Below are 60,948 nucleotides of genomic sequence, written 5' to 3'. Positions count from 1 at the left end.
TATGTAGCCCATCCTGCCTGCCACCCCAGCCCAAAGATTTCATTCTACTGCAACAAATTGCCTTCTGCTGCCTTTGCCAGGGGTGCCGTTATGAAAAAAAATTGACAATAAAATGGGTAGACTTTACCTCAGAGACTCACAAGCCTGGCCAACTCCTGAGACTGTTTTATAGCACGTCATTATAAAGTGCTTCCAGATACCATATATGTAAATAACCTCAGGTGCATAGGTCTAATACAATATGGTAAAATAATTAGGAAGTGATGAATTTTGAGTATCCATTACTTTTTCTTTTAATATAATTCACTCAAATACAAATTTATATAATTTAATTTTTAATAATGATCATGTTCGACAACCAGCTAGCAAGATTCCTGAAATTTAACAACTGGCTCTCTTTAACAAGCACCAGTTGGCTCCAGCACATCACTACTTCTGGAACTGGGCTCAGTGATTAACAGTGCTGTGATCAATTAACAGTGTCTCTTAAGGACACAGAAGGGAAGATAGGTGGCACACATTGTCTGGAATGTCAGTGACTTCAAAAAAACAACTTTTGTTTTTTTAATTGCCAAGAGCCTGGAAAGGAAATGGCACATTTCTCCCTGGGAAGGAACTTGTAGATCTTGTCCCTGGTTTACGATGCTTCTTCAATGGTATCTGACTGCATCTCACTGGCATTGTCAAAGTTCTGGAAAGAAAAGAGTGAAAACAACCTGGATGAAAACTCCATTAAGTACCGTATACTACAGAAAAGTCAACTGCTGAAATGTGGGAGTAAATAATTTTGCGGGTTCTTTTGTTTGAGTAAAGGGAGTGTTTAAGGTCTGAATTTCACAGTTTAATATCTCATCAAGACTTTTGCACCAGCTTTCCCATTTGTCTTTTGTTTTTCTTGGTGGTATTCACCTGCAGATGAGCAGATCCAGGGTCTGCCTGGTTCTTGAAGGCACCAGGCAACAGCTGCCTGAGTAGAAGCACGAAGGAGTTAATGTGTATTCCAGTGTGTCAAAAAGTGTCTTAATGAGTTGTTAGTATTTGGTACACCTGCACCAATGGCTGTGACTTGAGGGCTTCAGATATTGCTTTGGGAGCTGAAAAAGTTCCCTGAGATTTAGGGACTAGGTTTGTTTTCCCCGCTCTTGCTATATCTGTGGTTACTGCAAGAATTTGCCCAGAGTGGGTATTTGATAAACCTTCATCCCAAGTCGATCAATTGGAGGGTGTTAGTTACAGGGGAGAGATCACCATTCTTACAGAATTTTTCTTCATTTCTTTATTGAGTTATAATTTACATGTAGTAAAATACACGTATCTAAAGTGTATAGCTTATAGCTCACTACTTTTTTGCATATACCTATATAAGTATCCGTGTGACCACCACCCTATCAAGATGTAGAACATTTCCTTCACCTAAAAAGTTCACCTGTATCATTTTCCAGTCAATGTCCACTTCCTCAGAAATAAACACTATTTCCATCTCATCTTAGGGTTGCCATAATAAAATATGGTAGGCTAGATGGCTTAGACAACAGAGATTTATTTTCTCATGGTTCTGGAACCTAGAGATCCAAGATCACGTTCCAGCCAATCCAGTTCCTGTTGAGAGCCCTCTCCCTGGTTTTTTGTTTTGTTTTTTTAAGTACTCAATATAAACATTTAATTTTTTTAAGTACTCAATATAAACATTTTTTATAAATTTATTTTTTATTGGTGTTCAATTTGCCAACATATAGAATAACACCCAGTGCTCATCCCATCAAGTGCCCACCTCAGTGCCCGTCACCCAGTCACCCCCACCCCCCACCCCCCACCCACCTCCCCTTCCACCACCCCTAGTTCGTTTCCCAGATTTAGGAGTCTTTCATGTTCTGTCTCCCTTTCTGATATTTCCCACTCATTTCCTCTCCCTGGTTTGTAATGACTACCTTCCTACTGTGTCCTCACATGACCTCTTTGTATGCATGTGAGCCCTTTGGTCTCCCTCCTTAAAAAGACACAAATCTTATTGAATCGGAGCCTCTCCATTATAGCCTCATCCTACTTCGGTTTCTTTCCCAGAGGCCCCATCTCCATGTGCAGCCACACTGGGAGTTAAGTCTTCAACACAGGAATTTGGGGGGGCACACAAACATTCAATACATAATAGACCTCTATCACAGATTAGCATTGCTGGTTCTAGAGCTTCATATACATGGGATCATACAGTATATGCTCTTTTGTGTGTGCTTTTTCTTTAAGATTTTATTTATTTATTTATTTCACAGACAGAGAGCAAGAGAGAGAGAGAATGAGAGAGAGAGAGCACAAGCAGAGGGAGGGGCAGAGGGAGAAGAAAAAGCAGGTTCCCTGCTGAGTGGGGAGCCTGATGCGGGGCTCAATCATAGGATCCAGAGATCATGACCTGAGCTGAAGGCAGACACTTAACCAACTGAGCCACCCGAGTACTCTGGGTGTGCTTCTTTTGCTCAGTGTAATGCTTTTGAGATTTGTCCGTCTTGCATGTATCAGTAGTTCATTCCTTTTCAGGAACAAATCTAAGTATTTGGGAATACTGAGTAGTATTGTGTTGTACAAATAAACCATAATTTGCTTATCCATTCTCCTATTGTTGAACATTCAAGTTGTTTCCAATTTACCAAGAGATGTATTCTTGAAAAAAAAAACAAAACGATTTATTTATTTATTTTAGAGACAGAGAAGAGGGGGAGAGGCAGAGGGAGAGAGGGAGAGAACCCCAAGCAGACTCCCCACTAAGTGTGGAGCCTGATGTGGGGCTCGATCCCAGAACCCTGAGATCATGACCTGAGCTGAAACCAAGAATTGGACGCTTACTCAACTGAGCCACCCAGATGCCTCGAGATATTTATTCTTTGTAGGGCACTATGTTAGCTTTTGGGCTATAAAGAAATGTAAAATATGTCCCTGCCCATAAGAAGCTTATGCTTGGGATCTGTGCTTGAAAAATAGCCAAGACTGTACCAACATATCAAATAAAATATGACTCTGACTCAATGAATAGAGACTGAGGCGAGGACTCAGAAGGAGGAACTTTTAAAGGAACATCAGTAAAGTCTGTTTGTAAATACATGCACTTAGAAGATGAGCCAGCTTAAAAACATCTGCCAGAGAACCAAAGGCAACTTTAAGTGAGGTCAGGGCTGGCAGGTAGTCGGGCCTGTTGCAGGGTACCTCTGGGAAGCCTCAAAATGCCTCATCGCCTATGTCCTAGGCCAAAGAGCTTAATGAAATGGACACAGGGTGAAAACATTCCCCTCGGAACACAGCTGGCTCTGGTTTTGTTTTTGTGGTTTTCTCCAAGAGGGTGGGGAGGGAAAGGCCTGTCCTCAGAAGGACAGCTAGATGCCACATCCGTGGTGAGGAAGGGCTCTCTGTGGACAGGCATAGATGTTCCAAGTGGTGAGAAGGCAGAGTGGGCAAAGGGGATATTGGTCCTGGAGCTCAATTTGGAGTCTAGAGGGCGTGTATTCAGCAGCTCTGACCCAAGAGTGGATTTGGGTGAGTTGGGTAGAGTTTGGGGCACCAAGAAAAATACTATTACAGTAAAGATGGGGCTGGAACATGACTGTCCCCTAAGGGGACCTGAGAGTCTATGCAGAGCTGCTGACACCTCTGTCCATGAGGCTGAGAGTTGAGGTCTGATGTGTTTTCATAAACATTCATACTCTTCAAGTCCTCTAATTCTTAGGGCTTTGCCTTCCCTTGCTCTGATCACAGAGCATGTTGAGTTGAAAGTGACCTTGAAGTTCCTAAGCATTCATAGGTGAAGGAGTGATAGAATGGGCAAGTTTGGGGAGATTTCTAGAGGGTTATTCAATGAAATCTCCTAACCATAATTTTATGACTGTGTTGGTGGTAAGAACATCAATAATAGCACATATTAATGCTTCACTTGCTTGAGTTTTAAATTTTCTTTATGTTTTTTTCTCATTGAAAGGATAAAAATCATCTTATATAAAATTTGGAGAAAAAATGAGAAATCTTTCTAATAGCATCTCCTCACAGATATTCCAGGTTACATCATATATACTGTCTTCTTACAAGCTTACCTCAGCATTTTCTGTGTTGCTGCAATAGTCTTGACAATGATTATACTTAATAGCTGCCTAGTATTTAATGTTGACTTACCATAATTTCCTATTTTTTATTGCTGGACATCTTAGTGTCCAGACCTTGCTATTATCTGTAACTCTGCAACAAAGTAAAATTCTTTTTATACCCAAAAGTGCCACTTACCACAACCCTGAGGGAGGACCAAGGTGTCATCAGTGATCGAAGAACAGAAAGATGGAAAGGACTCATGACTTAAAACTGCATTTTTATGGGTGCGAAGAGAACCAAAAATGGAAGTGTGGTGAGAGAAACTTCCCAAAGCATAATTTTTAAAATGCTGAAAAAAGCATAATTCTCATACAAATATATTATGAGTACACGTCAAAGTTTTATTTTGACTCAGTAAGAGAACCAGGTGTCCAAGATGTATGAGATGACACATATACGGTAGTTAAAGAAAAAATGTGGAAGTTGGGCACCTGGGTGGCTCAGTCAGTTGAGTCTCCGATTTTCAGTTTTAGCTCAGGTCATGATATTGGGGTCCTGGGATTGAGCCCCTCATTGCACTCTGCACTCAGTGGGGAGTCTCCTTGGAATTCTCTCTCTCCTTCTCCCTCTGCCCCTCTTCCTGCTCGCTCTTGTGTGCACATCACCTCCCTCTCTTGCTCTAAAATATAGAAGTAAATCTTTTTTTTTTAAATGTAGAATAAGTTCACTAAGTTAGATACAGAACTAGTTATTTTTCTTCAAGGCAACAAAACTCTAACCTTTATAGTTTCTATCAAACAGAAGTCTTTTTGATCTCTATAGGAAAAAACGTATTTGTACCACTATTGGATAAAAACCATTTGTATCTTAATGATTTTCAACAAATTAATAGCTAATCTTGGAGAGCTCTACAGTGTTGAGTCAAGAGTTAGTAGTAAATCAAACAAAGTTGCATTCTACTGGAAAGTTGAATGACTTTGAGGCAGACTTGACAATGAGGGTCATGCATCTATATTGCTTTATGTCTGACTTTTGGATATTGTTTTCTTGAAGAGAAGAGTCACCAAAGGGGAGACTCCATATTATCGATGATATGGACAGCCTCTCTAGTTGTTTCTGTGCAGGATGGCACAACTGGGTTGTTCTCATGGGCTACCCAGGGCCTGTGAACACAAGAAAGGGAGTTTTGAATAATGAATGCCCTGCACTGAGATAGACAGAGAGGGAGGGCCCCAGCGTGAGAGAGGAAATAGGAGTGGAGCTCAGGGATTTGGCTAGAGTCTGGACTGCTCCTAACTCCCAAGGACTCTTAGAAGGGCTGCCTGGAGGGGATCCTGCATGGCTCAGTTGGTTAAGCATCTGCCTCCAGCTCAGGTCATGATCCTGGAGTCCCAGGATTGAGTCCTAGGATGGAGTCCCAGGATCAAGTCCCAGGATGGAGTCCCAGGATTGAGTCCTAGGATGGAGTCCCAGGATCAAGTCCCAGGATGGAGTCCCAGGATTGAGTCCTAGGATGGAGTCCCAGGATCAAGTCCCAGGATGGAGTCCCAGGATTGAGCCCCATATGGGAGAGGGAGATGGTCCTTGCTTAGTGGGGTGTCTGCTTCTCCCTCTGACCCTCCTCCTCCTTCTCACCATCTCCCCTCTTACCCTCTTCCCTCTCATCCTCTCTCTCTCTCTCTCTCTCAAATAAATAAATAAAATCTTAAAAAAAAAAAAAAAAAAAAGCCTGCCTGGAAGAAAGGGACTTTACAAGCTCTGATAGAACCTGTTCATTTTAGAAATTTGAGTGATCCTTTCCTTATAGGGTAGAGTTCTGCCTCAGTACTTTTGAACCATTAACAGTGCTGTTCCCTTTCAGCACTGCCACTTTCTTACCCCAAACATCCCTTAGCACCCTGAACCTAGAAGCCTAAACGGCTGGCTGTACGTCTGGCTCTTTTCTTTCCTTCTAGGCCCTGGCCTGGGGTCATCTTTACCCCTCCCTGCTGTTCCAGAGCAGAAGGGGGCTCTGTGTAGCAGAGCAGTGGGGATAGCTGCTGGTTAAGGAAGAGAACTCCAGTTCCCACACTTCCAGGAATTTCCGGATTAAAAATTGGAAAGTCTCACATCCCAGGCACCCCCTCAGTCCAGGCAAACTGGGACAGTTGGTCACCTTAAGCCCAAGCCCACTTGCCATCTGAGCGGCTGTTGGATACTGCTATTGCCACCCTTGGTGTTCTTTTAACTCTTTCTGCTGGGGTTTCCTAGTTTTAATGCTCTCATCGTAGCTCTCTTAAATACCCTCTTCATTTGTGAAGCTCAGACCATACGTTGGGACTCATAAAAGTTTCCTGTGTATTTCAGTCTGGAACAGAAATGGGTACAAATTTTGCATTTTTGTTTTCTAGCAAGGAGATATTTGTGGAAGCTTCCAAGAAGACAAATTGAACAGGATGGGGTGTTTGCTTTCATGGATCAGAAAAGAATCACATTGCTTTCTTTTGATAATGACACAGAGTTGTGGAGTCACAAGAAAGAAACAGAAAAAAGTATTTTCTAGTGGAGATTTGTGAATAAAGGCTCCGGCATGGAGACCCAGGATTGCAAGACAGAGATTGATGGTGGTTGACTATGGTCCACTCTTGAAGTCCACTTAACTTGTCATGCGTATTTACACCTGGGGGCTGTTTCCAGATGCTCTCTCTAGGCATTTATTCTGCTCCAGGGTCTCTAGAAAAAAAGTTAATAACAAGGGAGGAAAGGGGGACTGTGTCAGTGGAATGGTCCATGGTCGAACTCCTCTTAGGGATGAAGGCAAAAGCAGATCCCTGGATGAGGGGGCATCATGCACAGCTCTGAAAATAAAACGTTATTGGCTCAAGCCTGAAACTGTCACTTTCCACTGAGATGGAATATATTACTCAGAAAAGAGAAGCACCAAATATTATGCAGTCTGACTTTGGGGAAAGAAAAAAAAAACACCCACTTCTTATAAAAACACTTTTTTGGGATGAAGGATTTGATTTCAACTGATGAATCATCACTGTTTTTTTACCACTGAGCCAAAAAATGAGGTTTTTAAAAAAGCATTTCTTGAAGCAAATTCTTCCATTGCTTGGGTTTCCCTCATCTGAGAGAAAAGGCATTCTAAGCACTTATATCCACAGTGCCAGAAGCTGTCCCAATTAGCGGGAAAGATATAGTGGGACAAGATTCATAACTATCAAGTTCCAGAGTCATCATGAACAAGTAACCTCAAGGTAATAATTATGATTTAGAAAAAAGAAATCATCAAAAAATAAATTTTAAAAGACAAATTTCAATGAGCAAAGAGTATGTTTTAAATGACACAATGAATGTCAGAAAGGCAAAGAAATGTAAGAAAGCTTGGTGAGCATGGTAGGAGAGGTGACCTGTCTTGATTTGCCAAGGACAGTTTTATTCATGCTTGAAAAGCACCCACTTTCATTCCCAAAATGTCTTGTTTTGGACAATGAGTTATATGGTCACCGTAGGTGTAGTGGTTCTTTTTTTTTAATATAATTTTTTAAAAGATTTTATTTATTTATTCATGATAGATATATATATAGAGAGAGAGAGAGGCAGAGACACAGGCAGAGGGCGAAGCAGGCTCCACGCAGGGAGCCCGACGTGGGACTTGATCCCGGGTCTCCAGGATCACGCCCTGGGCCAAAGGCCAGCACCAAACCGCTGAGCCACCCAGGGATCCCCATGTATAGTGGTTCTAAAACATGTCTGTAGACCCTTTGACACTCTTACCATCAAGAAGTCTACATCCCCTCCCCTTGAAAATTGGTGAGATTTTGTAACTGCATGGATAAGTGGGGTGTGATAGGATATGGCTTCCATCCTGCTCTCAATCAGGACACACACCCTAGAAACCCAGCCACCACATGGAGAGGCCATGCATATGAATTCCATCCCATAGCTGTGGTTGAAGTCCCAGGAGATAGCCATCATAAGCATTGGACAGCTGAGTGCCTTTTCCTTCAAAGGATTCCAGTGCCTAACTTTTGAGTCACTCTAGCCAATGCCAGCAAGAACAGACATGAGCTTTCCCCTTTGAGTGCTCATCAACATGATGCAGTCTATTGTCATTGTTTTAAGACTAGGCTTGGGATGGTTTGTTATGCAGCAATAGACAATCACAACACTACTGTATTTTTTATTTCTTAAAACAGTTCCAATTGTGATATATAAATATTTTTAAGTGATTTGCCAAATGTCTGTTTTTCCTCCTATATTGCAAGTTCCATGAGAGCCAGGACCCTGAGTGCCTTATCTACTGTTGTATTTCCAGCACCTGACTGTGGCTGTTTACACCAGAGGGGCTCTTAAATATGTTTATAGAATGATTACATGTATACAAAAGCCTGAAACGTCCAAGGGAATGCCAACAAAGTGGAAATGAAAATCAGAACAGTTCCTGAGGATACAAAAAAATTATCTTGGTTATTAGAAAATCGAGGAAGGGTATATTGCTTGTATAAGACATCTGTGGAGCTGGTTGCATTTTGTGGTTTTGCATTTATCAGCTATCCAACCACATTTGGGTGCACACTAACACACTATTTCAACAAAAGCCTTTGGTAATCTTTTGACAACTTTAAAAGTTAGGTTCAGGGTATATTCTTGGCTCATGCAATTTCATTAATGCATTTATACAAGATTTAGCTGTACCAACATACCAAAACAAGTGTCATCTCTCATGAGTGGAAAGGTCTATATCTGACTCCACTCTACAGAAGAGAGTTTGTTTGAAGTTGGGTAAATTTAAACTGGCAAAGTAGGAGACTTAAGAAGTTAACAAGTGTTACTGCAAAATACTTAGCTACTATTTTTGAGAATGTGTGGAAGATTGAGGTCCCAGAGCAGGGAAAGGTTACAACAGTGCCCATTTTTCAAAAAGAAATAACTTCTCAAGAAAGGGGGGAAAAAAGAACAAAACACAAGTTTATAAATTTGTGAATGCGGCAGAATTTGAAGTTCTGAGGAACCAGCTTGGCTGGAAGAAGATGGATTCAGGACCAGCTAGTGGCCTCCGATGGGAGTCACAGGCTATATAAACAATGGCAGAATTTGAATGACTGTATTTGGGCTTCTCGGGTGTTGACTGCAGGTCAACAAATCAAATCCCTCTTCAAAAAGCTGGACCTGAGAAGAGTTGGTGAGTATCTCCTACTACTGGTGGAGAAACAGACCACCTTGTGAATTGGAGCCACTCAAATGTCACATAAATTTCACTGGTCATCCTTCAGTGTATACTACTTCCATCCTCTGGTTCAGTTTCTCCAGTGACTGCATCTCCAGTCTCCTTTGAGGTAAGAGAAGGGTAGACATCAAATACCCAAGGAGAAGGGGTCCTCACCCTATGATATTAGCTGTGATGCACACACACCCTTCTTTTAAATCCAGTGTTCTATCTATCCCATTTATAGTGCAATGGACTGAATGTTTGTGCCCCCATCCCAATTCATATGTCAAAATCCTAACCTCCAGTGCGATGGTACTGGAGTGTCCTTATCAATGGCACACTAGATTCTCTTGTCCTCTTTCCACCATGTGGGAATACAACAAGAAATTCGCAGTCTACAACCCCAGATGAGGGCTCTCACCAGAACTTGACTAGATTCTGATTTCTAGCCTTCCAGAACCATGAGAAATAAATTCTGTTGTTTATAAGCCCCTCAGTTTATGGTTATTTTGTTATAGCAGCCTGATCTAAGACATCTACCAAAATTCTGTTCTCCCTCCCTTCCCTGATGTGCTCTACCATTCCCCCTCCCACATGCTCCCTATAGCTAACTTTGCTCTCCTCTTTCGAGAGTCAGTTCAGGCTATTGTAGTAGAGACCATCTGTGCCCCACCAAGATCCCTGTTAGCTGGGCAGGTACACTCATCCCAGCTGCTCAAACCTGCTTCCAGCAAGAGTTTCTCCCAGAATTACGTAGGATGTTAGGCACCCTCCCCCTGAGGAGCAGCCTATAGCCCACAACTGACTGATAAGGAGTACAGGAGCCTGGTCTCTTTGACTCCATGAGGGACAACTCTGGTTAAATTTATACTCTCTCCAGATATATCTCTGGGATCAGACTAAGGCTAGACTTCACAGTTGAATTCACATCTATGCCTACATCCATCATGCTTCCCTCATTTCTTCACAGGTTTCTTCTGATCTCCTTCAATAAATCACTTGTCCAAAATTTCTCCTCTCAGGCTCTCCTTGGAGGGAACTTAACCCAAGCAGACATTGTCTCTTCCGGGAGACTTTCTTTCACCATTTCCACCAAACTGAATTAGGGACCTACTTTTGCACACATACCTCTACACTGAGGTTCTCACCAAGTATTGGAATCCTTGATTTACTTGTCAGTCTCCCCCATGATCCACTTGAGAGTAGAAACCCTGACCCATTGATCTCTTCCTCCCCAGCAACCAGTATAGTGTTTATCTGGCCTTTAGCTGGTGCTCAGAAAAGTTTGATGAGTTGAATTCTTGGGGACATTTTTGAAAGAGAATGTGCTGGTGAAATATACAAAAGTAAATGGATGAGACATATTTGGTCTCCTGTGTTGGAAGAGGGTTCAGAAAAAAAATCACAAGAGATGGTTATAGAAATAGGATATGAGCCATGGAATATTGGTTAGCACCATTGGAAATGGAATGTAATCTGTCAGGTGGGTCAATGAATGATTATCAAGTCAGTTACTTACAAGATACAATGGAAGGTTTTTAAAAAATAGAATATGTGAGCCTGCCTTCAAACAATTTAAAATCCAGTTTGGGAAAGATTGATTGTAAATTTATAAAGAGCCATTCCAGAGCAGAACACAAACCAACTTCTAGCCCCAGTGAAGAACAGGAAGAAATAGCTTTAAGCTATGGTAAAAAAAAAATATGGGGAAATCTCTAAATCAGCTTTCTGACTGGCAGGGCACTAGAAGTCTCATTAGCACTGACAAGGGCTCTATCTTTGACCAAACTTGAATGGGGCTCCTCTATGTCCTCTTTTTGACAAGGCCTCAACCTTGGCCTATGAAAACTGCAGACTTCCAGAACAAATTTTTTGTCCACCTTTCACACTAAGAGACTTAAACAACACCAGTATAGTTTCTAACAGCTCAAGGGCGCATTCCTAGAATGATGGCCCAGTCTCCTTAAATTCCTGCTTGAGAAAACTTAATGCTGCCAAAAGAATTTACTGTTTGTTCAAAAACATGACTATAGGCTCCTGACCTCTGTTTTCTTAGAAGCATTAGTTTTAAAAACTTGCAATTGTAAATCTTTTCTCTGTCCTTTTGTAATGTACTTTTCACAAGCCAGGAATGTTTTCCTCAAGGACCTGGGAGCCATCACTTTGAAATGTAATCATCAAGAAAGGTAGGGCCCTGTCACCCAGTTTCTTTGGGAGGATAAGAGCCTGACTTCAATAAGCAAGCATGGGTGGACTCTTCACATCAGTCATCTTGACCTGACTCCAACTTTTAAAAGCACTTTTCCTTTAGCACACCCCAGTACTTAAAAAGCCTCCTGCCTTTCATTTCAGTGAAGCCAAACTGAGGTCTCTCCCCTACTGCAGTAGTACTGGATAAAACCTTACTGCCTTAACTAGTGTTTGGATGTTTCTCTTTGACAGCACCCAAAGGAAGCTAGGACTTCAAAATTAGTGGACCGCTCTGAAAAGAAGAGCAACAGGGTTCCACTTCAGAGGTTTTGTCCTACAGAGAAGTTAGAGGTGGACAAGTTGACCTTTTAAGCCCCTCTCCTGACCAATTTGTCATATGGTGGGTAAAATATCCTCCAGGAGCTCTGTGAGTTTCAGGGAAGGATCCAGCAATGAATTATGTCTCCAAAGTAAATAGAAAAGTTGTCTTTCTAGCAATTAAGAATAAGACTGGTCCGGACTCTCTGCTTCTCCATTGCTGAGTGACTTTAGATAGATCACAGAACCCCCTGAGTCTCAGTTTCCCCATTCTATAAAAATAAGGGGTTGCACTAGATGATGTTCAAGCTCCCTTCCCTGAGTTCCCGAATTATTTGGAAAATCCCCCTGCTAATCACCCTTGATGGTTATATTGAAATCCCTGTCAACTGTGTGTTGAGGTGGGGGAAGAGTTCTCTACTGTGTGCCGAGAAAGAGCTCTCACACCTCTTCTAGGGCCATATGTGGCCAGGATCCCCTGGGAAACCAAAAGCACACGTGGTTGCCAGAGAGTCTAACTCTGTGACTCAGAAATTGCCATCTGCTAAACAGCTTTTAATTGAAGCTCCAAGAGGCAGAAGCTGGCTGGAAAAATCTTGCAAGTTGATCCAATAGGATTATCTTCTCTAAAAGAGGTTTTTCTATGTTTAATTAGTTGGAAGCCATTTTGCTACAGATGGATTATTCAGGTGTCAGTCCTTTTGGTGCCCTGCCCCCTCCCCTCTGTGTTTGAATACCACAGATTCTTTACTTAGTAGCAGCCTCTGATTTTTTCTCCCCTGAGAGACTGCACTACCAATCTTGAGACGCCCAGTGTCACAGAAGCCTTTTCTCCACCATTCAGGATGCAGGTGAGCTATTTCAACATGGATGGAGAAGGCAAATGTAACCAGTTCTCAATATTTGGTGATCTGAGTCAATTACATGCACTAGGAACCGGAAACTCATGGTCACATTGATCTACACTGAGTCACCAGGAATGCATGGCCTGAAAGACAACACTGACCAAAGGGAAACTGAGTCATTTCAGGTGCAGAGTGTTAACCCTTTGCAGTCAGGGTTAGAGAGGGCTTTCAGCTTCATATGCAGCTGGCAAGAGGTGGGTGAAAGAATAAGTAGCCAGAGTCAGAGGTTTCTTCCAGTCTGGGATTTGGACTCCTGCAATTCCTCGTCTGTCCTCACGGGGCAGAGTGTGAGATTCTGCTATAGACATGGGTAGAGTCCGGGAGTGGAGGGAGGTACAGAGTTGGAACCAATGTCAGACATGGCTGCAAAAATGAAGATGCTGTTCAAAGTGCTTCTAGGTTTGCAACTGGGTGAAACACTTGATTTCAACTCACAGGTAGTTAATACTTTCTTCATATAACCTTTTTATTATGGAAAATTTCAAAGCACACAAGACATTTAAAGAATTTCCATATACCAATTGCCCAGTTTCAACAATTCAACTCGAGGCTAATCTTGTTTCATCTATACCCTCACCAATCTCCTCATGCCCACCTCACTCCCCATATAATATATTCACATTTTATAAGGAAACAAGGCTATAAGCATAAATGAGGAAGAATAAATTGGGTCAGTTATTCTCAATGAGTGGGGAGAGGCAAAGGGTAGAGGCTATATATTACATTCTTTGGTGTGACATGTGTGTTTTGGAAAAAGCAAGGTTGATAATACACTGCCATCATATAATTTTTATTTGAAACATGATAAAACAATATCTATTGTTTTCATAATATAAATTACAGAAAGCAAAGCTAGACAAAAGTTTTCATGAATCAGAGGGTGGGAATGACATCAAACCTCTCAGTCTGTAAGATTTTTATGTTGATCAGAAAGAAAGAGGTCATGGGTGAGACTAGGTCATAAAATATAGAATTAGAATCTATTCAAGGTTTCTTCCCTCTTTTACCTCCCAGGATTTACTATCGTAATAGCTGGGAATGGGAAGCCATGGCTATTCTCTTTTATAGCATCTAGCACAGTTCTAGCTAACCAGGAGTCTTCACTAAATGCCTTGGAGAAGTGGCCTTTCCTAAAGTTGTAGTTAAAATATGAACCAGTGGGAGATTTAGAGGAAATTGTTCATGAACAGCTTTCACATGGCATTTCCAAATTGGAACAATAAGCAAATCTCCAAATTGGAAAAATTGCTTAAAAATAAGCAAACTCTGTAGTTTTAAAACTCTGTTCCCTTGAACGTTATAGCTGCAAGAGGGCATTGGCAAACACTGACATGTCCCAATCAACTTTGGACGAACTGAATTCTGTATTGCTTCTGTTTTATATTTGGGTTTTGCTATACGATTTCATCAGCATTTCAAAAACAAGTTCTACTGCTAAAAAACCAACGATGATAGTCTCCTTCTACAGGAGAGGAGCTGGTGATGTGGAAAGGGAGATGTGACTTGCCCAAGCTCACACAACAGGGTAGTGGAGTTGCTGGGGGGCCAGAGCCTGGTATCCTGGAATCCATGAGCAGTTGACATGGTTGTTGGATTGGGAGCCACAGAAAAAAAGGGAAAATGCTTTGGAATGAAAGTGCTATCCATACAAGTTCTCCTGCTCTTCCAACCCCAGGTCAGGCTCAGCAACTTTTCAGTGGTTTGTTCTGTAATGGTTCCTGTGAGAAAGAGGCACTGTGGTCCAGGAAAACAAATGAATAAACAAACAATAAGCAGAATTAGATGTATAAATGCATAGAACAAATTGACGGTTGCCGGGAGGGGGGGGCATTAAGCAAAATGGGTAAAGAGGAAAGGGAGATACAGGCTTCTAGTTATGGAATGAATAAGTCATGAGAATAAAAGGCACAGCATAGGGAATACAATCAATGGTGTTGTAATAGCATGGGGTGACAGATGGTAGCTACACTTGTGCTGAGCATAGCATAATGTGTAAACTTGTCGAATCACTATGTTGTACACCTGAAACTTATACAACATTGTATGTCAGCTCTACTCAAATAAAACATTTTTCAAAGAAACAAAGAGAAGAAAATGTCCTAGATCACCGGTGTGCAGCTGGTCGAGGGCACGGTATGCTGTGCTCCTGAGCTCTCAGCCAGAAGCTCACCTTTGCTAAATGTTCCTCTTTCACTCAACTAATTCCCCAGAAAGGAGAGTTGGACACATTCCACCATTAAGGAGCAATAGAGGAACTTTGGACTGGATGTTTGGGAGGATTCTTGCAGAGAAAGCCATTGCTGGGAGACATGGCAATATGATGAGAACATAGGCTGTGGTTTTCTCTGCTGAGCTAGAGAACCCTTGACTCATGGACCTCAGAGTACCTGCTGGTTAAGCTAAGGTCATGTCAGTGGTTGCAAATGAGTGGTCAGGAGATTGAGCACTACCCTCAGGCATATTTTATTTAGGTTGTATGGTGTTTGAATATTTTTTTGAGTTAGTCACCTACTTGGGAGATTAAAAACTAGATTTCTGGGAGCACCTGGGTGGCTCAGTCAGTTGAATGCCTGGCTCAGCTCAGGTCGTGGTCTTGGGGTCGTGGAGTGGGGTCATGAGATAGAAACCCGCATCAGGCTCTGCACTCAGTGCAGAGTTTGTGCCTTCCTCTCTCCATCATGAGCATGCATGCACCCTCTCTATCTTTCATAAATAAATAAATAAATAAATAAAAATATTTTTTAAAACTAGATTTCTGGTGTCTGTTAAAAAAAAAGAAAAGAAAGAAAGATCTGGTAACAGTGAACAACACTGACAACACATTCTTTTCAGTCTTTAATACATTCCTTTGTTAGCTTTAGTCCCCACCATTCCCTACTACCTTATACCCAGCTTGCTTCCCTTGTTCAATATACCTCCTGGACCCTGTAGCCATCTGGCGTAGTGACTCAGTATTCTGACAAAGTGTTTCAAACAAAAATTCTCAAATGTAGCATCAGAATTTTCTTAGTCTTGCCCAAGGCTCTACCCAAAAGATTATTCCAGTGCATTAATAAGCCTCAAGATTTGCACTATAAACCAGCAGCCCAGGGGTTCTGAGGCAGGTGGTTTTATGTCATCATTTAAGAAAAGCTACTATAAAATCAAGGTTCTCAATATCGGGAACACATTTGAATCACCACAGGGGACTATACAATATATTCAGCTTTTAACCCCAAACCAAAAGAATCAGAAAACACTAGAGGCACAGCACAACATGGTTAATATTTCTTCATTGCTTTTTTAAAAATTCCTCCAAAAAAATAAATAAATAAATAAATAAATAAAAATTCCTCCAAATACATGCAATTCAGAAGAGTTCATTCAACTCGTTTAAATTTCTTATCTAAATGAACCAACTGTTAACATCTTGCCATATCCATGCCATCACATGCACTTCCTCTTGACCAAATCAGTCAAAAGTAGGTTGGAGATGCTTTCTATCTTACCCCTGACCATTGTAGTATGCCTCCCTTTAGAAAGAATATATTGTTTTACACAACCACACAGCATAACCAAGCCTAAGAAGCATAATTGTTTCCTTGTGATTAGATTCAGGTCAGATATTTCCAGCAAGAATCTCATACAGGTTCTTTGTGATGTTCTGTATCTCCCACCACATCACATCAGGAGGCAGAAATACAGTGGTTCACAAACTTAAGTATGCACCTTGAGGGCTTGTTAAAACCAGATTGCTGGACTCTACCCTTATAGATTCTGATTCCAGAGGTCTGGGATAGGGTCTGAGCATTTGCACTTCTCATGAGTTCTCATATGATACTGATGCTGCTAGACCAGCCTCCCAACGTGGAGAACAAGGTCATCCCACCATCGCAATAAGTATTGGTGATTATGGCATGCAGCCAACAATGGGAACCACTGCTAGTCTGGTCCCTTGATACTCAGATACAGTCCTCAGGGCTACAGCAGCAGCATCACCCAACACCTTGTGAGAGATACGCGATCTCAGGCTCCACCCCAGACCTATCAACCCAGAATCTGCATTTTAACATCAAAATCGGCAGCGATCCAGATACACATTCAGGTTTGAGCAGCGCTGTTCTAGAGCACTTGGGAGCTTCTCCCACACCTTACCTGCTGCCTATGGCTCTGCACCTATGGCACCCGTATGGGTGAGGTGGTGACGGCTGTCTCTGGGAGTCAGCTGGAGCCTGCAATAGTTGTGGGGAGGGCTGTGGCCTTCCTCCAACCCTGGAGGAAGCCAGTTTCAGTCCTCCCCACTTTCCCACCCTCACTTTGGGTTTGTCAAGTCGTTCTAAAGAGCCCTTAATTGAGTTCCATCCCTAATTTGGATGTCTTGTATTTCCTGCTCCTCTGACTTGGGTTTCCTCCTCACATATTGCCTTGTTTAGTTTTGGGATTTCTGAGTACACAGCATTTTGCTAAGCCCTGAGGCTATGTAGGTGACTAAAGCCCTGAGGATATGTAGGATATGTAGGTGACTAAAGCAAATTCCCACCTTCAGGGAGCCTGCAGCCTGGTTCCATTTCCCAACTGACCACCTGCATGGCCTTATAAGGTCCCCACCTCAGCCCCACACTTCCACTTCAGTTGCCTGTTGTTCCCCTGGACTCCTTGGCTCTGGGCCTGCAGAATTGAGTCAGACATAGAATTTGCCTGACCTCTTTTTTTTTTTTTCCAGTTTAGAGGTGGGGGCTATTTGGGGCCATCTACCAAGTATCATCAAATTGTCATTCATCAAACACATAGAGGGGACCAACTATGCACCAGGCCTTGGATCCCGAGAGATGTGCTTCCTGGCCTTTGATTACACACAACATGGAAGAGGAGATGAGGTCCTTACGGAAAAGGACATAACACCAGGAAAAATGTGTTTGGAGACACTTGTGAGATTTCAGACTGGGGAGAAGTCACTTCCCATTATGGAATTAAAGCAGGCTTTGTGGAAGAGGAAGTGACATTAGGAAAAAGGCAGTTGACATCTTCAGGGTTGGATAAAATAAGGTGGCTTGGTTCTGCTTTGAAACAGGCCCAGAAGTTGCTCAGATTCAGACATTGTTTACTGCAAACCCACTTCCTCACCCTGGGCGTCAAGGAGAAGGCAATATATTTGCTCATAAAGCATTTTACAAGCCTGAGCAATGGGGCATGGATCGTAAAAGACTCTAACTAATTCAGTGCTGGGGTGGAAATAGCTTCAACATGTGGGAGGAGGAGAACCAAGTGGGTAATGTGACAACTGGGGATTGGAAACAGCCGTCAGAAGGACTGGTCTGCACTTTCCACTCCTGGCAGAGAGCAGGTCTATCAGGAATATAAGCAGATGGCTGGACCAGGGAGTTTCAGAAGCAAATATGGGGCTGGCTAAACTGTTGTCCTGGGTGAAATTGAGTTTGGGGATAACCAGGAGAACTGGACAGAAGAAGAATCAGAAAGAGGGTGGCAGAGACACCATCTCCCCATCTCAGAGCACCAGGCAAGGCAGAACCATGATTCCCTAGCTTAATCATCAGTTCAAAAGGAGGGCCCTGCTGGGGGTGGTCAGGGAGGGCTTCACGGGGGAGGGAAATCTTACAACTTGAGTTGAATCTTTTTAGGTCGATGAGGACTGATGGGAAAGTAGAGTACAGTACACAGGAAGTACAGGGGTGTGAGCACATGTGCTGTGCCTGGGAGTGATGACACTATGACCGACCACCCTGGCTGCCCCTTTGCTGGCCCTGCCTCTTCACCTCCCCACCCTTGCATCCCTGCCCTTTGCTATAAGCTGGGGTACCTCCCACTGTGACTCTGGCCCAGCTCTCTGCTCGCTTTGACTAATAGGATGAGACAGAGAGAGGTCTTGCAATAAAGGATTAACTCAGCAACTCTGATGGTCCAAACCATGAGCATTGCAAAGGAAGCTGTGGCCCTGGGCTGGTAACTGGTTCCTAGGAGGTAACCCCTAAGTCCTCAGGATAGCTTGCCTAATAGCTTGGGCTCCATGGTATCAGCTTAATCCCTGGAGAGGCTAGGGTTAGCCACACAGCAGTCAGCCAGGCCTATGTGACCAACCCCCTTCCACCACCACCACTACCACCACCCCTTAAAAACCTTGGGCACCAAGGCTTGGGGGAGCTTCCCTAATTGGCAATGTTCCATGTATGTTGTTATACACTGTTGCTGGGAGAAATAAGTATTGTCTGTAGAACTCCACTGGGAGAAGACAACTGGCATCTTGTACCTGGTATCTCTTAGACTCTGACTTGTGAGCTACTACTGATTTATTTAATCTGCATCTTTTTACTGTAGCAAATTGTAGCCATGAGTATAACAGCTTTGCTAAGTTCTGTGACTCCTGGTGAACCTGAGGGTGGCCTTGGGGACTTCCCAGGGACATACAGTATGCCGCTTCTGAGCCTAGGCCTGAAGAAGCCTCAAAAGTATTTTTTTCTTCTCTGACATTCATTCAGTTGCCTTAAGAAGGGTATGCTTGAGTCTGCCCACTAGTCCAGTAGGGGAAAGAGAGATATATGGAGCAGGGCCACTTCTAACAGGTTTATCCTACATCAGTTTACCACCAGCTGGCTGTACAGGAGTGAGCCCCATTGAGAACAGCAGAACCACCCAGGTGAACCACTCATCCCTGACACCAAGCTGATCTACAGGCTCAATGGGAAATTATACACACTTGTTCTAAGCTGCTGGGCTTTAGAGTGATGTATCTGTCATGCAGTAGTAGAATCGATAGGCCCCCAAAAAACTTTGGTGGCCCCAACCCTGCTGTAACTGATATCAGGGCCTCAAAGAGCCTCCACAAGCAGGTTAGTTTGAGGGGTTGTCCATCCTCAGCTTCAGTCAGGATAGAAGTCTCAAAGCAGCCACCCATGTAGCTTCACTCATGCAAATACAAATGATCAGTGTCTCCAATATGCCCATGTCTCACGAAGGCTTAAAGGAAAGGGAATGGGTAAGGGGAGAAAGGTGGTCTGAAAGCAGGTTTAAGTAAGAAAGCAGGTTTAGGGAGAAAGAGTGGGTCTCAGGGAGAAGTGCAAAAAGAGCAGAAATAAGAATAGAAGAGCAGAAAGAAGAATAAACATGAAGAAAAGGACTGTATGGAGGACAAGGTGGGGAAAAAATCTTGGGAGTATTTCTTACAACCTTCTATCCATGTACCTTCTAAAATGCTGCAGGCTTCCCAGGCTCAATCCTGGATTCATTTATGTCTTTCCTCAGGCTACTACTACTCTTCTTGGATACACCATTGACCTTTTTGATTTCACCATGGTTTTGAATTCTCTGGTACTGACTCTCTGTACCTTCCCTCAAACAAGTTTGCTTCATTCCTGGATCTATCCACTCCCAACTTCCCTGGTGTCTCACCCCTACGTGATGGAACCCTAGCCTCCAGGACCCTCCCCAGGCTGATGACCTGCAGCCCAGGACTCTACTGACCACCTGTGGCAGACTAGATTACTTTAGAACAAATATTCACTACCTTTACACCAACACCTTGAAGGGAGTTACTCACACACATTGATGTAGAGGTTGGCCATGTTACTTGGTTTTGGCCAATGAAATGTGAGTACCAGTAAAAATTTTCTCATTCCAAGCTTATGTCTTAAGGGACATCATATTTCTTCCTGTTCCTTTAGGAGATTCTGATCCCCACCATGAGAGATCATGCCCTAGTCACTGCTGTCCTTTTATCTCAGGTCCAGAAGGAGACATGGGGGACAGATGTGAACCTGATCCTCAGCTTGAACTAGAGCTACCTTGATCAACTCACAGGCATTAAAACCAATTTGGGAGCAGCTTATTATGTAGCACAGTATAATGGTTTCTGACTAATACACTACCCATGAAGGGAGAGCTAACATCTTGCTGAAGTGGGACCCCCATTATAACATTAACTACCACAAATCACCATTAAGGAAAATTCTTTTTATTCAGAGACACTTCCATAACCCCATCCTTGGTATCAACATTTTTAAGCAACATAGAATTTGGCTATTACCTGTTCATGAAATTTGGGGAAATGATGCTAAAACATGAATGCTCTGAAGAAAACTCCAGTGAGAACTGGTCTACTATCACCAGTCCAAATGAAGGCAAGGTACTAAGTGTTTTTACTGTCTAAGGGAAAGAAACTTGTACACAGACACATTGAGCTTCTTTTTCATTTGGCTACTTTGATGTCAGAGGGATAGAATTCTTAGGGTGTGGGAGAGCTCGCTTGGTACATTGCTACAGGATGTGCTTATAAAAAAAAAAAAAAAGAGTTTGCAGGGCTGAGAAGATAGGTACCTTGGAGTATGTGAAAGGTTTCCCTGAGGAAAAAGATTAGACTAGGTTTCTATGTGAGGTGGAAGACACAGGAGTCAGATCAACATTCAGAAGAATTCTCTGAAAAGAGACATCATGTACTGCCAAAGGAGAGGAGTTTTCCATTACTGGAGCTATTTAAGTGTTGAGTGGATGACTTCTTTAATTCAGTAATGAAACTCAATAAATTTCACTCAATAAATATATCTGTAGAGCCTGCCACATGCCAGGTGTTATGTGAGGTGCTGAGTGATGAACAAAGGGAGCATAGCACCTTCCCCTCCTAGAGTTTTAAGTCTGGTGGTGAAATTAGATATGATACATGCAACACACATAAGTGGACATATAGTGGCAAATTGTAGAAAGTGCCTTAAGATTGCTTTACATTGGGTGGCCAGGGAGGATAGTAACAGACATTTGTCACTAATGTGACTGATTACTTCCATGCCTGAAACCTTTTAACTCAGGCAAACTTCCCCAGGACCAGAATACGACTTGAAGTGGCTATAAGCAGTCAGGGAACTTCCTTGATCAGTGACTGGTTATAGGGAGGTCATTTACCAATGAAATAAATATCATTTCTGGCCAATGAGAGGAAAGTCAAAGTCTGCTGGCTAGACCTTATTAGAAAAGTTTGCTATTCTGATAAAAAAAAAAATGAATAGACTCAGATGGAATGGCCTTTTCTCTTTGTCCTTCCTTCTTTGTTCAGACTGAAATATTTGGATAATACCTGGAGATATGGCATTCACAACCATGAGGCTGCAGTTCAAGTACCCTAAGAGTAGAGGGATGGAAAGACAAGGAGACCTGGTTCTTGACGGTATTACCAAGCTGCTGCATCAATCCCAAACTATGTACCCTTGACCTCTTCTTAAGTGAGAAACACCAAGCCCTATTTGTTTAACCTACAGAGGTTGAGTTTTTGCTTACTTGCGGTCAAACACATTCCGAACTGATGAGTCCAGTAGAACTCTCCAAGGAAATAACATTTACTGAGACCTCAGGGATGAACACATGCTATCCGAGTGGAGAATGAGACAAAAGCATTGCAGGTAGAGGGGCAGCATGTGTAAAGACCCTCAGCAGTAAGAAGCTTGGCACGTTTGAAAAACTAAAAGAAGGGCTGATGATCTGAAGTTACAACGAGAAAGCATGGCCAGATCAGGCCACGCCTTGTAGGATGTGATGAAGATTTTTCTTTTACAATGTATACTGTACATGATATTCAAGACTGGAGTAACGAAGCACCCCTTCAGGTCACATGTCATCAATGCATGCCATGTGCTACTGACCTCTTGCTGAGCCTGGACAAATATTCCCCTCTATCTTTCCCTTAACCTGATTAGTCTGGACATGCAGCCAGAGTAGGAAAATGGGATAAAAATATTTGGTTGTGTGATTACTGGCTGGTTTGCTTTGGTGCTAGCTATTGATAATACAAAGAGAAAAGTAGCCATCTTTGCCCTTGGAGTATGGGTTCAACCATTTTTACTTTGACTGGTAATGGAAAGCAGCTTTCTACTGTTCATCATTAAGACTTTCAGGAACCTAGTTACTTTTTTTTTTTCTTAATATGAAGAGAGTTGATAAAGGTACTATTTTTAAACTGTGTAGGGAAACTCCAAGGAATAATGCAGTATTTTTGAGGCCAGAAACCAGAGGATACTGACATCACCTCTAGGGCTGAAGGACTGGTAATGGCAGACATAGTAGAGTTCAGAGAAAGAAATTGTTAATTGACAAGGGCTTCCTAAAGGGGCTGTGACCTGTTGAAGGATAATCAGCCCACAGAGACTCAAGGAGGAAGCCAGAAGAATAAACATCCACCCTGGCTCTCCCACTCACTCCCATTTCCTCCCAGTGGTCCTCATTGGCAAAACCCAGCCAGAAGCCAGGAGCATGGGAGAAGATCCCACTGACTTAAATGACTAGAAAAGGGAATATAGGGTTTAATGTAACAGAAAAGTATAGGAAAGAAAATTTGCATTACATTTGGAGAAGTAACACTCTTTGTTTATAACTATTTGTTATAATAGTTTTTAAGAGTCTAAATTGTGTCCGTCAAAATTATTCCATTCAGAAAAATCATCTCTACTTGGAGCTCCAGGCTGTTAGAAAGAGGCAGAACCATCTAGCTTCAAAACCATGTCAGTCAGGTGTCTTTGGGCTCCAGGAGATGGAATGATGCCAAGCCAGGTGGGAAGCAGGCTGGTGGGTATTCCCTCCCGTCACTCCCACATTTGTTTTAACACATATGCTGAGCCCTCCTGCCACCCCTGCCGTAATGTTGATGGTACACAGAGCCATTTCAGACCAATGATGCACTATGGGGACTGTAGAGGCTTATCCATGGGATCTCAGACTCTGTAATGAGGAAACCCTTTAGTGGGGACAGCTGAAATCCAGACTCACATCCAGTGGATTGACATGGACACCTTGGCCTCGGTCACCATGACTAGGCCTTAACTTAGGGAAATACTGAAGTCAAAGAAAATTAAGTCCCAGAGCATCAATGGTAGAAAGCATGCACATGCACTCCATGAGCCTATAACCACATTCTTTCTCCACATCCCCCTTGGCAGAGGTGGGTGGGACTGCTTTGTTCTTAATGTGCGTTGCACTCCAATGTGGGTGTATGCAGGGTGGCTTGCCCTGAACCTAGCTGTGTTTAGAAAAGGCCCAACATGGGCAGCCTGGGTGGCTCAGTGGTTTAGCCCCGCCTTCAGCCCAGGATGTGATCCTGGAGACCTGGGATCAAGTCCCACAGCGGGCTCCCTGAGTGGAGCCTGCTTCTCCCTCTGCCTGTGTCTCTGCCTCTCTCTCTCTCTCTCTCTCTCTCTCATGAATAAATAAATAAAATCTTTAAAAAGAAAAGAAAAGAAAAGAAAAGAAAAGAAAGAAAAGGAAAGAAAAGAAAAGAAAAGAAAAGAAAGGAAAGGAAAAGAAAAGGCAAGAAAAGAAAAGAAAAGAAAAGAAAAGAAAAGAAAAGAAAAGAAAAGAAAAGAAAAGGCTCAGCACACCTGGGCCTGACGAGGAACAATAAAGCTAAGAGATAACACCAAATAAATCCCACACGTGGGATCTTAGTACCTTGTCTTCCACCCATTAGAAAATCAAGGTCTAGTAAATATGGACATCACTTACCAATGCTTGGACCTTGCTGCCACCACCCCCACCACCACACCCTGCCATCTAGTATGTCTGCATTTGCCCTCCACCAAGTCTGGAGTTGCTGTATGACCACCTGCCACATAGTTCCACAACGCCTGAAGGACACATCCTCGGATAGTTTTTGACCCATTCCTGGCATGTCCTAGCAGATCTGCCAGAGCAAACTTCACATCTGCAGCCTCATGACTCTAAGTGATGAGATTTCTGTAGAAGAAAATCAATACTTGGTTGCCACAGTGGAGATTTATCGTATTTGCCATTACAGTCTGATGGTTAAAATACGTGAGTGGCCATAATTGTCATTGATTGGTGTGCAGAGGAGTTAATGGAAACAAGGAGGGCTGAGTAGGAGACACACAGTTCACTCAGAGCTGGACCTCGTATTTGCACCTTCACAGCAAAAGAAAGGCATTGACTGAATATCAGGCACCAGCAGAGATTTTACCAACTGGGTTTGGGCTGAGAGGGAACCTTCTGGGACTTTGCCCCTGGGGCCCATTTCTTTCCCCTTCCTCCTTTCCCCCCCTCCACCCCTTTTATTTATTTATTTTTAAAAGATTGTATTTATTTATTCATGAGAGACACAGATTGAGAGAGAGAGAGAGAGACAGAGAGAGAAGGAGGCTCCTCGCAGGGAGCCCGATGTGGGACTCGATCCCGGGTCTCCAAGATCTCACCCTGGGCCAAAGGCAGCACTAAACCACTGAGCCACCCAGGCTGCCCCCCTCCACCCCTTTTAAATCCCACTTGCCAAACTTGCCCCCAGACCCAGTCCCCAAGCCTCTCTCCTCAAGAGTCCATAAATCCAGCTTTCAGAGAGATCTCCCTCTTGGAAACTCTGCCACCTTTATTGTCGGAGGCCCCAGAACCTCTATCATCCTGACTTTGGCTGTCACTCAGCAAATGCTAGTGTTTTGAGAGTTTTACCTACTAGATTGAAAGCTCTTGGCAGTCAAGGACTCTTTGTGACCCAGCTCAGTCATGGCTACTCTTAGTATTATCATGGATGATAAATTAAGATGCTGATTCTCTCCTTCGTGATACAAAGAAATGCCACATCTCCTGTTTACTCCTTTTGTTATAAAGTTTAAGGTACAGTTTGTCCTCCAACTTTCTTCTTATCCCTATCTTTCAGGAAATGCTGCTTTTGAGTTGCAAACATTGCTTCCTCTGAGTCATCAACACAGGGACCCTCCTCTAAAGGAGTTTTGTTCTGGAAGGTTTCAGGGGATGAGTTTCTTTACTACTGAAATTGAATGGATGAGACGCTTAAGGCAGCATTCACGAGTCACTTGTTCTTCTGGAACCTCCAGAAGCTCTACAGAGAGGAGAAGCTTGTAATCAGTCAGTCTCAGCAGAAGAAATCAGAGCCTGGATTCCTCTGGGGAGTACCAGTGGAGTCACACTACTAATGAAAACCTAGGTTTATTTCTCTCTCAGAACTTCCAGCCTTCTGTAGGGCAGTCACTTCTGGGACCCCACAGAGGATGTCTCAGATATGCTCTCAGGAAAGTGCTCTTGGCTACCCCATGGTGGCCACCATGTTCCCTGGTCCTGCTCTGACTCTGGTGAGGTCCACAGTGCCTATGTAGATCCTTCCAGCACAGGATAACTTAGAGTAGCAGTTGTGGTAGCCAGTCTCCAGATGCCTCCACCCCCATTCTTGCTTTCTGGTTTTCATGCCTTTGTGTAGTCCCCTCCCATGCTAGATAAGGCCAACCTATCATCCAACAGCATGTGACTTCTAACTAGGTCAAAAAAGACACTTTGGCAAAAAAGACATTTTTAACCTTCATAAGACAGGAAAATTTACTATTCCATTGTAAAAAGAGATTGAAATAGAAAGGCAGGACAGGGGATAATGGTATGAGAATTATTGCACAATTTATCAAGATACAAGTACTTAGACATTATTTTGTTTCTTCAAATCCCACAATAATTATTCTGTGTAGCTGAAGAGTCTGTCCATTTCAGGCAGATCACCCTCATTCAGCTCTTTATGTTTCTATGCAGCTTAACTCCCTTGCCTAAAATTGGTACCTCACTTTCCTAATTTATTCTGAAGACCAAATAAATATGGGCTGCACACATTCCCAGGGTCTATCATATATTCACGAAGCCAGGAGGGATGATGCTGGCAGTGCCCCCTGAGCTCATATGTCCATCTGTCTCTTTGAGGTTATCATCCCTTTGCATAGATACACATTTTGATGACATTTTTGGAAAATCATTAATAAACATCAATGGCTATTGAAAAATTTGGAGTTTTGAGGAAATAGCTTCTTGTGGGGAGGGGGGCAGGGATAGAAAGATGGGGCAGAAGATTTTAGTTCTCATGAAGAATACAAATAATGTATATAGTCGATCCGCATTATTCACTGTGTACTTGCAAATAGCACTTACTTGCTAAGATTTATTCATAACCCTCAAATAAAATACTTGCAGTGCTTTCATTGTCTTTTGCTGACATGTACAGAGAAGCAGAAATTTTGAATTGCCCAATACGCACATTCCCAGCTGAGGGGGTCGAAGGCCGCGCTCTGCCCTCTTGTTCCAGCTCTCACGTTGAGGTATCCAGAGGATGGAGGGATAGAGGTAATGCTGTGTAGTGTAAACTCAGTCTCTGGGGCTGGATGAATAGTTTGACTCCCAGCTCTGGCATCTGTTAGGGTGGCAGCCTAGGGCCAGTCACTTCACTCTTCTGAATGTCATTTTCTTTTGTAAAATAAACAAAATAGAATTGACTGGAAAAAATTATTTTTAGGATTTTAAGATTATAATCTTTGTGAGGTGTGTGTGTGTGTCTGCGTGTTTCCCTTAAGAGCAATGTTTCAGTATTCACTGGTTCAGTGTTCCCAATAACTTTATACAAAAAAACTATCATAAATAACAAAAATTGGGATCCCTGGGTGGCTCAGCAGTTTGGCACCTGCCTTCGGCCCAGGGTGTGATCCTGGAGTTCCAGGATAGAGTCCCACATCGGGCTCCATCAGGAGAAGCATGGAGCCTGCTTCTCCTCTGTCTGTCTATCTGTCTGTCTGTCTCTGTGTGTGTGTGTGTGTCATGAATAAATAAATAAAATCTTTAAAAAAATAACAAAAGTCAACTCTATATTGGTCTAAACCAATGGTGGGCATTCTGCTCTGTCCAACCACTCCAAAAAATGACCATAATGGAGAAGTCCAGTGAGTGGCATATACAGGACAATTGTCCAAGATCTTAATTTAAAGGCTGGAAAAATTGGCCAAGAAGTCAACAGAGGCAAGTTGACATTATTTTTCAATTAGGTAGAGCAGTAGTTGAGCTATCCAGTCTGGAATCAGACCAATAAGAGGAGTTACATGGACTCTGCCCCAAGCAAATCAAAGGGGAGTCCATTCAGTTCAAAAATAATGTTTATTATAAGTGCTTAGCTCAAAAAAAAAAAAATAAGTGCTTAGCTCCTGCTACATACAAGGACTAGCTGTGTGGTTTTCAACTCCTATACTCCTATACTAGAGGCACAATAGTATACAGAGAATCCCTCAGAAGATACTGCCAAGTTTTTATGTAAAAAAATTAATAATTATTCTGTTTCTACAGTAAGTATACCCACTGTTCCAGTGAAAACTGTCAGTATGTGGAGTTGAGTGATTTGTGTGATATGTTCAGTGTACAATAGACCATGAGAGAAGAGGTGATTCACAGCAAACAAACAGACAAACACCCTGTGCCTCTACTGGTATACCTCCTGAGTATATGAAAGCTCTGAGAGGAGATGAGTCTAAAAGAAAAGTGAATAAATTGGGTAATAACTTGATACTGACTTCTTCAAGCATCCCCTTCAGTACCTATATTTGAAAGTACAGAATTGCCGAGTCATGGGGCTTATAAGTAGATACAGCCCACTTTCTGAGGTCTTGGTATCAGTCTACATTCCCCTCCTTTCCAGTTTAAGATAATTCTAGTAGTGCCACATAGTCACCAACACTTGGTATTAGCAGTCTCTTTAACGGGATCTTGAATCTTGCATGGAGAGTCTCAAGGGTAGAGAAAGCAGTTGGAGCTTGTGTGTTCCAAGGAGATCACTCTGCCAAGACAGTCCACAGTTCCTGATACATGGTCCCTGGGAGCACCAATTCTGTGTGAAGCTCTTCTTCCCAGCAATTCTCTGAGCTCCAGCTGTCTACAGCTTCAGGGGCCACTCCTGGCAAGACTTAGACCAGTGGCTCTGAAACATTGGCATTCATCTAAATCAACTGGCAGTCCTATTGAAGCACAGATGGCGAAGCCACCCCAAAGCTTCCTCTTCAGTAGGTCTGCAGCAAGCCCCAAGAGTTACATTTTTTTTTAAGATTTTATTTATTTATCATGAGAGACACAGAGAGAAGCAGAGACATAGGCAGAGGGAGAAGCAGGCTCCCCACAGGGAGACTGATGCAGGACTCAATCCCAGAACCTCAGGAGCCAAAGGTAGACACTCAACCCCTGAGCCACCAGGCATCCTGAGAGTTTACATTTCTAACAAGTTTCCAAGTGATGCCCATGCTGCCAGTCCAGACATTAACCTAGATAAAGGGAAGTAGGCATTCTAGGGAAGGATGAGAGAAATGATTCAAAGAATGTTGGAGAAGATCCAGACAAAATGAGCTAAAGGGCAATACGAATGTATAACTTGGCCAAAAAAGTGCTCAGTGTGGGCTGGACAAAGCCTGACAGTGGAGAAGGATGCAGATGAAGCTCTAAAACCACCTCACAGCACCCAGGTGCAGGTGGACAATCTATGGTCAATGAAGGGCAGTGGAGAAGATTTCAGTTTGTTTTCAGATCTGCAGTCATATCTGGGGAATCTACAGTTTACAGGTTAGACACTGAGCAGGTGCAGCAGGAAGGAGTAGGCTCTAAGTCCGGTTGTCCTCAATTGTGTGCCTCTCAACCACTTAACCTCTCCCTCCAGGCCTTACTTACTTTACTTTCAGTAACTCCTCAGGGTTGCTGCAAGGATCAAAGGAGAGTTGGACAATGAGTCACTTCGTGAATTGTGACATTCTGCAGAACACCACCCTTTAGCTACTGCTGGGGATGTGGAAATGAGCAGGACTGTGTCCTTGTCCACAGGCAGGCAGGTCCCGGAGCAGGAGGTTCTACACACACACACCTGTACATCCTATTAGGACTTCGCTTCTCTTCATCTCCCTTATTACCATCTAGCCTAACTAAGCAGCCTCACCGCCCTCCCAGGCCACTCAGCAATCCCCTGGGTCTTGCCCTGTAAGCCAACTATACGGCAGCCAGGGGGATTGTTTAAAAATCTAATCACATCATGTCGCTCACACACTACAAACATTCAGACAGTTTCTTTCTATTGTCTTGAAACCAAGTTTAAGCTCTCTCCATAAGCTCCAAGAGTGTATACGCTCTGAGCCCATTTTTCTAGCCTCACCTGGGACTCTTCCCAAAGATGCCCACCCCACATTCCTTCTCAGAATGCAAAAAATTTCTCTGTTTGTTCTCTGTCTTCTGCCAGAAAAGCCCTTTCCTTCCACTCCTTGCCCTGTCTGCTCACCCTTTTAGATCTTACAGTGGCCTTTGGCCACCCTGCAATCTCAATTAGATCATCGCATGAAATTCTGTTTCATTTATTTCATGGCTCTTTGTAATACTTACTTTTCATTTGTTCAGTGTATGTCTTTCTGACCCTATTGATAGGTTCTGAAAGCTGTGATTACATTGGTTTCATTCATTTTTGTATCCATCAGGGTGTTTTGGATGAAAGCAACAGAAATCAGTCTGGCTAATATAAGAAAAAGGAAATTCACTGGAAGGACATCTGTAGTTAGTAGTCAGGCCAGAGATCAGGGCTTGGAAACAAGCAAGAACAAGGCAGCTCAAAAAAGTAGGAAGTTAAAATGGCAGGAAATGTTCTGGTAAAAACAGCCTGATTGGGGTGTGAGATCCCTGAATGCCAACTTGTTTTCAGTCTCTTTAATAATCTGTTTTGATTTAAAATCCAGAGAACATTTAATTGTCCTGGCTTAGATCATGGACTCACCCTTGGCTTGGGGAGGGAGAGAAGCCTCATTGGACTGGATCCAAAAGAGAGTAGTAATCTCCATTAAAAAAAAAAAAAAAAAAAAGTGTTGGTTGGCTCTCCCAAAGGGGAGAATGCGTGCTGCCTATCCTCAAACAAGTTTATCTACTAGGCCACTATATTGATGCCTGCTGAATATCCAGACAGAGTAGCTACCCAATAAAAACATTTGTTCAGTGAATAAATGAAAATTTGCTTCTGGGCAAAGTTCAGAGCTTGTTCAGTACATATGCTTTAAAAAAAGCAATTGTAAATGCCAGTCTTGCTGCTTTGGAATATGAACCTCTTGGTGCATTTAAAGGTACTTGGAAGCACACATCCTGATTTAGTGTCATGGAATCCATAAGCAATCAGGGATACTAGGGAGTCATATACCTTTAGATGAGGACAAACCCAAAATATTCCTGAAATGTCATGCCCAGTTTTACTTTTAATGATCTCAGAAGGTGATGATTTTTATCTCTCTGGATAACTTTCTCTGGCATTAAGCAGGAAGATTTCCCCTCCAGTCTTTAAGGATATACAACCTATCACACACTGAGCCCCCTCACTAGAGATTGGACAATAAGACAGGAGGCCTCTGAAGAGAGTTTTCTCTCTTGGTGTCTCAGGAGAACCAAAAAAAAAAAAAAAAAAAATCTTATGGCCTTCCCTTAAACTGATAGAATTATGGAGGAGGAAACTAGATATGTGAGAAAGGAATGTGGGGCACTAAGTGAGAGCTTGGTCTTATCTGGCTGGTTAATGGAACATTCTTATACTTCATGGTTTAAGGATTTCTTTTTCCTTTCAGGATTTGTAGGTAAAATATTTTTAATTTTCAAGAGAAGAGGAGAGAATAGAGACATTTCCAGGTTCCATTTCCAGGGCCCTTTGGCTACATTCCCAGTGCCAGAATGTTTTCTCCAAGGGTCCTAGGCCAGATATCTGGATTTTTAGATGAGTTTTGTCGCCAAGAAAATTTTAGAGAGGAGATGTGTTTCAGTTATCGTTTGTAGCTTTATAAACCCCCCCCCCAAATAGTGACTTAAAACAGCAGCAATTTCTAATTCTTCATGATTCTGTGGATTGACTTTTATCAGCTGAATTATTCTTCTATTGCACACAGTATAGCTGAGGTAGTGCTCATGAACTATACTCAGCTGCGAGTTTGGCTGGATCTGGAACATCCAAGATGGCCCCTCATCCTCCAGGACCTCTCATCATCCAGTAGTTTGGACCAAACTTCTCAATATCATAGCAGTTGACTTTCAAGGAGCATCTCAAGAGGACAAGCCCCGACATAAATTCATTTATCCACCCTCTGTTGATACTATTTTGCTAATGTCTCTGACGACCAAACCAAGTCTTGTGGTCAAGTGCAGAGACAGTGTGGGAGGGGAGCCCACAAGGGTGTAAACGTCAAAAGATGTGGTTCATTGGAGGCTACCAATGTATCAGTGTATCCCCCAAGAGAGCAGGGCAGCTGTGCAGGCTGAACCTCCCCAGTTGTCAGTGCTTAGGTAAGGATGCATAACCCAATATCCAGCCTATGATTTTGCAATTCCAGAAATTCACTATGATTGGTGCATCTAGCCCCATCATCTTCTCTGAAGCTGCCTCTCATCTACAGACCCTGCCAAAGAAATGAGTTTAGGTTGTTGTGTTTTTAAGATCCTGTCTCCTTTATTTTTATTGTAAGCCACTGATATTTTTGAGGTTGTTTCTTATGTGACGGTACTATGCCAGTAGCAGACTGATACAAATCTCAAAGCTAAAGGTCCTGATTGGCCACTTTTCTGCTCCACTGACCACTTAGGGCTTGGGTCTCCCTAATCTTGTGGTTCTACCAACCACTAGAATATGATCCTGATCTGCATGTCTGGAGCCTAGTTACAGGCTTGTTTGGGTATCATCTTTGGGAAGAAGAAAAATGCATAGAGAAGCACATAGGTAATATTTTAGGCCAAAACTTGGAAGTTGAGTGCCTCATTTTCATTTACATTCAACTGGCAAGAATATAGTTACATGACCAACCCTAACTGCAAAGAAAGTTATAAAATAGTCTCTACCTGAGTAGCCAGGTATCCAATGAAAGAAGAGGAAAACAGCTTTTAGTGAACAATTAACAATCTCCACTTATAGATGGAGACAATGGCTAAAAATCTTCGAAGATTTTCATGAATAGTAGGATAGCATGAGTTATCATAGTGACATAGTTTCTGAAGCAAACTAGACAGTGAAACAAATTTTATGCTGGCTTGTACAAGCAACTGAGAAAATGTGATAGTCCTGGTTTTCCTGTGTTGTTTGACATGCCTCCACAGTACAGTGTCCACTTCATGGTCACCTTTTAGGAAAGACAAAGACAAACACAAGTGTATTCAGAGGGAGTAACAGGGTGATAAAGGCCTCAGAAGTAGGCCAGAAGCAGAATGGTTGAGGACTTGGGAACTTTAACGTTAAGGAGAATATTTGGGGGACAAAATGGCTGCCTTCAAACGTTTTAAAGTATGTCATGGTGAAAAGAGATAAAATTTATTCTGTAAAGTCTCCAGGAATAGATATAAGATAATAAAAGGAAGATACAGAGAAATATATTTATGTTCACTATAAGAAAAGAAGACTCTAGCAGAGAGGTCCAAAATGATTTATGCCTCAGATGCATTTGGGACAAGAAGCAACTGAAAAAATGCTAATGCTTGTCAAGTACCCATGATGTGCCCAGTACATGGTCAGGCACTTTCACATACTATTCCTTCCAAGCTCTGAAAGTCTATAAATGAAGAGGCTGTGCCCTAATTCTTTCTGAAGTCCTCTGAAGAGGCCACTTTACTCCACATAAATTCGTACTAGTTCCTATCTGGAAGTTTCCTCTTTTCCTGATTTTATCTCCAGATTCCAGAGGCAATTTACTGCAACTCTACATACTTTTCTTCAAATTCTATTTTTTGGGACTCACTGATAATTCTGCAGAGAACACACATGAATTAAATTTGTGGGGTGGAACTTCCTAGGGAGAAAATCCTGGGATGTTGTATGTATACCAAGTTGTGGGTTCTGTGGTAGATGGAGAAGCTGGCTGTGGCAGGGAAAGAAGGAATCCTGTCACTTAGTAACTTTCCAATTCCCAGCAGAAACCTAAGATCCTTGAGAGGATGTTTATAGTCCGGACTAGCATAGCTTTGTGGTGACCCTTATGTCTACTGTGTTACCGCATGGGGGAATCTGGAGAATGCTGCCAAGGAGGGTGAGTGGGCTGTTTTGGAAGCTCTGTCCAATGCACAGATGTCTAGTATCCTCCATATACCTCCTCTGGGAACTAGTGGGGAAAGATGCCTTTTCTGATACATTAGGAATTCCTCTTTATTAACTGGAGTTAAGAGTCTTTTTCTTATTCCTTATATCAAAGTTCCTCGATCTTCCAGATGTTTCCACTTGTTTCTCTTAACTCAACAGTCACCTCAGTCAATCCAGAGCCCCTAATGTTATGTTCTTCTATCAGTGGGAATCTCAAAGCAGGAAAGAGAAAGTGATGTTGAGGAAGAAACCTTAAAACTCCAAATCTCCTTAAAGGGTGTGAGAAGCTTTAATGTTTTGTACACAGCTGCAATGGAGTGCTAAAAACGTCCCACACAGTCCCAGGAAATTGAGAGGGAGCTGAGAGGGTGAGGAAGGAACCTATAAGGACACATAAATATCCCAGTTAAGCTCTGAGGAAGGTGAACAGAGGACAATTCAAGGCCCCTGGAGTCATAAAGTGACTTGCCTGAGGAGTCTGCTTGAAGAATGAGGGGTGTCCAATCTCTCATACCTATACACAGTCCACCCTTCAGCCCCCAGTCTCTTGTATCTTTGAAGCCCTCAAGCATCATATTTGGCCAGATGTTAGTAGAGGTTTGCTATGCTCAGGAGTCAGGAGTTCTAAAGTTCTGGGAAGGTTCTGGTCTTGTGACCTTGTGGAATAGAATCCCATTCAGCCTTTCCAGTGATAAGAATTCCAGCCAGCCTCCTTTGATTTACCTAATGGAAATCATATTTCACCATAGCAAGCAATAATTTTTCCCAAGACAACAGGGTGTAGACTCAAATGAGAAATGCACGTATTCTTCTTACCAGCTTTCTAAGGCCCTCTCATCTTTTGTCTTCAGCTACTCTTGTGGTAAGTGCTATCAAATTAGCTAAGAACACTCCCAGCTGAGCATCCAAGAGGAGTGGACCCAGAGAAGATTGGGGATGGATAGGGACTCTTCATCAGAATTATTTCCTTGTTCTAGATTCCAATGAAGTGAAATTATAGAGTTAAACAATATTAACATTGTTCAGGACTTTGATACACATTGCAAAACTGCTTCCAGAAAAGTTATACCATCACTGCTATCTTGGGCTATTTTTCATATTTGGTCCCTTAGCAATGTCCTTTTTATTTTTTTAAAGATTTTATTTATTTATTTATGATAGACACAGAGAGAGAGAGAGAGAGAGAGAGAGAGAGAGAGAGGCAGAGACACAGGCAGAGGGAGAAGCAGGCCCCATGCAGGGAGCCCGACGTGGGACTTGATCCCAGGAACCCAGGATCACACCGTGGGTGGAAGGCAGTGCTAAACTGCTGGGCCACCAGGGCTGCCCGCAATGTCCTTTTCCAAAGCTAGTGGCTATACTATCTTTCTGAATTATATCACCAGCCCCCATTCTTAGAACTTAGTCCCTAACTTTGATACTTAGAACTTGCCCCACTCATTTGGGGCAGGGAACTTTTGAAAACTGAGTTTAGAATAAATCCTTATTCATATGTGAAGCTCCCACTCCAGGATTTCATCAGCCTCGTTACACAACCAATACATTAGCTATACCTTTGAAATGAACTCATCACATTAACTGGCAACACTTTGTTAGTGAAGGAAATAAGGAAAGGCTGTTTTTCTCTCAAAAAGAAAGAAGCGTCCCCAGGAAATCTCAGGTTGCCTCCTATATGTAACCTGTTTAAATGTTCCTATCATTAAAGGATTTGCATTGTCTTAGTCTCTTGATGGGGAATAGACTAAGGAAGACAATCAGGAAAAAGAAATAGTGAGATCTCCATTAAATTGCTCTTCAATTTGGGCTGTGTAATTAATTAAGGTGATTTTGACAAGTAACTAAAAAGCCAACTCAAGAAGTAATTTATGATCTCACACCAAATGATCCAACAGTGTTTTCAAGGAACTAACTCTTTCCTCTTCTACTCTATCATTCTCAATGTGTAGTCAGTATTGCCTCCGTGCTAGCTCCTCCCAGTCACAAGACAACTGTGACCATATGTTGCTGCCATAGCCTCAGACAGTCAGTTTCATACATGGCAAATCTAAGGTGTCTATTAAACATCCAAGTGTAGTTGTTGAGAAGGCATTTGTGTGTATATCCCTGGAGTTTAGGAAAGAGAACTGGTCTGGGTATATAAATATGTTAGTCATTGCCATAGAGGTGATGTTGCTGATGTTGCTGTCCTGGATAAGCACAGTTTTAGTTTAATGTAGGAGCAAAATCCTGTTCGGTGTGGTTTAAGAGAGAATGGTTGGAGAGAAGATAAATACTGTGAGTCTAGAAAAATCTTTTCAATTTTGCTGCAAAGGGAAGCAAAGAAAATATAATCAAAAGAAGGGGGGATTGATGGGAAAATAACAGTGTATTTGTGCAAATAGGAATGATCTATAAGACAGTGAAAAAATAATGACATAGAGGAAAAGAGACAAATTATTGGGGTAAGGCCTTTGAGTGTAAGAAATGATTGGGAATTCCTATTAAAGAAGATATTTCTTTCTAGAGGAGTACAGATAATCCATGTATAGTATTGGGTGGAAAGCAGATGGTGGCTGGTGGGTACATAGATGTAGTGGTGGGAGTTCATAGAAGCTCTTCTTTAATTGTGAAGAACAAGGTCATCAGCTAAGAGTTAGGATGGAGGGGGCGGAATTGGAGGTTTGAGAAGAAAGAAAAAGATCTGAAATTGTATGAAAGTAAATAGACTAGGAAAAACCATGTGATTGGCAGCAACAAGAAAGGCACATTTGAAGTTCATGCCTATAATATGGGATGATAATAAAAACACTACATTATGAAGATTAAATAAGTTAATTCATGTAAAGTAATCAGAACAATGCTTGGCATGTGGTAACACTGCAGAAGTATTAATCATTCTTGTAGTAGCAGAAAGGGATAGCTTTGTTAATTCAGCAGAACTGAAGTAGTGGGTGTGATTCCAGTGGAGTTACATTATTTATTATCATATATCATATGTCTAATGGTAAATGTAAGTAATAGTATGCACAAGAAATAGCAGTAAAACTAGAAGTAAGAACATATTAATCTTGAGATGACTTTGAAGCACCCACTCAATGTCTACTTTACGGCAGCCCTTGATTCATCTAGGTATTAGGAATCAGGATAGCTGTGGTCTTGTGGGGGGGGCGGTGAGTAGAACGGGGGAGTGACAAAGTCTTCTGAGAGATGGACAATAATTCTGTTTCTTGATCTGGTGCTGGTTACACAGATGTGTTTCATTTGAAAAAACAATGTATCAAGCCGTACACTCGAGAGATGTGCGCTTTTCTCTGTATTTCAATGAAAAGTTTTAAGCACATAAAATTTTTACTTAGAAAAATTTTAACAAGTATAGAAACAGAGGGCAGCCCTGGTGGCACAGTGGTTTAGCGTTGCCGGCAGCCCAGGGTGTGATCCTGGAGACCCGGGATCGAGTCCCACATCGGGCTCCCTGCGTGGAGCCTGCTTCTCCCTCTGCCTGTGTCTCTGCCTCTCTCTCTCTCTCTCTCTGAATAAATAAATAAATCTTTAAAAAAAAAGCATAGAAACAGAGAGATGAATGTCTTCTAATGTCAGTAGACTACCTCAAAGAATGATAAACTTGATCTTTATTTAAATTTTCCTTTTTCAGATCCAAGTTATCTTGAGTGGATTTCTTCACCCCGAGCATGAGTCGCAAGTCCCTTTCCCTGGGGAAGTAGCCCTGCATAATGCAGAGATTTGAGGCCCAGAACTTTTTCCTTCTCTTCCCTGCATCCTGGCATCTTTAAAAGTAGATGAATCTATTCTCTGCAGAAAGTTAGGTAATCTTCAAATTATTAATCTCTACCATCTCATCGAGATCAACATTTATGGGACACCTAGATGGCTTAGTGGTTGAGTGTCTGCCTTCAGCTCAGGTCGTGATCCCCGGGGTCCTGGGATTGAGTCCCCACATCGGGCTACCTGCAGGGAGCCTGCTTCTCCCTCTGCCTATGTCTCTGCCTCCCTCTGTGTGTGTGTGTGTGTGTGTGTGTGTGTCTCATGAATAAATAAATAAAATCTTTTTTAAAAAAGATCAACATTTATCAAATTCTGCTAAGAGTCTTGAGTTCTTTGATACAAGATAATGTGAACCACTAGCTACTTTCTCATCTAACACGTCGCTCTAAAACAGAGGCAGAGTCTAATGCTGCAGACATTCTAGTCTCAATTCACCCACCAAGTGTTCTGCATCTGCAGAGGGACAGCGGCATATCTCATCAGCCTGGGTGTGAGATGGGGATGCTGGCTAGGTTATCAGCCAACAGAATGTCAGGACTCACAGTCTGAGATGTCTTATGACCAGCCCAGACACATGAGACTGTGGTTAAAGCTATGCTCTCAGAAGCTTGGTGATTTATACCCCCACCTCAGTCCCCTAGACAGCTTCATGAGAAAATAGAAACCAACTCAGAGTCCAATTCCTCCCATACAACTAAAGGGAACAGACATCCAGCCCATGAAGCGGAGGTAGCAGAGCAATGAGGTGCTTGCAGCCAAGTAGAGATCAGACCCTTGGCGCTGAGCCCTAACCCTCTACAGATGGCTCAGCTGCCCAAACCTAACACCGACCCAGACAAATGAAGCAGCACCTACTTTAGAAGAGCTCAGAGTGACCCAGCTTCATCCAATACAGTAATTATTGAGAAGCCAAAGCTATGGAAACTCGACTCTTGATATCTGTTCTTCATGCATCTTGTATGACCATTTTCCCTCTAACTTTTCCTTTTGGCTGGAATGGATGACTTCACTTGCCGCTAACCACAGTGACTAAGACTTAAAGACTGTGTTTGCTTGGAAATAAAATTTGGCATCAATGGCATCGTTCTGCCCCTATGTGGATTGTATGTCTCCAGACCTCCTTGTACTGTCTAGAAGACAAGAGTTCTGAGACTCAGTGCTTCTGGCAAGTCCACTTAATGTCATGGCCGAGTGAGAACTTTATTCATTTACAAGTATTTAGCGAGCACCCATTCTGTGCCACAAACCACTCTATCTGCTAAAAATACGTCATGAACAAGATACACAAAGTCCCTCTGTCATAGAGTTTACATTCTAGATAGAGGGAGACAGACAACGAGCAAGTAAACAGATAACATTTTTAAGGACAATTTCAGCTATTGGTAAGACCTGTGAATAAAAACTAAACAATGTGGTGAGAGGAAGAGTGACTAAGGTGGGAGTGAGCTGCTTTAGTGGAGTGGCAGGATCAGACTTCTCTGGGGGAATGTCACATCTAAGCTCAGATTTCAACAAGGAGGTGCATGTAGGCAAAGATCTGAGGGAGGTATTCCAGGCAGAAAGAACAGCAAGTGCAAACACTTGAAGGCAGGGACCAGCTTGGTATGTTTGCGAACCAAAAAAAGGTCAGTATGGCTAGAGTAAAGGAAAGAAGGCCTACAAAGCATGTAGGAGCTAGATCATGTAAGATTGTGGACTGTGATAAGAAATAAAATTTACCTGCTTGATAGGGACAGATCATTCAAATGTACTGCCAAAGGGAAAGAAACAGTTTTGAGTGTGAAGGATGGAATATAGCCAAGTGGTTAGGGGCTCAGGCTCTGGAAATAGAGCTCTCTTGGGCTATATCCCGGGTCTACCACTATGCTGTATAAGCTGAAGCAAGTGGCTTAACCTCTTTGGGCCTCGGTTCCCTTATTTTAAGTTAAATATAATGGTAGTTTCTACCTCAGAGATATTATTCTGCTTTGAGGATTAAGGAAGTTTATACATTTATGGAGCTTAGGATCATTCCTGACGTGGTAATACTTACATTTTAAGTGTTCACTGTGGCTGTGTTATTATTGTATAGACATATTGATAATGAGAAAAGGACTGTCAATGTACTTTTTACTATGTTATATTTTACATTTTTATTTTTTTAAAGATTTTATTTATTTATTCATGAGAGACACACAGAGAGAGGCAGAGACATAGGCAAAGGGAGAAGCAGGCTCCTTCTGGGGAGCCTGATGTGGGACTCGATCCCAGGGCCCTGGGATCACGACCTGAACCGAAGGCAGATGCTCAAACACTGAGCCACCCAGGTGCCCCACATTTTGCACTTTTAAATGGTTATTGGAATAACATTGTCACAAATTGTATTATGTGTCCTTAATTCTTTTTTTTGTGTGTGTGTGTGTGTGTGTCCTTAATTCTTCCTTCTATTCTTCTCCCATGGCTTCTATATTAGTCTGCTAAGATAAACAACAGAAAACTTTTTAAAATTTAAAATTAATAAAATTCTGGGTGGCTCAGTCAGTCAAGCAACCAACTCTTGGTTTCAGCTCAGGTCATAATCTCATGGGTTGTGGGCTAGAACCCCACATAGAGCTTCAGGCTCAGTAGGGAATCTGAAGATTCTCTTCCTTTACCCCGCCCTCCACTTGTGCACATGCACACCCTCTCTCTGTCTTAAATAAATGAATAAATATTTTTTAAAATAAAATAAAATTAATAACAACAGAAATTTATTTTCTCACATTTCTGGAAGCTAGAAGTCCAGGATCAAGGTATTAACAGGGTTGGTTCCTCCTGAGGGCCGTAAATGGCAGATCTTCTCTGTCTTCACATTGTCCTCTCTCAGTCTGTGTCTCTCTGTCCAATTTCCCCTTTTTGTGAGGACCAGTCATTTCAGATTAAGGCCCACCTTAATGCTCTCACTTGAATTCGATTACCTCTGTAAAGACCCTATTTCCAAATGAGGTCACATTATGAGGTGCTGGGGGTTAAGACGTCTTGTAGGAATTTTGGTGGACATAATTCAACAGCTTTACTGAGTGGAACATATCTCGTCATCCCACTCATTTGGGGCTTGGTCATATGACTTGCTTTGGCAAATAGAATGTGGGCAAATGTGACACTTTCCAATTCCAAGACTCTCAAGAGACATTTACATGTTTCCATATGCTTCTCTTGATCATTTGATCTCTGCAATCAGGATGTCATGCCCTGGATCACCACGGTGACTTTAGACAGAGCTTCAAAATGAAACTAAGCAGAACCTAACCTAAAGTCTTGAGTCCAGCCTAGCCAAGCTGATCCACATCTGGCCCACCATCACCTGCAAACCAATTGGCAAGAAATAAATATCTGTTGTAATAATAAGCCATTAGAAGTTGTGGAGTTATTTGTCATGCAGCATTATCACAGTAAACATGGACTAATAAAACATTAAAAATATTTCAAACATTTTTCACTCAGAAAATAATAATCAACTATCTTTGTTTTTACACCTCCATTCTTCCAATCTTGATCCTGGAGCCTACATACTTTTTTTTTTTTTTTTTTTTTTTTTTTAAGTAGGCTCCATGCCCAGTGTGGAGCCCAGTGCAGGTCCTGAATTCACGACCTTGAGATCAAGACCTGAGCCGAGATCAAGGGTTGGATTCTCAACTGACTGAGCTACCCAGGCGCCCTGCCTACATACATTTTTAGTGTTGTTTAATTGTGTGTCATTATCATTTCAGACTCCAATTTTTTTTTCTATTTAGCACCATGTCAACCACTTTTCATGCAGTTTCACAGTTGTCCTAATAATCAAATTTCCTGTCTACATAGCACCTCCTTCATCTGCTCCTCTCTGGGGGTCACCTGTGAACTCAGGCCATCTCTACCATATTTCCTTAGTCCTGACCATTTCTAATGCTTCCAGATTGTTGCAATTACAAACACTATCATAAAAGGGTATGGTAAAGCCAGGCTGCCTGCAGGCCTGCCTGCTGACCACCAGGAGGCCCCCAGGATGTGCCAGTCTTAGCCATCTCGCCACTAGTCAGTGAATGGTTTTCAGCCTTGGTGAATTTTAGAAGTCCAGCTGTGTCAGTGCTCCCGAATAAGCCAGATGCAAACAGACAGTGATGTAAACCAAACCTATGCATTTCCAGCAAGGAGAAGCTCCCCAGGTTAGGGATTAGATAGCTGCTATCCTGTAATGAGGTTTCCATTTTTCCAATGCTCTTGTTCTGGAGGATCTAAGTTTGTCCTAAGATTGGCAAATTTAGAATCAGAATAAGAGAGGAATGAGGATTCTGAAGGCTGTTTCATCCAGCCTGGGTTGGAGGTCTGATGAGAGATCATGTCACATTGTGCTGGGGACTCTAGTCTCTTACCTCACCCTATGCCAGACTGTCACTGAGTCCCTGAATCTCCAATACCTTGGTGTTTCTATGTTCTCTAAGGAGGCCTCAGCTGCTGGAGATGGAATGAGTTCCCTCAAATTGCTTTTGTGTGGCTTAAAAACTATACTGTCACCACTTGGGATAGTACATTTGGGCTAATTTCTAGTAATATACTTGAAGTATTATAAGAATATTTGGAATCAGAAGACCCAGGTTTGAGTTTTTATCCCTTATCAGCTTCCTGGATGGCCTTAGCTGAAAAACGTAACCTCTTCGAGCCTCAGTTTCTCCATCTGCCCCTGCAAGGCAGACTTTCCAAGGTCATTAAGGTGAACATGTTTTCAGATCCTGTTAGTTGTTGTTTCTATGGCTGCCCGGGGCTCTCCTTCATTGCATAGAATTCTCCAGGCTCACCTAACTCCTTGCAAAGTTTGCCATGGTAGAATGGGTCAATGGCTATTATACCACAAAGAGGCCCCCAAAAAGCCCTTCAGAGATAAAACAGTAGTAGGGGATGTAAATAACTGCCTTCCTTCTGCACACATCTCCACTGCTCAGTGACCTGAAATTCCATCCTTTGTCTTCTCTCTTGAACTCTCATTAAAGAATGGCTTTAATTTGGGGGCCCAGAGTGGTGTTGGTGATGTATGGAGATCCTAGCAAAATGTCAGGGTGTGCAAAAGTGACATGAGCCATGAATAGAATGGCCAACAATAATCAAAATAATCATATCTCGGGCCTTTCAGTTCTCAAAGTACTCTTGGAAAAAAGTACCAAGTAATCTTCATTATTTGTAAACTGAACAGCATCTATACCAAGTGCTCCTGGGGTTTGTCTTTGTCTTCATCTTCTAGGTGTATTAAAAGCGGAAGGTGCAGGTGAAAATTAGCAGTTGGTATTTGTGCAATTGGTGTGTGTGCATTTGTCTGCATGCTTGCACACACATGGAGGGGACATAAAAACAGCAGGAAACAGAGAAAGAGACAGAAAAAAAGTGGGAGGAAAAAAGTGAATAGAAGAAGAGGAAGGAGAGACACTAAATGCTTACAATGGTAAGACAGAACTGAAAAGAAAATGGAAAGAAGGATAAAGGAGATGAAGAAGAAAGAAGGGGTGAGATGTAGCAGGAGAGAAGAGAAGAAGAAGGAAGAGAAAGTATCAGGGAGGCAGAGACACACCTCCCAGGGTGAGCCGGCTCCTCAAGCCAGTTTCAGGAAATGAGGCACTTCTGCCAGAAGTTGGCTCTAAACTTTTTAATTTTGTTAGAACACCCAGAGATGACCATGGGCTAAGAAATCATCAGTTCATACTAGCAAAATTCAAAGGATGTTGGAATAAACTCCAGAATAACACTTCATTATCAAAGATAAGCATTTCTCAGTATTCACAGATTGCCGCCCACTCTCCTGAGCCCCCTCTTCCTGGACTCCAATGAAATAATCAGTGTCAGGGACACCTGGGTGGCTCAGTGGTCGAGTGTCTGCTTTCGGCTCAGGTCATGATCCCGGGGTCCTGGGAGCGAGTCCTGCTTCGGGCTCCCCCGCAGGGAGTCTGCTTCTCTCTCTGCCTATGTCTCTGCCTCTCTATATCTCTCATGAATAAATAAATAAAATCTTTAAAAAAAAAAAGAAATAATCAGTGTCAGATTGGAGTTCTAACAAGTCCAGTGGGATATTTTGATCATCTCCCAGAAGGGCCCAGACTCAAGTATTTTCTAGCCAAAATGCTTATTTCTGCCTGTGACTCTCCACAAGGTAGGTATCATCATTATGTCTGTTTTTTAGAGGAGAAAACTTGTAGACACTAAGTAGCTTGCCCGAGATCAAACAAATAGTGAGGATTCAGACTTCAGTCTGACTGCAGGGCCCGAGGATATAACAGGTGTGAGCATAGTTAGAAACACACCTGGGGATCCCTGGGCGGCTCAGCGGTTTGGCACTTGCCTTTGGCCCAGGGCGCGGTCCTGGGGTCACGGGATTGAGTCCCACATCGGGCTCTCGGCATGGAGCCTGCTTCTCCCTCTACCTGTGTCTCTGCCTCTCTCTCCCTCAATCAATCTCTCTCTCTCTCTCATGAATAAATAAGTAAGTAAATCTTTAAAAAAAAAAAAAAAGAAGAAGAAGAAAAGAAACACATCTGCCACATGGGAGACATTCAACACAGCTGCCACCTCTGCTACTAGACGCCACCTAGTGTCCAGGGAAATGGGCGATTCCTGTCACGGCTGGCCAAATCAGTTCTCTGCCTGCTTTGCCTTCTGCATCTCTCAGCTTGCCTATGGATGCATCTCATGAACTAAGCCTCAGTCATGTATTGGAGCTTCCAAGATGTTCTGGGAATTGTTTAATAGTGGGGAAGAAAATCCATACCTCTGGCCTGGACTGATACACACAGCATGTTCAGGCAGAGCTGTCATTAGTTGAAACACAACAATACAGCCAAAGCATCTGTTAAAATATCAAAATCCTTCCAAACTAGTTGGTAAGTCATCACTATCCCCGGCTCCCAAGTGCCTGCCACCAGCCAGGAAATCCCAGCTCTCCCCTAAGATACTCCCTCAAGGCCTCAACTGTGATGGTTAATTTTATGTCACTTTTACTGGGCCACAGGGTTCCCAGATATTTGAGCAAACATTCTGAGTGAGTCTGTGAGGCTATTTCTATATGAGATTAACATGTAAATCAGTGGACTGAGTGTAGGTCCCTAACATGGGTGGCCCTCATCCAAATAGTTGAAGACCTGAATAAAACAAAGACTCCGGGCAAGAGGGACTTCTCTCTGACTGACTGTGTCAAGCTGGGACAGTGGTGTCTTCCTGCCTTTGGACTCAAACCCAGGCTGGAAGCTGACACCACTGGTTCTCCTGGGTCTCCAGACTCTTGCTCCCAGGATCACTCAGCCTCTGTAATGGGAGCCAATTCCTTCGATATTGGAAGATAGATACATACGTACATACATATAGGGAGAGAGAGAGAAAGAAAGAGATTCGATTTGGTAGATATTGATATTGATACTGATATCTGTTTCTCTGGAGAACTCAGACTAATACATCATCCAGAGTGTTGATGCCTGACCAACAAGCAGCCTTTGGGACCTTCCCTGAGCCAGTGTGCCAGAGTATTATTGTAATTAGTTACTACCAGAGATCCCCGAATAATCAAGCATTTTGGCTTCGCCAACAGGGGTGTGCCTCTGACTGTGCCAGGCAAGAGCATTCTTGGAGAGCACAGAATGGCATTCAGGAGGAGTCACCAATCCGACCTTCTCCTACATCACTCCACGTCCCATCCATCCTGCAGAAGGACGGCAGGCTTCTCCTGCCTGCCCAACATCAGTGCCTGTTTCGTCACGTCTGAGCCAAAATGCTTCAATAAGTCATTGCCATCTGTGGGTGGAATCTACTGAGGGGAAGTGGGGGACCTGGGAGAGGGGAAGGGGTGTAGTTGTTACTATGAGAGGCATATCCCATAGGTGTTTGACTTGTAATAGGTCTGTGTCCAAGATCCAGATCCCCGTGCCTGTAAGTCCCTATGCCGAGAGCCCACGTGGAAGGAAAGCTCAGTTTTGTCTTCATTCTTCCCGGATCCATTCATATAGAGACTTAGATGGGCAGGAACTGCGTGGTCTTTTCCACTCTGCATGTATTTTCCAGCATAATCAGATGTAGGAGGAGAACATATCTCATCAAATAAAGAAGTCGACTTGTCACAGAAACTTCTGTAGGAGGGGGAAAGACTCAGAAAAGCCACAGGAAGGTAGACAAACCCCCAAGTTTATAAGGAGTTGCTATTTGTTGTCTGTGCTCAGCAGTAAAGCAACCTCACCATCGGGGCTTTCTAAAAAATCGTCAGTCCCTGTGTGTTAGTGTGGGTTCAGCTGCATGCAGTCCTCGGGCCTCTGATTCTAGTCATTCTGCGTGAGAGATGTGTGAAAAGAGGGAACGTGTTCATGTGTAAGAGCTGGGATAAAAGAGGGAGGGAGGGCGGGAGGAAGAGAATATAGAAAGCAGAATTAAAGCAGCACTTGAGACAGATGGCAGGAGGGGAAACTAAGACATTTCCTTTCTTGGCTTAACTAAGGAACGGATCAGAGCTGAGTGATCAGCTCCAGAAGACCACTGTGTGAGAAGGCCCAAGGGGGAGCACTGGGGCGTACCCAGGAGCTAGAGCAACCCAGCCGGGGGTGCACACAGAGCCTTGGAAGCTCCTGAGTGGGCTGCTGTCTGTCCCCTCTCGCTCCTAGGTTACACAGGCTGACCAGAGACTAGCCCCTGGCATTCCCGGGCGAGTCAGAAAAGTCCCGCACTGCTGCTTAGCCTTCCGATCGCTCTCCTCTACCTTCCCACAGCTTCCTCGGGAGAGGATGCAAGGAATCCCGTTGGTGGCAAGTTATCGGTGGCCAGCTCCAGACCCAGGGCTCTTGGCTGGCCATGGAAGGCCAGAGGATGCCAGGAGCCCCAGAGAGGAAGGGCAGACTCCTGGGGACCCCCTAAAGATGCAAGATCACCGAACCAGGAGCAAAGGTAGCATGGGCTCCTTCTGCCTCGCCCGCGCAGAGCCATGGCTATGGGAAGGGAGCAAGGAATGAATGAAGACTTTCAGGAGCTTAAATAAGCTTTCGGCTGGACTCGTGATGTCTCCTTGGCATGCTAAAGTGTCAAAAAGTCATGCAACTTTCCCAAGGTCCAGTGGGCCAGCCTGATCTCCGACCTACTCAGACGAGTTTTGCAATACACTCCTACCCATTAGTACAATAGGAAGGAACCGTCTTTCCCTCTGAGCAGAGGGTGGACTGCAGCAGATTGTATTTTTCAAAGACAGCTGCTACATCTCTCATTGTACATGTCTTCTGGAACAGGGATCGACAGACCATGGCCCATAGGCTCGCTGTCTGGTTTCGCGATGGAAGTTTTACTGGAACACGGTCTTGCCCATTTCGTCTATGGCTGCTTTCCTGAGGCTGCTGGGGTGGCGCGGTTTCCCAACCAGCATGGGGGGAACTCAAGCAGAGTCGTGCTGCCTGCATCCCGTTGCTGGCATGAGCTGTGCTCCCAGAACTACTCAGATGCACCCCTGTCCCTCACCTCCACTGGGCTTCCTCCATCAAGGTGGATGGGCTGCAGTCTCAGGTCCCCATCTCCACTCCAATTCCCCCGAACCCCAGCTGTCTGGGACCACCTGCCTAGCCTCCCATGTGATGCTTCTCCCTCCATGCTTCTCATGGCTGGAATGCAGATGGTGTGGTGGGCCACTCCCTAGGCTAGGATGGAACAAAGACAAGCAAGAAAAGGGGAAAGCCAGTCACTGTGAAAGAGGTCACAAATTTAAAAGCTGCCTCTCTTTCTGGAAGGACTCTTAGGGTTTCCCCCCACAGGGCAGCTTTTAATTTAAATTACTTCCAACCCACAGCCAGACTTGTGTTTCTCCAAGATGGGTCAGTTCCCAGGATGGCCCATGGCAATGTCTGTGCAGCTAAAGGGCTGAACTGTCTCTGGAAGCCAAATGGACAGCCGAGAGCACTGGAGAGATGCCCTTAGTGATGCACATGCTGTAGTAAGACACTGACATGCCACATCCTCCCCCCAAGAATTGTGGATGATTCCAAATGGACTGGCTGCTCTGGGGAAAGGCACACAAGTTCATCCGAAGGGTGTTAGTCAGGGCACAGTTGGCAAAAATAGCCACTTCATTTTATGGCTGATTCGGTAGCTGTTTCAGTTAGCTTAAATTTCTTTGAGCATTTAACAATTAACCCCTTCTTAGCATGTTCTGGAAAATAAAGTATCTTGTAGAGCCCACTGGCATTCGGCTCAGGTCCACAGCTTGTTGTCTACATGCTCCCTAGCAACAAATGACCTGATAATGGCATTTGTGTAAACAGATCAGGTAACATTTATTGATTTGTGCTTTCACGGACTTTTTCGCAGGTTCAAAGTTTGGTTACTGCCTTTAGAGAATTAATTGTACTTGACTTTTTCATTAAGGGTGAAGAGGGAGAAAGTCAATGAGCCTGAAAACCTCAGACCTTCCCCTGTATTTGCAGAGATTAAAACTCTTGGCACCTCAGTTTCTTCCTCCAGAAAGAGGACATGGAATTATCTACCTTGCAGGGATGTCGTGAGGATCAAAAGGATGGAAGACCTCTGTAAGCTGTGAGGTGCCAGAGGCAAGTGAGAGATTTGTTAAAACTAGTTCCCTCCTCTCATCTCCTCTCTCTCCTCCTTCCACACACACATAAACTCCAAGTGTGCAAACTCAAAGTTTGCTGTTAAAATTACAGATGATCAGACCTGGAAGCACTTGATCTTATTCCAGCTGCCTGTTTACATTGTCATCACAAAACCAAGCTATGATTAGACCAAGAGCTCAGGCTAAATCAGTCACAGATTTGTCAGGATTTGCCTCTAGTGTTTTGACAAGAGTAAATGTATAAATGTGTGTGTGTGTGCATGCACACACACATAGGCACATGCACACATACACATACGTTTGTACTCATGAATACCACACATAATCACTCACTGGGATCACTCTGATTAAGGACACTGTTAAACTCTATGGACTCTGCAAATGTCCCTCCAAGACACTCTAAGATCCTGCATACTATACTCACCTCCGCGTTCTCTTTCCTGTGGATATTCAACAACGAGCTATTGGTGGAAGGCTCTGAGAGTGTTAGGCTGAGCCTGGGTGCTCCTTCTGGGTACAGCGTGTGGGATTCTTGTGTATTTATTGCATTTGGGGTTTCTACAACTTTATCCATTTTCTTTCCCATGCACGATCTTTATACTAGTAAGTTGGCAATGGTTCAGTCCCACAAAAAGCTTCCTGCCTTAGCGTACTAGCTACTGCCCTGGAAAAACTCACCTTGGGTTCTATTGAATCTCTTCCCCTTGCACTTCCAACATAGATCCTTAACTGCAGGATAGAACTCCCAAAAGAAAAGAATCCCTGCCCCTGAGATAAGTGTATCAATTGTAGAGACAAGGGGGAAGCATCATAAAATCCTAACAATTTGCTTGGGATCCTGAATGTAAAATTCTGCCATAGTTTCTTCTCCTTCTTGTTAAAAAAACAAAAACAAAAAAAAAAAAAAAACATTAAAAAAAACTGCTTGGAAAAATGATCTCGGGCAGGAGGAGAAGAATGGTGGAGCATAGCTGTGACTACTCCAACTAGATCATTTCCACCAGCATATTCTCCTGGAACTTCCATTCCTTGGAACACTATGTCAGGTTAGCAACATGGCCCAAAGATCTAGGCAACATTTTTGGTGGATTTTGAAAGAAGGTCATGCCTTGAATGAGGTAATTTCAACAAAGAGCTACAAATTCAGTACTCTCTACTTATTCCTTATGCTCATTCTGATGGTATGAGTCTTAGAGAGACAGAGGCCAAGGAAACTGTCATCTGGTGAAATCCACAAAAAAAGGGAACAGTTGAGCAATTTCAGGAAAACCAACACCCAAGGTGAATTCAATATACAATGTTTTCTACTATCATTTGCAATCAAAGGATTATAAATGGAAATCATTTTTTAAATATACAAATTGTCTCCATTTTACAGACCATCAGATGTCTGCCTCCCAGATCAGCTATTACCCCCAGACAACTCTCCCCACACCACTCTGGGCATGTACTGGCCCACCCTAATCTTCTACACTGCTCTGCCTTCCAATCCTCCCATTGGGCCCTTCGGGTTTCACATTTGCCCTTGCTAAAAGCTTCTAGAGCCTTGCCATCTTCTTTGAGCCTTCCCTTCTGCTTCTTGCCCTAAATCTGGAAATTAGGTCTGTCCTGAAGACACCATTTCCTCCTGAGCTCTACTGAGCTCTATCCTCCTTGCTTCACTACCACTTTCAAGCCATTTTCCATTCTTCTTCCTGCAAAGCCCTAGCTCCTCTAGAGCTCATGCTTCCAAACTAGACCATCTCAACCTGTCTCTAGTCCTGAGTTCTAACAATCCATAAGGGATTATCCCTTAATCCTGGAAGTTTCCAGCACCTGGAAACTGTCTTTCTCTCCACTCTGGCTCTGTAATCACAACTTCAAATACATATATGGATGACTCATCTACCATTTGGCATTCTTATTCTTTGACTTTTTCACCTCCATTTATCTTTCCCCCAGGGCCCCACACCCAGCCACCTTTGTCCATAGTCATTCTGACCTTATCACCACGGAAAAGGCATCATCTCAGAAACTTTCCTGCTCACATATTCAGACAACCCATTCCAACCCACCAACCCTGCTTCTCCATGGAGCCTCTCAGTCCAGAAGTGACTATCTCTTTATCCGTTACCCCCTCAAAAGCCTACCCTCCTATTTCTCCAAATTGTATTTTGTGATCCACCTTTCACTCACTGCCTGGCAACCTCCCCTGACTCTCCGACCCTCTCTCCCTGCCATTTGCTCACCTGGTTAATTCCCAACTCAGGCTGAATTCACCCCTCCACCCACTCCAGACCTCTGAGTAGCAGCACCTGCTGCAGCAGAATGCTCAAAGTAACAATGGGTCTCAGATTAAATTCATGGTGACTGCAGTCTTACATGGGTTTTACCTGGACAGCCTACACAACTGCCAACATATGCCCCGCCACTCTTGAATAAGAGCCTTGTGGAATTTCTTTTCTGTCCTCAAACTGCCCACACACCTTCCTCTGGCTTTACATTCAGATGAATATCTTATCTGATATTTTACTGAACAAACAGAAGTCAGAAACTCTCTCATCCTCCTATTAACAAATCTATCAGTTTATCTTCATCTGTCCCCAAACCTCTGCTTTCCCTCCTACTAAAACAGATGAAGCATCCTTGCTCCCATCTAAAGCCAACACCTCCCTCTCACCTTCTCAAAGTTGTCACTCGTGAAGTTAGGCCTTCTCCTTAACTCTGCGGACAACCTCATGGCCATATGCTTACCCCAAGTATCTCTCAAAAGAGTGTCCCTTATCTCCCACACCTTATCCATGGGCAAGGCCAGGACTCATGGAGTGAGAGAGACACCAGGGCACCTGTGTGTGTGACCTTTAATCTCTAGCCCTCAGTGACTTTCTTGCTTCATTCTAGTCCTGGTCCTGTCTCTAGCTTCTTCAAAGCTGCACCCCAGTCTCTTTTCCTATCTTTTCGCCAGACTGTGACAAACTCCTATCTCCTTTATAACATTTACCACAATTAGAATCAAATAATTGTGTAATTATTTGTTTGGTGTCCATCACCCCTACTGGAATAAAAGCTCTTGGAGGCCAGGACCAGATTGACCACATTGACTATTATAATCTTTCATAACAACTCTCTGTTCCTCAGTTTCCCTGTCTGTAGAATGGGAATAATGAAGACACAATAAATATTGGGTTTAATGATGAACAGTATCCCCAGCATCTAGTAAGTTCCCAGCACATAAGACGTACTTCATCAATCGCTATGGAAAGAATCCATAAATGAAGGAATAATTCCAGGACTGAGGTATGGATGAAGATTCGACGGGTTGAATACTTTTCTGAATTTAGTAAACTATGAGAATGGTGGCAATAAAAAGTCCTGAGGATACAAGCCTTCCTCTTTTTCTGGTGGTTGATGAAATGAGCTATCTTCCTCTTCCATATTTGTGGCCACTTTCATTCTGCTGCCCCAGGTGCCTATTATCAACCCAGGGCCAACCTGCCCCTTCCTCCCCAGTTCCAGGGGAGCCCAATGAGAGAAATCTTTGGCAAAACAAAATCATTAGCACAGCTTCCCCCTGATGCCCTGGCTAAGGCTTATCAAACTCCTCAGGGAAATAGAAAGGCTGGGAGACTGTTCTCCTCATTGCTACAACAGAGTGGTTGCTAAGGAAACAGCCCCATCCCTAGTCCCCTTCTGGGCCCCTCAGGGCCTTCCCACTCCTCCCAGGGCCTACACCACTCTCCTGAGCCGGGCCCTGCACCTTTCTCCCTTCTGTCCAAGAGAGACTGAGTCCAGGCCAGAAAGCCAAGGAGGCCCTGCAGAAAGCTTCGAGGCTCCAGTCCCTGGTGACTCATTGGTCTCGCAGGCCTCAGCTCTCAAAGCCGATACCCCACCCCCATTGCTTCTTCCTCCAATACTGCAAGCACCGAAGCACCAAATGCCCAGATGCTGGCTTCAGCTCAGCCCCACAGGATTGTGGCAAGCAACCTGGGCATCTGACAAAAAGACGTAATAGCCATGCCCTGTTCACAGTCTCAAGAAGTAGGGGGTGTGGGGGCAACTCTTGGTCTCTGGCGGTGGTGTCTCTCAGCCTGGCAACCTGGACTACAGGGCTCGGGGGAGTCATGTCAGCACTACCTGCAGATCCCAGCAGCCGATCCCAACAGCTGCATCTGCAAGAACCATTTTCTTGTGTTGCTTCCCCTCACCCACTGTTTCTCTTCCAACCTCCCTCCCTCCTTCCAGATGGACCGGTTTCTGACTTTCTTCATGTTTCCCTCAGGCCAGCTATCTACTATTTGGTTTTACCTTGAAGGTGCTATGGCCTTTCCTACTCCCCTCTCCTAAGCCGTGACCCAGATCTGAGTGGTTGCTGAGCTGGGAGTGGGAGAAGCAGCCCCTGTTTGCCAGCTTCCTAAAACCCTCCTGTGTCTGTCTCCCTCTACCCATCAGCCCTTGCTTCAAGGTGACCTTGCTTCACAGAGTCAGTCCTAGCAGACATCTCTTTTCCTCAGTTCCCCAGGGAAACCTGTGGCTTTGCTATCAGATGGAAGCTCTCTTAACCGTACATGTTGCTAATAGAAAGCTCTTTAAATATTTGTTTTAGGGACGTCTGGGTGGCTCATTGGTTGAGCATCTGCCTTTGGCTCAGGGCATGATCCTGGAGTCCCGGGATCAAGTCCCAATCAGGATTGAGTCCTGCATCGGGCTCCCTGCAGGGAGCCTGCTTCTCCCTCTGCCTGTGTCTCTACCTCTCTCTCTGTCTCTCGTGAATAAATAAACAAAATCTTTAAAAATAAATAAATAAATAAATAAATAAATAAATAAATAAATAAATAAATATTTGTTTTAGAATAGAAGTAACAGAAAAACATAGACTCCTTCCAAACCAGCCTTTCCTCTATATTGTTCTGAAGGGACACTCCTGCATCCAAAAGAATAGGATCTTTGGGGGACAATTCCTGTGATTTCCAGTCATAGAATTATATATCAGAATAAATCAATGATCAGAAATTCATTGTTAGATTTAAGTGGACACTGAAATCTCACATTAACAGTGGTAGCTCCTTATCTCTCTGCCTTTTCAAAGGGGAACCTGTGGTGTGTTGGGCTTTTAGGCAGAAAAAAAAATATATGTTAGTGTTCCAAACACCCTGACTGAGTTGAAAACATCCTTGTGGAATGTTTCATTCTGTGTTTGACTGAATGAAAAACGAGGTAAGGGGCAACAGTATGTGCAGGGACCTGCCTACTTAGCTGTGTGACCTCAGGTGAGTTACTGTTCCTCTCTGAGCCTGTGTCCTCATCTTTATAATGGGGATAAAGCTGCCATCCTTACACCAGTATTGTTAAGAGTCATATTGATATAATTTATGTGAACCCTCTTATATGGTGTGTGACACAGAGAGGCAATCAGTGAATGAAAGTCACCACAGGGAAAGGTGGCCTGTATGCAGCGTCAACCAGGGTGTGTGGAGGGAGTTTGGGGGAGGGGCTGTTTGCTACCCAGGGCCCCAGATGCCTTAAGCATACTTGTCCATTAGGCTCATCCTGCTCAGGCCCCCTGTCTTTGATGTCTGAAGAGGTTCACTTCCTAGGGACTTCATGAGGACAAGTACAGGTCTGATGAGGATGTCTGAATCTAGGAGATGGGATGGAAACTATGTGTTTATCATAGTAACCAAAAATTGAGTTAACTAAAAATTGTGGTTAACTAAGAATCAGTAGTGGGGCAGCCCACCAGGGTTTTTGCCCCCTCTTCTTCAGCAAAAGAAGCTGTCAAGTCACAATTGAGCAAATCTTCAGGCCACTCTTGCTATGCAGATGTAAGCCAGGGACACCCCTGTCATGGGAAAAACACCCTTTTCATGACTAGCAAAGCTGCTCCTCTTGTGACATGTAACAGTCTGAAGAAAATTTACATAGTTATTATAAGAATCCCAGGAGTTGGAGAGAAAGGATTAATCATGCTTCACAACCAACCACGGCCACCATCAGCACCTGCCATCACCACCACCAAAACTCACACTTCTCCCACCATCATCACACTACCAACCATGATCACCACCACTTCCACCATTTCCACCATCAGAGTCACCATCACTGCCACCACGCCACCAACCCTCACCACAGTCTCCCTCTTTGCCACCGTCACCACTCTACTTCTACCACTATCATATCACCTCCTACCATTACCACCAGCATGCCTCCCACCACTCCACCTCCACCCCCATCCCCACCTCCATTACACTGCTCATCACCATCATCATCCCTGGTACCACCTTCATACACACTCGCCATCAGTATTACCACCATCATCAATAACACCCTGCTACCACCACCACCACCATTACTCTCAACATCAATGTCCTCACGAACAACAGCATCACCATCCCCAGCTCCATGGCACAACCCAGCCCCACCTTCACCAGCACTCATGAAATTATTGAAATTTAGATCTTTAAGTTTAGAAAAAGAGCTCATGGCCTAGGCCCATTGGCCCAAAACCCAAAAATATAGTTGAGAGAGAAAATTCGTGAACTGACTTTGATCCTCAAAAGGGAGACAGAAAAGGAAATGGTGGTTTTGTGTTTTTGAGGCCATAGCTCTTAGGAGTTACTTTTACCCTGGTAATGAGCAATATATGTGTATAGAAACACACAGCTAGTCTTTGGGACCTCAGACTTGAAGAGCCCTTTTAACAGAGAAAAAAGGATATTTTTCCTTCTTAAATGATGGCCAGATCTACCAGTCTTAACCCAACCACCTTATGAGGCAAAGAGACTCCAAAAACAGCTCCACATCCACCCTCATAGGACAATCTGTCATCAAAGGAAGTGGCAGGATGAGATCAGCAGGGAGGCAAATGGTCCCAGTGAAGGTAAGCTTTGAAGGTGGTTAGACACAAAGCCCAGGCTTTCTGATATTCCCAGTGAGTGGAGGAGGCCCAAGGGTTTGTCTTTAGGGCCCAATGAGACATAGTCATCTTACCTCAAGTGATAAAAAGAAAGGCAGAAAGAGAAATGGGGGAAAGAAAAATGTAAATCAGAGGCAATTGATTTACTATGTTGATTGTGGTATGAGTTGCCAACCTCTACTACAAATCGAAGGAAACCTCATGGAGAGTGGATAAGAACGTGTTTGTCCTGATCCAGTCTTTCCTCTTCTTTCATCATCACCTGGTTCTGTAATCCTCACTGCCACCATCCCCCGTTGTGTGTCATCCCTTCCACATTCCCAGATTTTAGGCAGTCAGAGGACAGAAGCTTTCTTAAATAAAAATGCCCTGGATGTTTTGGTTTTTACACTGAGATTCCCACTCTCTCCGACTTCAGTTGCTGATGGTTCCAAGCTAAAGGTTCAGAGCATTAGCAGCTGTATTCAAAACCTTAAATCTGCCTTTGTTACTGGGACATGAGGAAGTGTGCCCTCCTTTTTCCCTGTGGGCTGTGGAACGCCTGCTCCTGGTTTACTAGGAACGCATTGCGCTGCTTGAGCGGCCGGGCTCTCTGCCTCTCTCCCCTGTGTCCTCTCTGCCTTGCAAGAAGAGGAAGAGATTTTAAAGCCCGCCCCGTTTATTGAGTGGCAAGTGATGTAAACAGCCTGCAAAGACCTGTCCTGAGTCATCACCAGCCCTGGTAGCAGCCCAGTGGTGCATTGTCAACACCCCAGCACCACCACCACAGTAGCTACAGTCCTCTGAAGTTTTTAATTTCATGGTTTGTTATTTAACTATTTCATGCCCACATCTGTGCCAGCTCCCTAGGCAGTGCTCCAGCCACACACTGCCCAGCTCAGATGGGACCAAGGAATGCAGCCTGGAACCCTGAATCCAATCCCAAACACCACCAGGGTGGCTTCCATTGGGAGCACATCTAGTGACACTAAAAGTCCCAGACAGACCTGTGTCTCTAAGACCACCAGCTGCCCGGGGCAGGCCTATTAGGCTCAAGCTTGAAGAGTGTTTAGTTTCTAAAATTCTCAGTCCTTAATATCAAAATCACTAACCTTAGGGCCCTATTTAAAACATCTGATGTAGAGAACCCTGGGTGGCTCAGCAGTTTAGCATCTGCCTTTGACTCAGGGCGTGATCCTGGAGTTGTGGGATCGAGTCCCACATTGGGCTCCTCGCGTGGAGCCTGCTTCTCCCTCTACCTGTGTCTCTGCCTCTTTCTCTCTGTCATGAATAAATAAATAAAATATTTGAAAAAAATTAAATAACTTAAAAAAATAAAACATATGATGTAAATGCACTGAAATGGAATCAAATTATGAACATTATAGTTTTGGATTGATGATTGTTTTTTTTTATTTTTAATATTATCAGCCTTAGCAAAAATCTCTGTTGTGTTTATGCAAATTTTATGTGCAATATGCAGATGTGTGCTATGACTTCAAAATTTTTATTTTGCAACAAAAAGCCCAGAGGATCTTCTGAAGAAAAACACAAATAAGCACAAGAGAAGTAATGCAATAATGATCCCTAAACAGCCCATGTAGTAAAATTGAAGGGAAAAAGTTCTAATGGGTTCCATTCTAATTCCAGCTAAGTCCTCCTCAGAAAACTGAGATAAAGTGTGTGTGTGTGTCTAAATGTGTGTGTGGGGTGTAAGTGCATGTGTGAGTGTAAGCCACAGGAGTGTAAGCATGTGTGTGAGTGGGAATGTGAATGCATAAGCCTGTATAAATGTAAGTGTAACTGAGTATAAATGTCAGTGTGTAAGTGAGACTATGTGTATGGGTACTGAGTGACTGTAAATAGAAGTGCACTTGTGTATAAGTGCAGTTTATGTGATATGAGTGTGCAAGTACACATCATGTGAGCGTGAGCATAAGTGTGTGTACCTATAAGTTATAAGTATGAACATGAGTGTGTGTGTTAGGTGTGTGGATGTGTAAATGTAAGTTGTGTGGGCATGTGAGGAAAAGTGTGTGAGTGTCCACGTGACAGGAGTATAAATTGTATTATGAATGTGTGTGCAAGTGCAAGTTGTGTGAGTGTGTGCATTTACTATGAAAGAAGATCCAAAGATGCAATCTTATAGGATCTTGACTCTGAAAATCAATCACTTCTGAGCACGCATCCCAGCTTGTGTAACCCTGGAGAAGCCATCTCGGGAACTCGTAATGATGAGGATGACCATACATCCCAATTTGCTCAAGTCAGAGCTCATTTATGTCTGTTATCCTGGCATAATTATCATTATTCTGTAACCATATTGATGATGTGGGTGAAGTATAGCTTATATCGGTAAAATAAACACCTTTCGAGAGAGCAGGCCAATGACTTTTTACAAATACTTACACCCATGTAATCATTCCCCAGATCAAGATACAAATATTTCCATCACTCAATCTCAAAAATATCTTGGTTTGGAAGATGAGTCGCCCTAGTAAAGTCTTCCAGGATTTCTCCTCAGCTCACCTGAGTGAGGGTGGATTTTACTGCCCATTAACATTATACTATCTTCCGGCCTCTGTGTCATCTTTTACTCAGGCTGGAATCAGTAAATATATTGCAGCTGTTTAGGAACCAGGAAGGGTTAAATTACGTCGGCTCAACTTGATGGGCTCTGAGGATGTGTGGATTCTGGAAGGTGGAAACTATTAGAACAAACACCTTCATGGAAATTACCATTAATCCAAAGTGTCTGAACTTCCCTTTACCCTGTCTCCATCACTCTGGCCTTCCCCTGCCAAACTTTCCTTTCATTAAAGGAGTGACTCATCCCCATCGGGAATCATATAGGATCTTGGGAAAAAGTATGGGATTTGGAGTCAGCCACGCTTGGCCTTGCAACTTAACTGTACCATTAGCTAGCTCTGTGTCTTTGGGCAAGTCAGTTAACTACTTAAGGCCTCAGTTTCCTGATCTAAAAAGGATAACACGATCTACTCTGCAGAGTTGAGGTGAGGCTTAGATTTAATGAATAACAAGGTGCATGACAGATGGGCACCCAATACATGACAACTAATATTTAAGTCAGATTTCAGAATCAGAGCAAGAGCAAGGTATGGGCCAACAAAAATGGCTACGGCAATGTTTCCAATCCCATTCATTCTTCCACAACTTTGCCACTCCCTTGAATGCCTCAATGAGTAACATGTGGCAGAGGCAATGCTACATGACTTCCAAGGAAAGGCGAAAAAAGACAACACAGCTTCTGCCTAGCATTCTCTCTCAGGATGATCACCTCTGGGAACCAGCCACCATGCTGTGAGGAAACCCAAACTGGCTCACATAGACAGACTCAGTGGAGAGGCCCACAGGGAAAGGAACTGAGACCCCCTCAGCCAAAAGCCACTATCAACCACCAGACTTGTGAGTGAATGAGCTTTTAGATGATCCTAACCTTCAGCCATCGTCTTCCAACTGAGGCCCCAGAAACTGGGAAACAAATTTAAGCCATCCTTGCTGTGTCCTATTCAAATTCCCACCCCATGAGTCTGTGAGCTTAAGAAATGGATATTTAAGCTTCTAAGTTTGAGGGTAATTTGTTATACAGCCATAGCAACTGGAGCTAAATGTAATCAGGGTGTTGTGGGATGGGGCTGACATTTCTCGCAGACATCTGCATCAGGCCACGTCAGCGTGAACACAGCTCTCTGCTATACACACTCATCCTGTTGCTTGTGATTAGAACCTGGTGTACATGTTCTTGCTCACAAAATGAATTGATTCCATTACTCAAACTCAGAATGATTTCCTATATGCAAACTCCTAGAGCCCTGTCTGTTCTTTAATACTAACGATTTACTAGCCTGTGGGAAATGGAACCATAAAATAATGTAACTATATTATAACCAAAGATGCCTTAAGTTATATATGCAAATTGGCTGTTATCCTCTTCAAACAGCAGTTGTGAAAGCTCTAATCCTATTTTCTGTCTCACAAAGATGGAAACTACCCAGTGCCACGGATGCATCTGGGGAAGGAGGGAGTTATGGCAGACTAGCCAGGCCTCCAGTGACAGCCAAGGGCCATCAGGAAAATCAGGCCAGAAAGTGGGGCAGCAGCAAGATCAGCTTTCCACACTGGCCCAAGGCAAGGACAATGGGTCCAATGGCCTAGAGCCTGTCACATTGTCATGGCAAGGAAGTTAGTATAAGAGTGGTAAGACTGTGGACTTTGGATCAAACACACTTGGGTTTAGATCTGGTTTTTCCACAGACAGGCAGTGTGACCTGGGTTAAATACCTTAACCCCTCAATTTTGTCAACTGTAAAAATAGTACTTACATGTGGCAGAGGCAGCTTGCTATCTACCAAAGATATGCATTCCTCTGGCATAGTCCAGTTATGGCTGGGAAGCAGCTGCCCAGCATCTAAGTTGGACCATGTGACTAGATGGACCAATATGGCCAGTGTATTTCATGTGTCTTGCCTACATGGTCACCCCTTTCATGGTGACCTTGGAGGCCAAAAGTTGAAGATGGCCTCCTCATCTCTCCTCCTCACAGGATAGACTGAGGCTGGATCTCTGCCACTGCTTGGAAGAGAGCCGTTTAAGTGGAAACATGCACATCAGACTTTGTGTGAGTGAAAAATAAACTTTTACCAGGTGAAGACACTGAAAATTGGGGCTGTTTGTTACAGAAGCTAGCCCGCCTTGACTCATACATTGTTTTAGAGAATGGAGACAAGCATAATTGTAGATAATTATAAAGTTTTTTTTTTTATCATCTGTCTTCCCCATTTGACTGATGCTCCTTGAGGTCAAGGACTGGTCCCTGTTGAGCCATAGTGCCCTTCTCTGTGTCTGGTACATACCAAGCACGGGAGCAAATCTGAATTGGTTATCTGCAGCCTGATTAAGAGAAGAAGATTAAAATTAAAATCTGGGCGTTCTAGCAATAGAAGAAAGAAAAGGTTGATGTTAAAAAAAAAAAAGACCATTACATCAATATTTCAGTACAGAATGTACTTACTTAAACACTAATCAAAAGGACCAAACACAACAACAAAAAATAAACCCAAAAACCCCACCTAGCAGTAAAGTCATAATTTGCCAGTTTGAAACTTTGATGCCAAAGGAGTCCAAAGAAATGAGTTTTCCCATTAAAAGTTTTGGAAACCAAAGCTTACTCTTAGATTTTTCTCTCAAGTTCCACAAAGCTTTTACAAGTTAATTAAATGGTTGGCTTCACCACTCGTTTGTGTTTCCAGCAGAAGAAGCAGAGTGAGCTAGGAGAGCAAATAATGGTGTAAATACAAACTTGGTAGCAAGAATTGTCCCTGAAAACAGCAGGGACAGAAGCAGAAGTTATCAGTAACTTCGGAGTTTTCTCTTTGAATTATCAGGGTGAACAAACAGAACTTGCATTTCTATGGAGCACTTTCCTTTTTATTGCTCCCACTGTGTTCTCACAACAATCCTCAGAGTTCGGGCACGTTTTATTGTCATCATTTCACAGATGGAAAATCCATGAAATAAAGTGAGCCGTGATTTGGCCAACATATCAGGGCTCGTGTATGAACCAGAAGCCAGGACCCTGACTCTCAGCACAGGACTTACTCTCCACCGGACCCCCCAGGCTGATATGGGTTCGGCATGGACAACAGCCCACTAGGAACCAAGCCAAACAAACTGTCTTTGAGCTCAGTCCAGGTAAACGTCTCATGCTTGCATGTGTTTCAGGGTAAAAAAGAAACTAAGACACTGTCCTACAACAACCACCCAGCGAGGCAGAAAAGAATTTAAATAGGTGAACAGTTAAAAAATAAAATGTTAAAGTAGCAATTCCTCTTAAGAACAGAAAAGACAAGGTAGGACATAAGGTGCTAAATGACAAATAAGCAGTATATCCAAGAAGTGTCACAACCATCCAGGAGAGGGAAGGAGTACACAGGGCTAGAGCACCAGGTAGGCTGGATGGAGGAATTGGGATTTCAGAAGAGAGTAAAATTATGTAAGAAAAACTGTAAGAGTAAAATTATGTAAGAAAAACTGGCTTATCTCCTCAGCACCCCTCCCTTATTCTTTTGAAAACATATCCTCCTTTCTTCAGGAGGATTGTTCCTACCCCTGTTCCAGTTATTTGAGATTGATTCTGGATGAGGCTGCCAGTGATAGCATGCTACACCTTGGCTTTAGTGGGCATGAGACTTGTTCCAGGGAATTAGA

The 60,948-nt window shown here is 43.3% G+C and overlaps 2 long non-coding RNA genes across 2 annotated transcripts; one reads left to right on the top strand and one right to left on the bottom strand.

Annotated features, from left to right (window-relative positions):
- Window positions 1-322: 322 nt before the first annotated feature.
- On the bottom strand, window positions 323-34,158 carry LOC144293933 (uncharacterized). Its single transcript, XR_013361288.1, has 3 exons — window positions 33,990-34,158; window positions 26,681-26,886; window positions 323-691 (listed from the first exon to the last, which is right to left on the bottom strand). It is a non-coding gene; the product is annotated as an uncharacterized LOC144293933 (long non-coding RNA).
- A 52-nt stretch (window positions 34,159-34,210) lies between these two features.
- On the top strand, window positions 34,211-45,619 carry LOC144293934 (uncharacterized). Its single transcript, XR_013361289.1, has 3 exons — window positions 34,211-34,382; window positions 37,152-37,323; window positions 44,844-45,619. It is a non-coding gene; the product is annotated as an uncharacterized LOC144293934 (long non-coding RNA).
- The last annotated feature ends 15,329 nt before the right edge of the window (window positions 45,620-60,948 follow it).

This window comes from Canis aureus, chromosome 22 (genome assembly GCF_053574225.1).
Source record: "Canis aureus isolate CA01 chromosome 22, VMU_Caureus_v.1.0, whole genome shotgun sequence".
Classification (NCBI taxonomy): Eukaryota; Metazoa; Chordata; class Mammalia; order Carnivora; family Canidae; genus Canis; species Canis aureus.
The sequence above is the reverse complement of the archived record's forward strand: the minus strand, read 5'-3'. Positions and strand labels throughout refer to the sequence as shown.